This window comes from Lactuca saligna, chromosome 2, assembly GCF_052625555.1.
Source record: "Lactuca saligna cultivar CGN05327 chromosome 2, ASM5262555v1, whole genome shotgun sequence".
NCBI lineage: Eukaryota > Viridiplantae > Streptophyta > Magnoliopsida > Asterales > Asteraceae > Lactuca > Lactuca saligna.
In genome coordinates, this window is record NC_136418.1 from 62858414 (window position 1) to 62930502 (window position 72089).

Consider the following 72089-nt stretch of genomic DNA (forward strand, 5'->3'; position numbering starts at 1 on the left):
AAAACTTCTGCTTATTGTCAGCGGATTTGAAAGTTTCGGAGATGGCTAGGGTTGTTGTTGATGACGGGGTACAGAGCCCATGGTCAATGAGCCGTTGTGCCAATTCCTTGGCACTATCGAAGGCAGTGGGGTTTCAAGATAAGACATTTCCCTAAAATAGAGGCACCAGCCCCCAGGTTTACCTCTCTATTTTCTTTCCCTCCGTGGGAACCATGTTGGGATATAGGGCCACAAGCTCGCTGAATCTGGCAGTATAGGAAACTGTGTTGGTGCCCTTCATGGTTAGGTTCCATAGTTCTAGTTCTAATTTCTGGATTTCACCCCGCGGGCGGTATTCTTCAATCATGAGGTCTTTCAGAGTTTCCCAACCCATATCGTTTTCCACTATTAGAGTTAGTGGCTTGACAACGCTATTCCACCATGTTAGGGCTTTTCCTTAAAGGTGCAAGCAGCAAATTTGACGTTGCTCCCTGTTGGGAAGGAGCAGATCTCGAAGATCGACTCCATCTTTTCGAACCATTGCGAGAGGGAAAACACTCCGGCAGTCCCATTAAAGGACTTTGGCTTGCAATTGGTGATGTCCTTGTAGGAGCACTCTCTCGAGCGCACGACGATTACACCTTGACTAGAATGAACAGGTGTTCCACCTCCGCTGGCACCAGTAAAGTGATATTTAGCCATGGCTGTTGCCACAGCCGCATCTACTGCAGCATTTAGAGTTGTCGTATCGATTAATCGAGGAGGCGGTGGAGTTGTTTCAATGATCGAAGGATTACTCCTTGTTTATTTACGAGGATGCATCTTTTAACTATAAGTTTAATAGATGAACATAATGGTAAGAATTCAATAGTGAAATTAATGATCGAGTCCCATGAACTAAATCGCCATAGCTCAACAACTAGATGAGTGTATGAGTTCCAATGATACAAGAATGAAAGCATTTGGTTAAGGATTTCTAGAAGATTAGATGTCTATCAATAATACTGGTATTAACAATGTAACGAGTTCGAGAAAAATGACCTAACAGTAGGTCTTACATCAAATTGTATAGGGGAAAGGTTGACATATTAGAATTCTACTTAATGTACTTGTAAGATAGGAATATTTTACAGACAAGTGCTTCATAGAGCATAGATAAGAAACGGCTATTCCTTAAATCAAAAGAAAAGATGTGCTAGACATCTTCTACCGGCGACGGGCATTCCTCGGGTCAACCATCATATCCTCCATTTGACGTACTACCTCTTGAAGATGTCACTCATGAGCTCTCTGACGAACTCGAAGTTCTATGACTTCAGCTTGGGATGCAGCTAGCTACTACTGTAGAGTCTCATTGGCTCTTCTAGTCCCTTCCATAGCCTCTTCGACATGGCGAATGCGGACCGTGTTAACGCCAGAGTTGGTGTCAATCTCCATGACTCGGTCGATGGCAGCTCGCCCTTTCTCGACGTTTTGAGAAATCCTATAGACCATGATGGGCAGGACTCGGTCAGCTCAGCCACCATCGCTTAGGTTGTAAACTCTTCCATCCCCATTGTAGGGTAACGGTTGACCCTATTCATCACTCCAACGGTTCAAGTTTGTCGCCCACAAGGGTGTGGGGCCTTGAAATACTAGTCGGGGGTTAAGATTTGGGACTTGAACCTCTTGGGGTAGGTTGTTGACTTTTGGCTAGGAGTCAGAACCATCTGAAAAGCCTTCTGTGAGGTGATCATTGAAAGCGATTGGATGGTCATCTTCTGGCTCATCTTCAAGCCACCTAGCATTTCCTTGATTTAGAAAGTAGTGGTCGCCAGGAGGATGGAATCCAGCCGTAATATCTACGCAAGAAAAGGGATATACGAATCTTATATAAATAGATGTACTACTTAAGATAATTATAAGATGATCCATACCAGTTTATATGAAATCAAAACAAGATAGACCTTCGAATAAGTGACCCTAACTCCAAATCCACAACCAAACAAGGAACAAGAAGTAAAGCAAAGATTATAGATTCTCATTCTATGACACTTTAATCTCATATAACCTTAGTGTATCCACTTAGCAACTGTTGTCCTACTTAGTAAACACATTTTTAGTTCTCAAAGAAGTAACTATAGTAACACAAAATACTCCTATAATATTTTAAGTTTATGTTTTGTTCTAATGTTATCATTGTAGTAGTGTTGGTAAGCTTTTAGACTTGTTGCCATATCACAACCATTCTCGGGCATATGCTAATCACTTCTCGGACCAACATAATTGATCAGGCTATGTCACTCCCAGAACTGACCATACATCCCCAAGCCTACTTGTGATATTCAAAAATCGTAATACTTTTGTTTTTTCCTAGTGACACTGATTTTAGTATGAAAGTATGTATACGTAGTTAAGTATTTTATTATTTAAAAGTATAAACTCTTGGTTAGAATATTTTAATCTCATTGTGTTTATAGTTTGTATATCTTTTATGGGTTGATATACTCAACTCACTATAAACAATGCTCTGATACCAATCTGTCACACCCGAAAACCGGAACGCCGGAAACGTTCTGGGGCGGAGGACGTCATGTACAGTATCACAACACAGAATAATAGTAAACAAGAAAACAACATCATCCATTGCATTAATAATATAGTTTAATACAAGTGTGTTCTGTATAGCTTATAAGACACCAAAAATATGAATTAAAATAAAATATGAGTCTTGAATGTGCTCCATCTTCTCAAAAGCTGGCATCAGTACATGTTTACTAATGACCTGAGAATACAAGTTATTTTGAAAGAGTTTATCAGCTTTAAAGCTGGTGAGTTCATAAGCATTTTAGTGTCATTGTTTGTATAAAAAGTTTTGTAAGTGTTTGAATGTATAAGTTTGTAAAAGTTTGTAGTAAATGTATGTAGCTCCTTGAAAATCCTATATTTTCTACTAAAAGTAGCCTACGACCAAGGCATCAAATGTGTTGTATGTTTGTTTATTTTAAAAGTGAGTATTCCTCCCAAATGTGACTATCATTAATAAAATATAGTTTTTAGATTATCGTTTATGTGAAAAGATCACAAAGTAAATGCAATGGGAAAATAATGAAGTATTGTAGTATCGTGTTATAGTAACTACTGTTGTACTAACTACCTAAAACTGGTTGTTAATTAAGGTATTACGTGATATAATTATAACCATACTTAATCGACCTAGTAAAACACGACGCTCAAAGAGGTCAAAAAGGTATGACATTCATCACCTGAAGACCTGCAGGTCCCACTGTAGCTAGTAGCAAGGTGTAGGACAGTCAATCCAGTATAGATCTATACACGAATTCATGCTCTCCCTTCAGAAGACTCTGGTTACAAAACAAGCCATGACAGAGATGCCATGCCCCGAAGTAGTGACTCATATTTATGCTATAGTATGTATGTATTGTATCTACTAGTGTAGTGTATGTTCTCTCTGTCAAGTATGTAGTATGTTCTCTCTGATTCTCATCATAGTATGTTTTTTGTATAGTATATAGTATATATTGTTTCTCATTATATTATTCTCTATCTGTTTCTCTTTATAGTATGTATTGACTCATGTATGAACTAAGTCTTTGTAAGCTTCCTTATACTAGGAAATAGTAAGTAGTATACCTCTAAATTATGCCTATTATAGTTTACTAGAAATGTTGTTTGAATGACTTAGTAAGTTTATACACCTTTGCTACGAAAAGTTGTTGTAACTGAGGTAAAAGCTTTATATCTACACATATATACATAATATATAAGTAAGGATCAAATGACACTCGGACAAACAACAGGGTCCTCTAAGTCCACAACCAAACAAGGAACAGGAGTTAGGGTGAGTTATCAGTCCTAAGTCCTTCAAACCATACTTTGTAACTATATATGTATTGGACATGATTTTGACAATATATAAGTTTAAAGAATTAAACGCAAACATTTGGCAACTATGAACAAGTTTTATAAAGAGTTTAACATGTAAAAGTTTTTGATAATCATTTTGAAGTAGTTTTGTTGACAAACTGTTAAAAGTATAGTAATTCCATTTGTTTGATAGTTATTAATCACACGTGATTGATTTAAAAGGTTGATTAAGGGGTATGAACTCACATGCTATGAGTGGTGCAACTGTAAGATCGGTTTTGGGAAGTTGAGTGTCAATTGCAGACTTGAGCACAAACGAATCCTATTAACCATATAATGACATATATATATATATATATATATATATATATATATATATATATATATATATGTATACAATTAGTGCCTATAATAACTAATTGTTGAATTGGAACCACCTTAGGGACTACTAAACACTTATATTGAAGTGTTACAACCATATATGATTGCATATAAGGGGTGTATGGCTTTACAAGGGAGTGTATGGTCAAAATACACAATATTTGTGTGTCTGCAGCCAGGGTGTGCGGCCACAGTGGGTGTGCGGCCGCACACTCCCTATGAAATGTGCCAAGACGTATTTTAAGGCTTTAGGACTCGTTTAGGAAGGTTTCTTACTTCATGCTTATGGAGTTCATTGCCATTTTTGGACTTAAAAAGGGTGTGTGCGGCTGCACACCCTTTATGAAGATGACAAAATGGTACTTTTCATGTATATCATCAAGTGTTCTTAGCATATAACATGTTATGATAAGTGTATACACGTTATAGAGGCTTGAAAGGGTGATTAAGGTCCAAAAATGGTGTGTGTTCTTGGTGTTGTTGACTAAAAATGGTTGTTGTCAAGGATCAAAGAAAAGTGGAAGGCTAGTTAAGGTCATGTATTAGCTAGTTAAAGGATGAATCAGTTACTTGATTGAAGATTGAAGTGAAAAGTTGGATGCTACTTGTGAGGATTTCGAGTTCTAGACTTGAAGAAGTGGGAAAGTGTTCAAAAATAACCAAGTGTTGAATATATAGGTGGGAGTGTGCGGCTGGGACGGGTGTGTGGCCGCACTCACTTGTGTGTGGTCGTACACTCAAGTGTGTGGTCGCACACTCCATATGTTGCAGTGTTTGGCCCAAATTTGCGTGATATGCATTGAGTTATCCCATTTCTAGGCTCCTACCTTGATTGTACTAAGTTTAGAACACTCAAATAAAGCCTAAATAGTGCTAGAAGATAGCAAAACGAGTCTAAACTTGATTGAATTGATCTATTGTACATGATAGAAATTTCGGGTTGTCACAACAACTTTGTTCGGAGTTCTGGCCCAACTCATATTACAACTCACATCATGGATTCCGATTCTCCATCACCAAGATCTCTGGATTCCCAAATCATCTATGAAGTTAACTTTGAAATCATGTTCAGACCTTTAGAAACTGCTCTTGACTCGGAATCTCAATCAAGACTAGCCTCATCAACTGAAGCTCCATTTCTTAAAAGGTTTATGGCCCGACCCCTACCTTTCTTCCATTTGATTCCTAATTTTTTCAACATTCTCAGGCTAAGGGGGAGAATGGTCATCTTTCCCTCGAATCAAATGTGGATGGATTTCAAGATGCAATAGATCAATTCGATGAATTGGTTCCTATTCCGAAAAAAGAAGGAAGATGATGCTAACTTCTTTGACTTTCTGAACAAAGACAACGTCAACATATCCAGTTCAAAAGTTTAGGGGTGCGTCTTCCTAAAAGTCAAAGAATTCAGGGGGAGAAACACAACCCCATTGTTAATGTTGTTGCATAAGAACTTCCGAGATTACACATCTAGACAAAGAATCATCTTCCAAATCAAGTCTTCAGAAATCCCAACGCTGGTATTCAAACTTGTTCTCTACCAACCTCGAAGATGAATGCCACCTCTCGTGTTTTATCTCAATGGTTGAACTAAACTCCATCAAGGAAGCATTATAACATGCTGACAGGATTACAACCATGCAAGAAGAATCAACAGAATTTGATATAAATGAATTGTTGACTCTCATCCATCCTCCTCAAGATCACCCTACTGTTGGCACAAGATGGGTCTTCCGAAACAAGGTAGATGAGGCTAGAGTTATTATCAGGAAAAAATCAAGATTAGTGGCCAATGGATTCACTCAAATTGAAGGAATTGACTATGACAAGACTTTCCCCCCTTTTGCTCATCTTGAATCCATCTGAATCTTTCTTGCTTATGCAGCCTGCACATGCTTTAAGGATTACAAAATGGATGTTGAAAGTGCCTTTCTCAATGATGAACTGGATTTCGAAGTGTATCTCTAACAACCCTATGGTTTTATTAATTCTTCTTATCCAAACTATTGTTACAAACTCCGAAAAGCTATTTATGGCCTCAAGAAAGCTCCACGTGCCTGGTACAAGACTCTCACTAATTTTACTAAGCGTTCCAGATTTCAAAGAGAAATTCTTGATCCTACACTGTTCTGAAGATAAAATGGAAACCATATCATGTTAGTCCAAATTTATGTTCACGAAATCGTTTTTGGATCCACAAATTCAACGAATGTTGCTGATTTCGCAAAGTTAATGGTTAGTCGATTCCAAATAAGCATGAATCATGAATAAAGTTTCTTCCTCGTACTCCAAATCAAGAAAACTAATAGAGGAATCTTTATTCACCAGGAGAAGTACATTTCTGAACTTCTAAAAAACTATTCAATGGACACATGTGCCTCTGTAAAGGTTCCTATGTGTTTCGGATACAAGATCTTCTTGGACCCATCAGGTGTTGTTTTTTTATCAAAATAAGTACAGGGGAATGATTGGATCGCTACTCTACCTTCCTGCAAGTTGTCCGAACATCATGTTCTCAACATGCCTATGTAACAGATTTCAGGTCAATCCGAAGATGTCTCATTTTCTAGCGGTCAAGCAAATATTCTAATATTTCAAAGGTATAAAGAGCCTCGGAATTTGGTATTCAGAAAATGAAAGTTTCCTTCTGCAGGCATACCCCGATTCAAACTATAAAGGTATTCAACTGGGTAGAAAAAGCACCTCAGGAGGTTTTCAATTTTTGTTTGGAAGATTGGTTAGCTGGCTGGTCATCTATGAAATGAAACTGTATTGTTCTCTTAATATCTGAAGCAGAATACATCGTTGTTGCAAGCTACACTTTACAAGTTCTTTAGATGAGATCTCAACTTTTGGACTATAGTTATCGATTTCAACAAATTCCAATATACTGTGACTCTCAAAGTGCAATTGTGATTTCTCATAATCCAATTCAGCACTCCATGATGAAGCACATCGATATTCGGTACCATTTCATTAAGTATCATGTTTTTAAAGGAAACATCAAGTTTGTTTTTGTTCCGTATAATGATGAAATTGTTGATGTCTTTACTAAGACGTTAAAAGAAACCAACTTTAATGGGTTTCTAAACAAAATGGGTATGATGATGCCTGATCCTCAATTCTTCCAAGAGATTTGTACTCTTTGATGGAAACATTACAAAGTGGAATAATTCTGAAGTGAAACTCATTTCCCCTCGGAATCATTTCCTCTTGGAAAATATAGGATCATTTTACATGTCCTTTCGTCTAACCTTTTTTTTTTTTTTTTTTTTTTTTTTTTTTTTAAGTTGTACAACTATCCTCATCCTTTGAAGCTCTTGACCAATAAATTACATTGGTGTTTTAGCATTGATCTCACCTTGGAAATTATTTCAAATCAAGTGTTCTGAACTTCACCTCTTAATTCAAATCCAAAATGTGTATTCATCTCTTATACTTGTCTGAGATGTGATCCTTCATGTCTTGGAATCTAAATCTGTTGAAAATTTTCCTCTAAGATCTTCATGCATTATTACCTCTGGTATTCAGTCTAAGATTGTGCCATCTTGAACTCTGTATCATGTACTAATGATGTGTTCATATTCTTTCTGAAGTATCTTATGACATCACGTCTTGAAATCCAGTTATTCCGATATCCCTAGTTGTAAAAAGAAGTATAACGGTTTTAATTAAAGTTTTTTAATATTGAAATGTTTTCTTATATATATTCATGGTAATTTTTTTGATGATTATCCCTTAATTCTCAATAAACGTGCTTTGGCACATGTTTTGTTAAACTGCACGTCAACTCTATAACTAAAACAACAGATTTCTTCTTTGGCACAACTGGACGTCCTATCTTTCGCATTTAGTGTTTTTATGGATGCCATTTTTGGCAACACATTAAATGCGGCCGATTCAACTTTTGAGTATTATCATTGCTTTCCAATCAACCCTACTCGGAATATCCAACCTATGAAAGGTTTTCAAATGCCAATTGTCCCCACTTTATGCTTTATTCATCTTCTTCCTTGGAACCCTTTTCTGCATTCTGTTCTACAAGCTCTCAAACTCTCAACAATGGCATCCATACAAAATGTTCAAGAAATTCCCAACCCTGCAACTAAGAAGAAATCATCAAAGGGTTCTGCATATTCATCATCATCTGAATTGATTCTCATAGAAATAACCCAACTTTTCTCAATTGACCGCATAGATTATGATGAATCCATTCAAGTGATGATCAAGTTCATCACCCGTCACCATATTATGTTTTCACTTACCAAAACTCCAAAACCTAAACTTCCATTACACATTCTTCACACTACATTTGAAAGAATCAAGATCGATGATGGCTTTCTTGAAGCCAAAATTACTGGTGACAGGTTCCTCCCTGTGCACAAGAAGATGTTTCTGAAAGCGATTGGTATCCCAGAAAACCCTAAGGTTTTCAATTTCAAGAGCCTAATTCTGAAGAGTTTCAGTCTTTTTTGAATGAAATTGGGTATATCGGTGAATTCAAAGCCAAGAAGTTCAAGAAATCAGTTGTTCCCGTTCTATGGACTATGTTTATGCATCTAATCCTTCGAGGAGTATTAGGGAAGCATAGTGGTACTGGCACTATGAGTTAGGACTAGTTGTACGTTGTGTATAACATCTACTCCAGATGAAGCAACACCGTCAAGTTGACCGAGATATTGTGGTAAGAATTTCGGAAGTTTTTCATCAAGAGGAAACCGAATGAAATATCGAGTCCAAGATTCGGGGCTCTAATGCTTTAACAACTCTGTGAAGAAAGACGAGAAGCCATCCCCATCAATTCTGACCCTAAAGAGGTATTTTTCTTTTAAGGCCATTAGAACTTATAGGCTTCCAAACCAAACTTCCTTCGGTCCTATTCATCGATTTCCATAACAAATGTTGGCAACAGTTCCATCCAACTCTATCTATCTTAGACACCATCTAGAGACCTCAATTATGTATAACCCAACACAATCTGCCCCGATCTTGGATGAGGAGCCCTCAGATGCGAACAAACCAATTTCCATTGGTGGCCGAAATAAAAAGATGGCAAAACAAAAAACATCACCCTCTAAATCTCCAACGAAAAAGAGAACAAAGGTTAGTGGTTCCTCTAAAAAGGAATCACATGTTGACATTCCGTCTAACTCTTGAAATCCATTAACCCCTCTTATACACTCTTCTAAAGTACCCTTCATTGTTTCAAAAACACTAGCACACACTTATGGGGAGTGTGCACACAATCCATCCCCATCTTCCTAAAAATATGGTGTAGGTGTTGAACATAGTTCCTTGAAGCCCCCTATAACACACCCACGAATCTCTTTATATATCCCATTTTCTTCAACACATGCAGAATCTAGGGACCCTGCCTTGGAGCCCAAGTTTTCAGAAGCTAGATTTGTCCTTCCTACTTCCAAATCCGTAACCGGTCTGATACCTGGTTTAGGTAAAGGACGACCAGATACTGCAAATGAACAATGGTCTAATTTTGTTGATAGGGCATACACTCGTCATCTAGATCTAACAAGAGCTCAAGTGGAGTACACTCTGATCTCCATGCATCATACTCCGACTAATGAAGAAATAGATTAATAGCTTATCTCTTCAAATCTAGTCCAGACTGTAGCTACAGGAAAAGTTCACGATTCAAAAATCATTTTTCATGATCCTCCTCCAAAGTCTCCACTTGATGAAGCTTTCAAGCCTCCCTCCGATGAAGAATAGTCAACTTAGTTTATATTTGATGATGATAGTGATTCGGTTGGCGCCCTTCCAATATTTATAGCATTTAATCTTTGAAGAAACCATCCTCTTCCAAGTCTGTTTACAATTTTTGCCTTTCCGCATCCTCCTTGGAACAAGTAGAAGAAAATACAAGTTGATGCCAATTCTCAAGGCATTCAAGGAAATGAAGTTGAAACCAATCCAAGCAATCAAGCCAACAAAACCAAGACAAATCCCTCTCTTTCCAAACCATTTGACGACAATGATGGTGATAATAACGATAACAAGTCTAAGAGTTCTACCGCGGACACTGGTTCCTCGGACAAAAACACTGCGGATCTGTTTTCCCTACTAGAACTCCGAGACAATGTGGCAAGTGCTATCTCCACAGTCGATTCTCTTGATAATACTGTTGCTCAACTCGAATCTAAGCTTGATAAAAAGGTCTCTAGCCTCGACTCAAAACTTGAACCTATTCTTAAATATATTTCCTATATCAAAGAAGTTGGCCCCTCGGAACTCGAAAGACCAAATCAACATGATCATCTTATCTCTCTCTGATTCAAGCATACTTTGGAGGAAGTTTAACAACAATACAATGGTAACCTTGAGCACCACATCTTGACCACCACTATAATGCTTGAGATTCATGATGATATGATTGTTGGATTAGGTATCTAAACCCATAACTATAATTGGTATAACCTTGAATTAATAATAGCACAGTCCTTTTGGGTTGCCCTCAAAGCTAGCAATTAGATAGGATTTTTTTTTGGGGGGGGGGGGAGAGAGAGAGAGAGAGAGAGAGAGAGAGAGAGAGAAAGAGAGAATGATTTATTATTTGATTAATAAATTGAAATATATAATTCATTAATGTATTATTATTATAATATATTAATTAGAAATTATGATATTTGATTAATACTTAATCAAAAATTAATTGGAATTAATTTTGGGGTTAATGGGATTAATCTATAGTGCAGGTGTTATTTTGGAATTTATTAATAGTTGAGGAAAAATCCCTAGAACCTCCTTGAAAAATGGTTGGACAAAATCTTGTAGGAAGGGCCTAGAAATTTTGTCCAAAGGCTCTTGGATGGAGGCATGTGGGCTGCTCGGTCACCAAGCAAATTGATTAAGGTCTCCACCCTTAAACCCTATCTTTAGTTCTAAGCTACCTCACCTATATAAAGAACCTTGGCATTCACATTTTTGGAACTCCTAACCCTAAGAGACTTCTAGCCAAAATTCTCCTCCTCCCTCTCAATACTCCTTAGTTGTTATCCTTGGGTGTGAATCATCAGAGGCACAACACTTATGGTGCTAGCTACCAAAATTTTGAAGAAGAAGGATTCAAGATTGTTTATAATAAAAGTGTAAAGATTAGATTTCTTATCTTATGAATTATTTTATTCATAGGAAAATTTTGTATGCTAGAGATTCATAGTACGTTGCTATATGTCAAATACATAGACCAAACTAGGTTGCATGTGACCTAATCAATTGAATTGTTTTGATTATTTTCAGCTTATGGCATTGTACTTGTAACCTAAATTACCCCATCATTGGTATTAGAGCCTAGGGTTTTCTTTCATATATTTGCACATTGGTGAATCAAAAAAGAAACACGGTTTTGTTTTAGTCGCAGGTCACGAGTGACCTCACTCAGATCCAAAAATCTTGACAAAATCTCGCTAATTTGATTTCTTGGATACTTATATCGTATATTTGCTTTCCAAATTTGATTTTACTGAATATATCATGATAATTTGAATGCCTAGAAGTTAGGAGAGTTATCTTTGACTCGATTGATTATTTGGTGATTAATGATTAAATTTTTAATAGTTTAAATAATTAATTTGAATTGTAATTGGATTTAATAATTAATGTCAAATATCATAGAGTTTATTTTAAATTTAAATTAAAAAGTTAATTTTCGAAATTTAAAATGTAAACTTGTATTTTTGAAAAGTTTTAAAAATAAAACCCTTATAATATATGTAATATTGAAAGTCTAATATTACTATAAGTATAAGACGAGTCGGTCGAACCGCTAGTACGTCTCATTCACGAAGCAATCTATAAGAGGGGTAAAAGGAAACTTCCTATAAAATGGAGGTTGAATGGTTGTCTAGTCTCACCCACCACTTCATTGATTTGTGGAGGGTCGTTAGTTGAACGGGTTTGATAGAAAAATTAATTCTCATTAATAATTATAATGATTTATAAATTAACTAAACATTTATTTTTAAATACCCAATCTTAGTAACTTTAGGAAAATGTGAATTTGTATGCTAAACCTTGAAGTTGCACATTGCGCTTTACTAGTCGTTAGTAGAGTGCGTGTGGTTAACCGACACACTAATATGGACCAATAAAGAGTGGCAATGGGTGTCTTGAAAATTATCAATGATTAATGGAGTGCGTGTAGCGAATTGGCACATTAAAATAAAATGATAAATGATATTGATAGTACCAAGCTAATTTTCATGGTTATTCACATCTTGTTTGTGATCCTCGGTATCTCAGTCACAAATGGAAGAGCATAATCCAGATTAAACATGACATTGAAGAGTTTCAATGAATCTCAAATGATCTAGGAATTTCACTAAAAACCTAATTCGTTCAATTCTCGTTTTTCGATGGTGGATTTGGTAAATAGCCATTTACCTACCTTTACATAATTTACAATTAGATTACGGCATCAAATTTCTAAGTTGTGAATTATTTAGTTGGATCCTAGGCTTAATATTTTATTTTGGGTGTTATATTAAGGATTACTTTTATCTAACTAAAACTATCTTTCTTCTATAGATGTCTACTCCAACTGATGCTTCTGGTTCCACCTCCTCTAATAACAACAACCTCTCTCTGTTGAACATATCTTCGAAGGTGCAATTAGATCACACCAACTATAACGATTGGATGCACAACATCCAAATAGCCTTTCATTTTTGAGGATAAGGAGTATGTCCTCGAGAAACCATTGGATGAAATTGATGAAGAGAAGCCCACTCCTGAAGAAATAGTGGTGTACAAGAAACACTATAATGATTCCATAAAAGTTGCATGCATCATGGTGGCCACAATGACTCTAGAATTGCAAAGGCACTATGAGGATTACTGCCTATATGAGATGAACAAGGACCTTATGGAGAAATACCATAAGCGAGCTCGTCGGGAAAATTACGAGGAGGTAAAATCCCTAATTGGTAGCAAGATGTTGGGCCAGTATGTTAGTAGCCACGTTCAGAGGATGCAATGATACGTGGACCGGCTAATTAAGCTCAACGTGAATTTTGATGAAGAGTTGGCAATCGACATAGTGTTCAAATATTTTCCTAGTTGCTATGATCAGTTCATAAGACCTATCATTTGAACAACAATAAAACTACTTTGTCACAATTGCACAACTTCCTCCGAACAACTGAAGCATGAATGAAGAGAAAAATATATTGCCTCCACTCCTACTAGTGCTCCTATTCTAGCCATATGACAAGGGAAAGGGAAGAATAGGAAAGGTACTCCTAAACAAAACTGGAAGGGAAAATTCCAATTTGGGTCGTCAAGTATGAGACCCAAAGGAAAATCTACTTCTGATGATCCCCTTGTCTCTGACCCAAAAGAGGCCACTTGCTTCTATTGCAATAACAAGGGACATTGGAAACGAAGCTAACCAAAATACTTGCAGTATATCAAGGATGGCAAGGTGAAGCCTCGGTTGGTATCTACACTATTTTATCTAATAACTCATCATATTCTCGTTCTTGGGTCCTTGATATAGGATGTGGGTTTCACATTTGTTTTGATTTGCAGGAGCTAAAAAGAAGTGAGGATGTGGAGCATGGAAGGATGAACTTAATCGTGGGGAATAAACAATCTTTACCTGTCACCAAGATTGGAGTTTATTGCTTAGTGCTTAGTAGTATGTTAGGGTTGGATATAATAAATTGTTGATACTCATCAGAGATGACATAAAACATCATTTCATTTCATGCTTTATTTAAACAAGGTTTTAGATATTCTTTTAATGATGAGAATGATTCTATTTCTATGTATAAAAATGGTGTTTTTTTTTTTTTTTGAAGATTTACCTTGTGATTGTGTGTATAAAAATGGTGTTTTTTTCAAATTGATTCGTCTAATCATTTAGACAAAGCATGCTTGTGGAATTGTCATCATGGACATGTCAACAAGAAATGTATGGCCCAAGTCCAAAAGGATGGAGTGTTCGAATCATTTGACTTAAGGTCAGATGATACATGTGAATCTTGTCTATTGGGTAAGATGACAAAATCACCTTTCACTGGTTCTTGTGAAAAATGTGAATTATTGCTGGATCTCATACACACAAATGTGTGTGGGCCCTTCAGATCCACCACAAGGGTTGCAAATCGATTCTATGTGACTTTTACTACTGATTTTAGCAGATATGGTTATAACTACTTAATCAAGCATAAGTTAGAAATCTTTAAAAAAGCTCAAACAGTTTAAACATGAAGTCAAGAATCGGTTGGGAAGGAAGATAAAGATGCTTAGATCTGATAGAGGCGGTGAGGATCTTAGTATTGAGTTCCATGACTACCTCAAGGAATGTGGAATAGTTTCACACTTGACACCTCCTAGGACACCACAACTTAATGTTGTGGTTGATAGGTGTAATCTAACTTCCTTGGACATGGTTCATTCCATGATGAGCCGAGCTTCTCTTCTAATCTCATTCTGGGGGTATACCTTAGAGACTGCCACCATATTCTTAATCTTGTCCCAACTAAGAAGGTTGCGAAAACACCTCACGAGATGTAGACATGGAAGGTTGCATTGTTAGCACATATCAAGGTTTGGGGTTGTGAAACTTTCATTAGACGAGAGACTAATGACAAGCTTGAACCCCAAAGTAAGAGATGTATTTTCATTAGCTATCCATAGAAGTCCTTTGGATATTTTCTCTACAGACCGTGTGAGAACGTGGTCTTTATAGCACGAAGGGGGGGGGGGGGTTCATGAGAAAGAGCTCATATGAAAAGAGGACACTGGGAGTAAAATTGATCTTGAATAAATTCAGGAATCAAATGATGACGAAACCTATAAAAATGATAGGGCCCAACCTAAGGAAGAAATTCTAGTTGAACCGATTGACGAATGATTACATCTTACGTGTTCCACATGAATTAGAATGCAACCTGAGTCACAAGGCTTCCATATCACCATATATGGTGATACATTTATCAGTGATTGTACACTGGTAAATTTAGATGAACCATCTAAATAAAAAGAAGAAATGGCAGACCCTGAGTCAGCCAAGTATGATGAGGCAATGGACAGTGAGGTCAAGTCCATGTAGGACAACCAAGTTCGGAATTTTGTTGACAATGTACTAGGTTGTAAGATAGTTGGGTGCAAATGGATCTTCAAGAAGAAGACTGACATGGATGGAAATGTACACACTAAGGCTCTACTGGTTGCTAAGGGCTTTACTCAAACCCCAGGGTTTGACTACGATGAGACCTTTTCATCAGTAGCTAAGATAAATTTGGATAGGGTAATGCTAGCCATGGCTGCATTTCCTAAATATGCAATTTGGCATATGGATGTTAAAACTTCTTTCCTTAATGGGAAGTTGGTTGAGGATGTTTACATGAGTCCAACAGAGGGTTGGGTGGATGCAAAGTACTCAAGTAGAGTGTGTAAGCTTGAGAAATCAATCTATGGATAGAAACATACTTCTCGCCGATGGAATCTTTGCTTTGACGAGAAGGTCAAAGAGTTTGGCTTCTCTAGAAGTGAAGATGAATCTTGTGTATATGTCAAAGATAGTGGGAGTATAGTAACCTTACAGGTATTTTATATTGATGACATACTTCTTATAGGAAACTACATTCCAACCTTGCAAGAGGTTAAGTCTTGGCTTGGAAAGTGTTTCGCTATGAAGGATTTGGGAGAAGCTGATTATATTATGGGGATAAGAATTTTGACAAACAGGGGTAAAAAGCTAATTAGACTTAGTCAAAGTACATACTTGGAAAATGTGCTCAAGCGTATCAGTATGGAGAATTCCAAGAAAAGAGAACTGACTATATAGAGTAATGTCAAACTGCATCAACTCAAAACTTAAATTTATTCTTAAATATTTTTCCTATCAAAGAAGTTGGCCCCTTGGAACTCAAAAGACTAAATCAACTTGATCAACTTATCTCTCTCAGATTCAAGCATACCTTGGAGGAAGTTAAACAAAAATACAATGATAGCCTTCATCACCACATCTCCACCACCACTATAATGCTCAAGATTCATGACGACATGATTGTTGGATTATGTGTCTATGCCTAGAGTTATAATTGGTATAAACTAGAATTGATAGTAGCACAATCCTTTTGGGTTGCCCTCAAAGCTGGCAATTAGATATGTTTTGAAGAGAGAGAGAGAGAGAGAGAGAGAGAGAGAGAGAGAGAGAGAATTATTTATTATTTGATTAATAAATTGAAATATATAATTCTTTAATGTATTATTATAATAATATATTAATTATAAATTATGATATTTGATTAATAATTAGTCATTAATTAATTGAAATTAATTTAGGGGTTAATTGGATTAATCTATAGTACAGTGGCTGTTTAGAAATTTATTGATAATTGAGGAAAAAGCGCTAGAACCACCTTGAAAAAAGGTTGGAGGAAATCTTCTAGTAAGGTGTAGCAACCTGTTATTTCGGGTCAATGTAATGTCTAAAAATCAAGTTTTGTAATCTCTTTGTGAAGTAATACGAATATTATCAAAAATGAAATGTTCAAAAAGCTCTATTTGAGTACACTATGTGGTAGATATCGTGATAAGGTTTCCAAAAATATAAAGAACACTAAAATCCGAGTTATAGCGAAGGAGTTATGACCAATCAAAGATCCGTAAAACTACCGGTAAAGCGTTGCGAAACATAAAACAAGAAATTTCAATAAAATACTTTTTAGCCTTAGATGTCTAAATGAAAGTCGTAGATATCATTAAGACGCGAACATATATAAAAAGAACGTCCAAATCTGACTTCATATGAGGAAGTTATGAATTTTCGTAGTTTCTAACCTAGCAGTAGACAGCTAAAAACACGAAATAGAGATCGAGTGGTCTTTAGCTGACACAACCTAAACGAAAGTTGAAGACCCCGACAATAGGAGTACAACAGTAAAAAGTGTGAGGAAAATAGACAACATATGAAGGAGTTATGGGATTTAAATGGACTTTTCTAGGCCCAGCATGTTAAAAATAATATAATAAAAATAAAGTCAAAACTAGCCGACGGAGTCTAAATGAGAGTTGTAGAGCCTTTTCACACTTACGCGTACATATAAAGAACGTCGAACTCGGAGCTCGTACGTAAAAGTTACGGATTTTACATGTTCTGGACACAAAACTCGAGGCTGACTCAGCCTCATGACGTGAGGGAACCATGTTCACGACGTGAGCTCGTGATTGATTTGTTCCAGAGTGTCAGACACGTCAACTCGTCAAAGAGTATCATGCTGACTAAGCCTCACGACGTGAGCAATCCAAAAATCATGATGTAAGACCCCAAATCAGTCCCTATAAATAGAAGCTTAAGGGTGTCGGGTTTTGTGCTCATCTCTTTCCATCTAAGTGTCGTTACTCTGCGTGATTACCTCGATAAGCCTTCCCGAAGTCTAGGTTTTTCATACTCGAGTTCCGAAGGAAGTTCTACACTCCCGAGATCCCCGATAATCCCGAGACTTCAACTCTCTCTAGTCGAAGTTCTGCTCGATTCTTCTCTCGACTACTTCAAAACAACCACTTCAATCAAGTGAGTTTGTACCCCTTTTATACATCTTCAAATTCTTCATAATGTTCTTTAATACATTTCGGGGGAGAATACAAGTAAACACCTGTGACAACCCGAAACTTCTAGCCATGTAATTGATCTATGTTCAACACTAAAACTCGAGTTCATTATCTTTTGTTACATCTTGTGGTTCCAATTGAGTGCTCTAGACTTAGTATAACCTGGACATAAGCTCTAGGAAGGGTTGGAAAGTGCTTAAGCATCACAAAATCGGACCAAACACACCAAATAAGGTGTGTGCGGCCGCACACCCAACCGCACACACACTCAACCTCACACTCAAACCCTTATATGGATGGATACCCCTTCATTCATTCATTTGGATGTTTCTCTTCTCTCTCTCTACTTTCTCTCTCTAAAATCATCAACCAAGAACACTTGGAAAGCTTCCAAATTGTGATCTACTCCACCTTCAAGCTAAGTATAGTGGTAAACACTTGAATCCCAAGATTCAAACTTATCATATTCATCATGTTCATCATCCCTTGAAGGTGTACGACCGCACACCTTCATACGGGGCAGCATACCCTCAAACCTCCTAAGTGTGAAGAGCAAACACTTCAAAAGTCATCAAATGGACTCAAATGAGGAGTGTATGGCCGCACACTCCTGTGTACGGCCGCACACACCCTCTGTACGGCCGCACACTCTTGTGTGCTGCCTCACACACTCCTGGCCGCACACTCCAGCCACACACTCATTTTCAAGGCCATACACTCAGTTTAATGCCCACATTTGGCCCTAAACTTGCATAAATCTTTAAGCTGGGATCCTAGGGTACTTATTCTTAGTAATTCCAAGCCCTAAGGGTGTTTTCCCATCATGTTTAGTCACGAAACACCTTAATTCTAACTCATCTATGTGTCGTCACATGAATAATAGGGGCCATAGACGTTCAGGGCATCCGTTGACACTTGAACCCTACATTAAGCGGTGAGTTCATACCCCTACTCTTTTTCACTGTTTTTAGGGGGGGGGGGGGGAACACAAGCAAAGTACAAGAGGTTTCTTGTACTCAAAACTTGTTTTTAAATGTGTGTTTCACATTTTATATGCTTTTAACGCTGATTACTACCACTGATAACTATTTAAACATGCAGATCACGTAAACATATATTTGTGAAATGGGTTTTAAACTGTTATGTTTTTCATATGTTTCACAAATGCCTTTCCACATTTTATCAGTTAAAAGCATGACATTAGAACATTTGAACATAATACATGTACACTGTTTTGTCCTCGGTAACACTCCACGGAAATACGCGAGTGGAGGACTATCATATTATTACTAGTAAATTTGTTAATCCTGTATGATTGGAGACACGTCCTCGGCGAACACTCCTCATAGATACGCGAGTGGAGGACTACACCCATAACCAGAATCTCTGGGATTTAGAGAGCGTGACTTGAGTGTATAGATCTATACGGGGCTGACTACCCCACACCTGGCTGCTAGCTACAGCTGAACCGAATGGTTCAAGGGTGACGAGAGTCATAAGGTGATGTGGACTACTTATTGCCACATTTAGTCTATTGTATGGTTATGGAACTCGCAATTAGGATAACAGAGATTTACTCTATAATAATAATGAATAACGAAATACATCTTTTACATTGATAACCAACAGTCAGGAAAGTATGGGACTTTCTTGGGGAACGTTTACATAACCAGAAAAAGGTAACAAACCGGATAACTTTACATTTTTTACAATTGGTAAAACACAATTAGTAAAGTATGGGACTTTACTGGGAATACATTGGTACCTAACCAGAACAGTATATCCAACCAGATAACCTAACTGTACATTTTCACAAGGGTAAACATGTTTTCAGTGTACAACTTTACTTTACATGTTGAGAAACAATAACCAACCTTACTAAGAAAATATGGGATTTTCTTGGTGTGTGTAACATTTTAGAAACAGAAAGGAAACTCAAACATTTTCATAAAACAAAAACCGCTTATGAACTCACCAGCATTATGCTAATTTTCAAACCGCTTGTGTTCTCAGGTCAGCATTAGAACAGATATCCGAAGATCATTTTGTTCCGGGTTGGAGTGCGCAGAACATCAGTTCATTTTGTTATTATATACTATGTATCACAACTGTATAACTTTACTATTGTAACAACTGCAAAACTTTTCAATATGTAATGTATGGTTGTTCTACTTTACTTACTATGTGCATTGCATTTGATACTCAACATGGAGTCAACCCCGTAAATGTTTCCGCCTTCGGTTTTCGGGGTGTGACAGATTGATATCAGAGCCCTTGTTTATAGTGAATAAAGTATACCAAACCTTACATGGTATAAAACTATAAACACTAAAGGGCCTAAGTGCTCTGAATTACAAGTAACATCAAACTATAAGTATTTTCAAAAGTATACATGTATACCGAACCGTCGAGATCTGTAATTACAAGTAGAATAAAACATAAGTAAATGGGTGTTGCATACTGTGGTTAAACCTAGACAGTTATGTAGTCGTGTCTAGGATCAATATAGCATATCCAACTATATTCATTCGAGACACAGCCAACATGTGTTTGGAAGTGACTGTGGTATGCGGCATGCCTAAAACTTACCCTAATATCACAAACATCGAGCCAGTGTCATCGCCAATCATGAAATACTATGGGAGTATTTCTTGAGCCAATCCTTTGTAGAAATCCTCGTTCACGTATAGATCCTTGATCATTCCATTATGTTTACCTGCTTTGATAGCTCTTTCCTGGTTTATAGCTTATTCGATATATATAACTTTCATATCTATCAATTCAATTTGGAGAGCTAATCATCATCTATTCCCTGATCTTATTAGATCAAGATGCCTCCAAGAAAGAGACCCAACTCCAAGACCAACAATCCTCCTCCGCCACCACCTCCTCCTGAATTTGACCCTGTGATGTTCCAGGCAGCTGTTACTGCCGCAGTAGCAGTTGCCATGTCTCAAATGAACCCCGGTGGTTTAGAAGATGGTCCCCTACCCCAAAACCAAGAAAATAGCCAGGGACACCGAAAGGAGGGTTCCTATAAAGATTTCATGAACGCAAAACCTACATCTTTCAATGGCACTGGAGGTGTCATTTCCCTTTCCCGATGGTTCGAGAAAATCGAATCCATCTTCGAAATCCGTGCTTGTTCGGAATCTGATAAAGTAAAATTCGTAGCCTATACCTTCATTGATAAAGCTCTGACTTGGTGGAATGGCCGAGTCAAATCCTTGACCCTACCTGTAGCCAATGCCATGGGTTGGGAAGCCATGAAAGAAATCTTGTTAGCTGAGTACTGCCCTAGGGGCGAAATGCAGAAGTTAGAGCACGAGCTCTGGAACCTGAAGATGAAGGGTTCCGATATTGTCACATACACTTCAAGATTTGATGACCTGGCACTACTTTGTCCGGGATTGGTTACCCCGGAGAGTAAGAAGATAGAGAATTTCATCTGGGGGCTGACCCAGCCAACTAAGGGAAACGTTTTAGCTGCACGTCCGGATACCTATGATAGTGCCAAGAGCTTAGCCCAAACCCTAATTAATCATAGTGATGATGTCGAAGAAGCCACCACCACTCCTGAGCAGACCAAGAATAGTGGTGAGAAAAGGAAGTTTTGGAAGAAGAAGAAGGGCCAATCTTCTCAAGGATCCTCAAAGAAACAACAGGCTGTAGCAGTCCATGCTGCTACTGTCCCCATTGTTGCTGCTTCTGTTGTGGGATCTACCACTCAAACATCTATTAGCAAATATGATGGTAGCCTTCCCCTGTGTGACAAGTGCAAATACAACCAAAACCCGGGCCCTTGCCGTGAACTATCATGTACCAATTGTGGTAAGAAGGGGCACAAAATCCGATTCTGCAAAGCTCCAGTCCAGTCACCCAATCAATCTTCTGGAGCAGGTGTTGGTCAAGCCTGCTATAACTGTGGAGAGGTTGGGCACTTTAAAAGGAATTGCCTCAAGAAATCAACAGCTAATAATACCGGGAGAGTCCTAGTCATAGGATGGGAAGAAGCAGTCGCCGATCCCACTGTAGTCTAGGGTACGTTCCTTCTTGACAACTCATATGCTAGTATTCTTTTCGATTCGGGTGCTGAAAGAAGCTTTGTTAGTCATTCGTTCCAACATAACCTAAAACATAATCCTCACCCTTTAACTGAAACATTTACTGTCGAGATGGCTAACAGTGAGAAAGAAAATGCTAATGACATATTCATAGGTTGTACCCTTACCTTGAACGATCATTTATTTCCCATCGACCTTAAGGTAGTCTCTATTAAGAGCTTTGATGTTATCATTGGCATGGATTGGTTGAGTCCCAATCATGCTGATATTCTTTGCTATGAAAAATCCATCCGTCTCAACCTTCCTTCGGGCCAGACTATCTTAATTTATGGCGATAAACTCAGTTCCAATCTTCGCATCATTTCCTGCATCAACGCCCAGAAACTCTTGCGAAAGAAATGTCAAGCATTCCTAGCCCATGTAATCAATGAGAAAAAGGAAATTAAAGACCTCGCAAGGATCCCCGAAGTCTGTAACTTTCCTAATGTATTTCCAGAAGAGCTTCCAGGAATTCCTCCCGAACGTTAGGTCGAATTTCGCATTGACCTAATTCCTGGAGCTACCCCCGTAGCAAAGTCTCCGTATCGCTCAGCTCCAGCAGAAATGCAAGAGTTATCCAGCCAACTCAATGAGTTACTCAACAAAGGGTTCATCAGACCGAGTTCCTCACCCTAGGGAGCTCCGGTTTTATTTGTAAAGAAGAAAGATGGATCCTTCCGGATGTGTATCGACTACCATGAGTTGAACAAGTTGACCGTTAAGAACCGATATCCTCATCCAAGAATAGATGACCTCTTCGATCAACTTCAGGGAGCCAGCTACTTCTTAAAGATAGACCTTCAGTACCATCAGCTACGAGTTCAGGAGAGTGATGTTTCCAAAACAGCTTTCAGGACTTGATATGGACACTATGAGTTCATGGTGATGCCCTTCCGTCTAACCAATGCACCGACTGTGTTCATGGACCTGATGAACCGGGTGTGTCGTTCCTTCTTAGACAAGTTCGTCATCGTGCTCATTGACGACATCCTCGTCTACTCTAGGAGTGAAGAAGAGCAAAAACAACACTTGAGGTTAGTGTTGGAAACCCTTAGATCCGAGAAGCTGTACGCGAAATTTTCCAAGTGTGAATTCTGGATCCGGAAGGTAACTTTCCTCGGTCACGTAGTAAGCGAGGAGGGTATTCATGTGGATCCTTCCAAGATTAAAGCGATAGAGAATTGGTCGGCACCAAAGACACCCACAGAAATCCATCAATTCTTGGGTCTTGCCGGCTATTATCGAAGATTCATCCAGAATTTTTCCACAATTGCCAAACCCCTAACCACTCTAACGCAGAAAGGTGTACCCTTTTGTTGGAGCGAAAAGCAAGAATCAGCGTTCCGAACATTAAAACAAGCCTTGTGTAGTACACCTGTTCTGTCCCTACCCGAAGGGACAGAAGACTTCGTTGTCTATGGCGATGCATCTAATCAGGGCTTAGGCTGCGTGCTTATGCAAAGAGGAAAAGTGATTGCTTATGCCTCAAGACAGTTGAAAGCACATGAGGTCAACTATACCACGCATGACTTGGAGTTAGGAGTCGTAATCTTTGCACTGAAGATTTGGAGACATTATCTCTACGGAACCAAGTGTACGATCTTCACTGACCATAAAATCCTAGAGCACATCCTCAATCAGAAAGACTTAAACATGAGGCAACGAGGATGGGTAGAACTACTCAACGATTATGAGTGTGAAATCCGCTACCATCCCGGCAAGGCCAATGTGGTAGCAGACGCCCTTAGCCGAAAGGAAAGTTCAAGCCGAAAGGTGAAGACCCTGATGATGACTATCCATTCCCATTTATGATGGAAGTCCGAGACGTCCAGATAGAAGCCCTAAAACCCGAGAACAAATCAAGTGAAGCCTTAAGGGGAATGGATAAGAAACTTGAGATCAGAGGTGACGGAGTCTACTATTTCATGAATCAAATTTGGATTCCAAAGTCCGGAGGAGTTAGGGAGATTGTCATGGAAGAAGCACACAAGACCAGATACTCTGTTCACCCGGGTTCAGACAAGATGTACCTAGATCTCCAGAAACAATACTGGTGGCCAAACATGAAAGTTGAGATAGCTACATTCGTGGGTAAGTGCTTGACTTGCGCCAAGGTGAAAGTCGAATATCAGAAACCCTCGGCTCTGCTCCAGCAGCCTGAGATACCTGAATGGAAATGGGAGATGATTACCATGGACTTCATCACCAAGTTACCTAAATGTCCTAGTGGGTACGATACCATTTGGGTAATTGTCGACCGTTTGACCAAATCCGCTTACTTCATCTTGATTAAAGAATCATTTAAGATGGAGAGACTTGCACGGATCTACATCCAAGAGGTAGTTCGAATGCACGGTGTACCTACGTCCATTATCTCTGACCGAGACAGCAGGTTTACCTCCAGATTTTGGCAGTCTCTTCAGAAGTCTCTTGGAACTAAGCTTGACATGAGCACGACTTATCACCCTCAGACCGATGGACAGAGTGAGAGAACTATTCAAACCCTGGAAGACATGTTGAGGGCTTGTGTAATCGATTTCGGCAAGTCGTGGGACACACATTTGCCTTTGATCGAGTTCTCGTACAACAACAGTTATCACACCAGCATCAAGGCTTCTCCATTCGAGGCCCTCTACGGTCGTAAGTACAGATACCCTCTATGTTGGGCCGAGGTAGGGGACACGCAGCTGGCCAAAAGTCGATTTCCCGATAGTGCTCTCACTGGTCCTGAAATTATCCGTGAAACCACCGAAAAGATCATCCAAATCCGATAACGACTGAAAGCTTCACGTGATAGACAAAAAAGTTATGTTGATACTCGACGGAAACCTCTGGAATTCCATGTTGGAGACCATGTCCTGTTGAAGGTATCGCCCTGGAATGGCATAATATGCTTTGGGAAGCGTGGAAAACTTAACCCTAGGTACATTGGACCCTTCGAGATCCTCGCCAGGATCAGTCCAGTAGCCTATAAACTCCGTTTACCTCATGAACTTAGAAACATTCATCCTGTCTTTCACGTCTCTAATCTTAAGAAGTGTTTGTCCGACGAAGCCCTCGTGATCCCTCTTGATGAAATCGAGATCGATGAGAACCTGAACTTTGTGGAAGAACCAATCGAAATCATGGATCGAGAAATCAAACACACGAAACAAAGTCGCATCCCGATAGTGAAGGTTCACTGGAATGCCAAGCGGGGACCAGAATTCACTTGGGAGCGCGAAGACTCAATGAGACAGAAGTATCCGCATCTCTTTCCAAATCCATGATTTGTACCATAACTTTGAATTTCAGGACGAAATTCCCTCTAACGGGGGGATAATGTGACAACCCGAAACTTCTAGCCATGTAATTGATCTGTGTTCAGCACTAAAACTCGAGTTCATTATCTTTTGTTACAACTTGTGGCTCCAATTGAGTGCTCTAGACTTAGTATAACCTGGACATAAGCTCTAGGAAGGGTTGGAAAGTGCTTAAGTATCACAAAATCGGACCAAACACACCAAATAAGGTGTGTGCGGCCGCACACCCAACCGCACACAGACTCAACCTCACACTCAAACCCTTATATGGATGGATACCCCTTCATTCATTCATTTGGATGTTTCTCTTCTCTTTCTCTACTTTCTCTCTCTAAAATCATCAACCAAGAACACTTGGAAAGCTTCCAAATTGTGATCTACTCCATCTTCAAGCTAAGTATAGTGGTAAAGACTTGAATCCCAAGATTAAAACTTATCATATTCATCATGTTCATCATCCCTTGAAGGTGTACGGCCGCACCTTCATATGGGGCAACATACCTTCAAACCTTCTAAGTGTGAAGAGCAAACACTTCAAAAGTCATCAAATGGACTCAAATGAGGAGTGTACGGCCGCACACACCCTCTGTACGGCCGCACACTCTTGTGTGCTGCCTCACACACACTCCTGGCCGCACACCCCAGCCGCACACTCTTGTGTGTTGCCTCACACACACTCCTGGCCGCACACCCCAGCCGCACACTCACTTTCAAGGCCATACACTCAGTTTAATGCCCACATTTGGCCCTAAACTTTCATAAATCTTTAAGTCGGGATCCTAGGGTACTTATTCTTAGTAATTCCAAGCCCTAAGGGTGTTTTCCCATCATGTTTAGTCATGAAACACCTTAATTCTAACTCATCTATGTGTCGTCACATGAATAATAGGGGCCATAGACTCAGGGCATCCGTTGACACTCGAACCCTACATTAAGCAGTGAGTTCATACCCCTACTCTTTTTCACTGTTTTTAACTGTTTTTAAGGGGGGGAACACAAGCAAAGTACAAGAGGTTTCTTGTACTCAAAACTTGTTTTTAAATGTGTGTTTCACATTTTATATGCTTTTAACACTGATTACTACCACTGATAACTATTTGAACATGCAGATCACGTAAACATATATTTGTGAAATGGGTTTTAAACTGTTATGTTTTTCATATGTTTCACAAATGCCTTTCCACATTTTATCAGTTAAAAGCATTACATTAGAACATTTGAACATAATATATGTACACTGTTTTGTCCTCGGTAACACTCCACGGAAATACGCGAGTGGAGGACTATCATATTATTACTAGTAAATTTGTTAATCCTGTATGATTGGAGACATGTCCTCGGCGAACACTCCACAGAGATACGCGAGTGGAGGACTACACCCGTAACCAGAATCTCTGAGATTTAGAGAGCGTGACTTGAGTGTATAGATCTATACGGGGCTGACTACCCCACACCTGGCTGCTAGCTACAGCTGAACTAAAAGGTTAAAGGGTGACGAGAGTCATAAGGTGATGTGGACTACTTATTGCCACATTTAGTCTATTGTATGGTTATGGAACTCGCAATTAGGATAACAGAGATTTACTCTATAGTAATAATGAATAACGTAATACATCTTTTACATTGATAACCAACAGTCAGGAAAGTATGGGACTTTCCTGGGGAACGTTTACATAACCAGAAAATGGTAACAAAGTGGATAACTTTACATTTTTCACAATTGGTAAAACACAATCAGTAAAGTATTTTACTGGGAATACATTGGTACCTAACCAGAACAGTATATCCAACCAGATAACCTAACTGTACATTTTCACAAGGGTAAACATGTTTTCAGTATACAACTTTACTTTACATGTTGAGAAACAATAACCAACCTTACTAAGAAAATATGGGATTTTCTTGGTGTGCGTAACATTTCAGAAACAGAAAGGAAACTCAAACATTTTCATAAAACAAAAACCGCTTATGAACTCACCAGCATTATGCTGATTTTCAAACTGCTTGTGTTCTCAGGTCGGCATTAGAACAGGTATCCGAAGATCATTTTGTTCCAGGTTGGAGTGCATAGAAGATCAGTTCATTTTGTTATTATATACTATGTATCACAACTGTGTAACTTTACTATTGTAATAACTACAAAACTTTTCAATATGTAATGTATGGTTGTTCTACTTTACTTACTATGTGCATTGGATTTGATACTCAACATGGAGTCAACCCCGGAAATGTTTCCGCCTTCGGTTTTCGGGGTGTGACAACACCTGGTTAATCCTGAATGAAAACATGAAAACTCTTGTTATACCATGCATGCATTAGATTTATACAAAATGCATAGTATCCAGAGTAGCCATCTTTGTTAAACCATTTTATGCATTCAAAGAACTTATGATTTTATGCTTTGTCAAACATTGTGAAAAAGGATAAACATTGCATACAAAACTGTCACTTTAAATACAGACTTGGTTGAGAATCCGTGAGACGATTACATCTTCAATGCTACCTTTTTGTTAAAAGGTACTACTTAAAGTCCTGTCTATTATAATCAGAGTCTCCCATTGGGAGAGCGTATCAAATGCGTATAGATCTATACGGGAAGTCATGATCCTGCGCCCTGACTGTTAGCTACAATCCTTTGTGTGACAGTTTTCATAACGTTTCGACGCCTGAAGACCGTCACCACATGCATATTATGTTTAGTATGGTTATAAAACTCACCGGATAGACAATTATTATGGTAGTTTGATTTTATTAACGAGTGGCTATTAAAACTATTCTTCATCTAACGAGTGCGATCTTCTTATAGCTTTACTATATAAAACTATGCCTCGACCTTTAAGCATGTCAGTTGCTTGCGATTTTTGGTCTTGGACATTAGAGACTGCCTGTTACTTTAGGAAAATAAGGGATTTTCCTATATCGAAAACAATCAACTAATAGGAAAATAAGGGATTTTCCTGGTGCAACTATTTACAATTCACAACACGAACATCCATATGTATTTCATAATTTTATAAGAAAATAAGGGATTTTCTTGAAAAACACACGAACTTTGGAATGGCATACATTTTTCTTAAAACCGCTTATGAACTCACCAACTTAATTGTTGACACTTTTATTTGAAATAACTTGTATTCTCAGGAAACCGCTAAGTAGGTTTGGAAGCCAACTTTTGGGGATTAACGCTCTGATGTTAATTACTTCTTTTGAAAGATGTTTATGTATTTATCTTTTGAACATGTAACAAATACAATTATGTAAACATTTTGAAACATTTATATGTATGGTTGTGTGTACTTTCCTTACTATGAATTGTTATGATACTGAATATGACGTCCTCCGCCCCTGAATGTTTCTGCCGTTCTGGTTTAGGGGTGTCACATAAGGGCCTAGAAATTTCGTCCAAAGGCTCTTGGATGGAGGTATGTAGGCTCCTTGGACACCAAGTAAACGGATTAAGGTTTCCACCCATAAACCCTATCTTTGGCTCTAAGCTACCTCACCTAAATAAAGAACCTTGGCCTTCACATTTTTGGCACTCCTACCCCTAAGAGACTTCTGGCTGAAATTCTCCTCCTTCGTCGCCACATTCCTTAGTTGCTAGCCTTGGGTGTGAACCATTAGAGGCATGATGCTTATGGTGCTAGCTACCAAAGTTTTGAAGAAGATGGATGCAAGATTGTTTAAAATAACAATCTAAAGGTTAGATTTCTTATCTTATGAATTAATTTATTCATAGGAAAATTTTGTATGCTAGAGATTCATATTATGTTGCTATATGTGTGAGACATAGATCAAACTAGGTTACATGTGCCCTAATCAATTGAATTGTTTTGATTGTTTTCCGCTTATGACATTATATTTGTAACCTAGATTACTCATCAATGATCAATGCCACCAATAAACTGATCAAACAAACTCATATCCATCATGAAAAACAAATCCAAAGGTTGGAGAATGAGATTAAAAAGAAGGATGACATGAATATGATAATGCAATAGGTCCTTATCAAACTGCTCCGAGCATGTTGGAACATTGTTTATGTTCCGAACAATAAGTTTGATGAATTGCTCCCAATTTTGGGCTCTCTATTTGATCACCACAAATCCATAGCCCCCAGTGTTTAAGCCTACGATGCTCTATCGAAAAAAATCAACATGATTTTTCAAAGAGTATTCGAGTGATTGACAGAATTTCAAGCCAATGTCGGACTTGCATCAGATATTGGGCCTTCCGATGCAAGAGGGGGAGAAGGTCCAAGTCGTAGGAGTAGAACAATCGAATGGAAGCCTGCCTCGGAATTCACTCTCTGAGATGAATCAGATGACGATGAATTAATCGAGGTTGAATCCATGGATCCTCCTGTCAAATATGGTGAAGAAGATGAAGATCAGATCAAAAAAAATTGTTGGACTTCAAGCCTCCACGGAACATCCACCAAAGTTCTCTAAGAAGAAGAAAATAGGATATGGTTCGCTATCTCTTGGCCATCATCCTTGGCAGATGTGCTCCAAAGAAGTCGTGAAATGGAAAAGCTCAAGACAAAATTGATTGTTGATGCCTTCCGAGCTACACAATCCATGTTGTCGTCAATCCCTACTCTGAAAATTGTTCCGATCGATGAAGGTTCTCCTACTCAGAAATCGGATGATTTTCCTGAAGAGCCCATGATCACTCCTCTTCTAGAATTCATCATCTCTGAGATAGTACAACAAATCATGGCTGACTTAAACAAGCCATCACTAGATAAAGGGAAGAAAATTTCTTCTAAACCTAACAACCCTGAAAGGATGTTCAGAAAGTACGAAGACTGGTCCCAAGAGCAAATATATTAAGCACTAGAAGAGATCATCAAGATTCAATCCTTGAAAGAAAATCTGAATCCGTCGCTCGGAATATCTCCTCTCTTCCGAGAAGGGATCATTCACGACCTCGAAATTGTCCCTTTCATGTACTTCAATCTTCCCACTCAAGACTCCGACTAAATCGACCTTCCAATCTCTCCACATGGAAAATTCTACATCAAATTTTCCCCTCTTCATCTGAATGATGGTTCATAGACTATCATCAGGAAAGAGCGAGTAAGAATAAGAACATTATACTTCGTTAACGCACATCCTCAATGTAACACCCCGTTCTTAAGTTATTTAATTATGAGTCCCTGAGATTTAAGAGGAAGGGTAATTTTGGTCCTTTTTCAAGAAATGGGTTTTATCCGAGAAGGTTTTGGACTGGTGTATGTTGTTACAAGCATAGGGCTTCTCGTTACCCTCGTGTGAATGTAAAGTCTATTGGGAGTGGGTTTAGAGTAGAGAAGTTGCGGCGTTTTGAAAATGATAATTAATTATAGCGCTTAATGGAAAAGTGGAAAAAGGGGTTCCATGCAGCCATGCATGTGTTTTGAAGTTTGGGTGGGTACGCCCAGCGTAAACTGGACGTACGCCCAACGTAGTAAAGGAAATGTCCGGGGTGGCCAGGTGAGTACGCCCAGCGTACTCTCATAAACCCCAAACCCTAATTTTAGGGTCAGCCACTATATAAGGAACATGTTGGTTCATACCCTAGCCTCCATAAACTCACCCTTAATCTCATAAACACTTGAAACCCGTATTCCCTCCATTGTTGGGTGTGTTTGGCCTTGGAAAGCTCATTTAGGAAAAAGAAGAGCTAGAAGAAGAAAGGAGAAGTTGTCAAAGAAGGAAAGGAACGATTGGATCTTTTAGATCTGAAGAGATATCATCCTTTGGAGCTTATTTGAGGTATAAAGCTTCTTGCTTGCCATTTATTTTTCATAGATCTAAGTATTGTGAAGTTTTAGCATCTTTCTTGTCCCAAAAGTCCTCATCTTGATTCATGCTTTGTGTTGGCCGAGATTATCTGTCCTTTCAAACCTTTGGAGAGGTATTGAGTGAGAAAAATGAGGTCCCAAGGGCTGTGATTGTTCCATGTGTGAGATATATATGTCTTAATGGATTAAGACCTTCGATAAAGAACTTTATGGACATCCCAAGTGATTAAGTTTGAGACTTTATGAATTCTAATCATATTTGGCCTAAGGATCCAAAGTTTGGGCTTAAGAGCTTAAACCATTAAGTCGTTAAGTGATGTTTTTGAGTAGTGAGGTTACGCCCCACGTAACCTGTGAGTACGCCCTGCGTAGTGGGCCAGTGCCCTGATCCTCATCTGTGTTTCAGGGTTTATGCCCCGCGTACCAAGGAGAGTACGCCTAGCGTACTTCCCATGATTGGATTTAATGTTGGGCCTTAGAGTTTGGACCATTTGTGGGCTGTTGATTTATGGGCCATGAATGGAAATTTTGGATAGAGTATTTTGGGCCCAATTGTTGTTATGGACCATGGATCTAGGTCTATTTGGTGAGGTGGGCCTAATTTGGTAAATTGGGCCAATATTGGACTTTGTATAAGATTTGGACTTTGGGCTTGGCCCGATAACTGAATGTATTCTTGGCCTAATGTGTATTTCTGCTATGCTGGGTAGTTCGGGATTTGCGATGAGTTGGTAATTCGAGAATCTGCTTCTTCAGTTCAAAGTATCGGAAATCGCGAGGTGAGTTATCCTCACTTTATCAAGAGGGTCTAAGGCACCAAGTCCAAACCTTTAACAAATTGAGATCTGGGTATTTGTTGTTATGCTATTGCTTTGATATGTTTGCATCCTGGTAGTTAGGAAGGTATATGCTAGTGACCGGTTAGGTCGGTATCCTGGTTAGGATGATGATATGTTATGTGATCTGTTTGATCGAATTGTTGACTGTGAACTATTATATGATTGTATGTTTATGTGCACATGGTGGTTGGACTGAAGTTAGGTTGAGGCGGGTCCTGGTTTGTACTGTAGGCCAAGATACCCAGGGCGGACCGGTTGTTCTGAAGGCCCAACGAGCGGTCCGGACAGGCTGTAGGCCCCATGAGGGCGGACCAGACGTGCCGAGGCTCGGAGAGTGGACCAGGCCGACTGAAGGCCCGATGCGGGCGGACTAGTCATACTGTTGACTCAGAAAGTGGACCAGGTGGTTTGAAGGCCCGGTGCGGGCAGACCAACCACACTGCAGACTCGAAGGACATAACTAGACTTGGAGGGTGGAATCGGTGGACTGTAGGCCCGATACGGCGGACCAATCACATAGTAGACCCGATATGCATGGCTGTTCTGTGATTCGGTTATGATATGACATGTTATATGGTATATGTGGTTGGTATTTTGGGGGTATCTCGCTAAGCTTTCGGGCTTACAGTTGTGGTTTAATGTTTTTCAGGTTCTTCAAGAGACCGTGGCAAGGAGAAGGCATGATCGTACCGCTCCTCGTGTTTATGTTTCATGTTATGTTTCTGGGAATACTCTGATAATAAATGTATTGAAAACCTTTTTGTGATAACGTGATTAAAATGGGTTGTTTTTGAAAAGTTAAATTTTATTGAAGATTTTGGTCGTTACAAGTTGGTATCAGAGCCTTGGTTTGAGTGAATTAGAGGAACATTCGTGTGAATCCAGTCTCAAATCAAGGAGAGTTTTTAAAAGACAATTTAAAATGGTTTTCAAATGAAGTAAAAGGAGGACATGGAGGTACGATCAGCCGGAGCCAGTAAGTAACTCCAAAATACCATACATGATATTTGTTTTCGAGCTTTGATAGAACAACATGCTAGTGCTAGGCTAGGGATCTTCAGGATTTCATGATAATGTTGCCTGTTTTATGATGCCTGCTAGCCTAGGGTCTCCTTCTGTATGAGATTTCCAGTGTTCCTCTAGGAGCAACGATTGAGGGCTTGCTATGCATATTTGTCACTAGGGCGTTGTGGTAGTACTTCATACAAATATGGGTAGGTGTGGAAGGTAGTATGGGCCCGTACTACTGAAAGCACATGACCCATATGCGTATCAGGGAAACCATGACCTCAAGGGTTGGGTTGAGAGTTGGTTCCCAGGATAGTGGGAAATGTCTGAGATTTTCTGGTTTATTTTTCAGTATGGAGATTTCGAGGCATGCTGGGAGTGGATCCGGGTCAGGATCGGGAGCAGGAAAGGGAGTTCCAGGCGGGTCGGTACCGCCCGAGGTTATCGGTCAGATGAGCATGTGCGAGTTGGATGTGAGGATTCGTGAGATCTTGCATGATGAGGTTGTTGCGTTGTTCCGGGCCGAGCTACCGGAATTGTTTGGGTCGATCAAGACCGCCATGGTGGAGTATTTTGATGAGCGCTATGCGGCTCTCACTGAGATGGTTGTCGTGGCGGCTACAGCGGCTGTAGCAGCGGCAGGGGGAGGAGCTGGTAGAGGTTTCCAATATCAGGACTTCGATAATACGAAGCCTGCCACCTTTGCTGGAGTTCAGGACCCGATCGTTGCTATGAGATGGTTATCGGACGTGGAGGGGTGTTTCTTCACATGTTCATGCCCTTCTGATCAGAGGGTGAGGTGTGCTCTGAACCTGTTAAGGCTCGGGGCAAAGGATTGGTGGAGATTGACCACGAGGTCATATTTGGATGCGCAGAGGGCTGTGGCTTCATGGGATCAGTTCAGAGAGATGTTCAGCACTCGTTATGTTCCACGGGTTGAGAGGGAGATATTGGATCAAAAGTTCCTTAAGCTGAAGTAGGATTCGGAGTCGGTGACGGAGATCACTAGGATGTTCACTGAGAGGGAGATGTTTCGCCCCGAGTTTGCTTCGGATCAGGCTCAGATGTCCCGATATCTGAGTATGCTCAAGAGAGATATCAAACAGTTTGTGTCTACGCAGAGGTGTGAGACTTTGTTAGAGTTGCAGGAGGCCTCCAGGCGGCGTGAGTTGGAGATTGAGTTGCAGTTGCGTGAGCTGAGGCAAGCTCCGGTGCAGTCGCAGCCGGCATCGAAACGGTCCAAGACCGTTGATTCCAAGGTGGGAGATCAGAGCAGCCACGTTTGTGGGAAGTGTGGGAGGGGTCACACCGGAGTTTGTAGGTCCGGTGGTGCATGACGCAAGTGCGGAAAGGAGGGGCACTATGCGCAGGATTGTCGGCAGGCAGCCTCGTGTCGGGATCTGAGGATATGTTATCATTGTCATTAGGTTGGGCATTTGAGGGTCAACTGTCCATAGCTTGCTACGGGGTCGGTGCAGGCTCCAGCAACGGCCACTTTGAGGATCACGGGTGATGGTCAGGGTGGAGCGGAGCCCCCAAGGGCTCAGGGTTGTGCTTTTCAGCTTGCAGTAGAGGAGGTCAGAGCAGTGTTGGATGCAGTTCCAAGTATGTTCCTTTCTTGATATCTTGTTATCTTGTGATTATTGTGGAGTATTATTATCTGCTAGTCTCGTTGTGTGGTTTTCGTTTCGGTATCCGTTGTTCCTTGATTGTTTGGAATGGTTATGGGTTAGTGTTTGGGTTTTCGTTGGTTATCATTCATGAGGGTTATTAGTGGAAATATGATCTTGGTATGATGTCGGGTAGCATCTGCAGTCTGAGGAGTGGTTAGCTGAAGATTGAGTTTCTTTTGAGCTGGATGATTAGTGGGGAAATGTGATTTTGTGAAGGTTGCTAGTGCTAGTGGGAATCAGTCTGCATGTAAGTGTTGGGTTTTGTGCAAGGTTGTTTTGGGAGGTCGGTGATAGCGACCGGTGGTTGATAGTCATTGCCCTAAGTGGGGGAGAATTGGAAATTCTCCGGATGGTCAATAGGCTTGAGAGATTGTTTAGCTACTTGGGATTCAGCAGTGTTTCTGCCAACCGAGAGCAGGCTGGTATGAGTGAGTGGCAGGCATGCGGGGCGGGATACAGACCTATGGCATTGATTGTGGAGGGCCTGGGATCAGGCCAGGATCGAGTATGTATGATGGAGATAGAGTTCAGAACCCCTAGAGGGCTAGAACAGTATGCATGGGAGGATTTCCCGGAGAGATAACTCGGAGTGATGAATGCTAGTTGAGCGGTCCGGATAGACTGAAGGCCGATAGGCGTACCAGTCAGGCCAAAGGCTCGGAGGATGGTCCAGCCAGACTAAAGGCCCTAGAGGGCGGTCCAGATTGGCTGAAGGTTTTAAGAGTGGTCCAGATTGGCTGAAGGCCTGGTAAGGCGGACCAGTCATGCAGAAGACTATGTAGGTATTGTTAGACCGGTTCGAGGAAATGGGTTGAGTATGTCGTGATGTGTTAGCATTAGAAGGTCTGGCCCCAGGTATTGATCTTGATGGGTGGAGATGGTGCATGGACTCGAGAGTCCTTGTGAACAGATTCAGAGCATGTGTGTTGTGTGGATAGCGGTTATACTATAAGGGAGTGTAAATTCACGGAAGTGAAAGTAGCAGCGTAGAGTTATGATTGGAGTGCTCCAATTATGGTCATTGAGCAGCGTGATTGCGGCAGTGGTATGGCATCACATCCGAGTTGGATGGTTGCTGAGGCTCGGCAGGAATGCATGGATGGAATCTCGGATTGCCAGTTAGACTTTGTTTTATGTGGTGGAAATTCATCCTGAAGGATGTTTTGAAGTGTCATCAGTGTATCAGGTTTTTCCTAACCCGAGGACACTAGAGCCAGTTCAGTGTGGTTATGAGATTGCGGTGGAGAACTCATAGGAGTTGCTTTGAGGCTGAAGCATGTGTCATCCTGTCAGCAAGAAAGGTAATGTTGGGTTTCGGGATTCGTTGGTTGTGTCTTGAGGAACCTGGTCCGGTGAATGCCAGGCGGTGCATTGCAGGGGTAGTTCTAGAGTAGAGTTGTCGCAGGCTTCGAGGACGAAGCCTAATTTAAGTGGGGGGAGAATTGTAACACCCCGTTCTTAAAGTATTTAATTATGAGTCCCTGAGATTTAAGAGGATGGGTAATTCTGGTCCTTTTTCGGGAAATGGGTTTTATCAGAGAAGGTTTCGGACTGGTGTATGTTTTTAGAAGCATAGGGCTTCTCGTCACCCTCGTGTGAATGTAAAGTCTATTAGGAGCGGGTTTAGAGTAGAGAAGTTTCGGCGTTTTGAAAATGATAATTAATTATAGCTCTTAATGGAAAAGTGGAAAAAGGGGTTCCATGCAGCCATGCATGTGTTTTGAAGTTTGGCTGGGTACGCCCAGCGTAGTAAAGAAAATGTGCGGGGTGGCCAGGTGAGTACGCCCAGCGTACTCTCAGAAACCCCAAACCCTAATTTTAGGGTCAGCCACTATATAAGGAACATGTTGGTTCATACCCTAGCCTCCATAAACTCACCCTTAACCTCAGAAACCCTTGAAACCCGTATTCCCTCCATTGTTGGGTGTGTTTGGCCTTGGAAAGCTCATTTTGGCAAAAGAAGAGCTAGAAGAAGAAAGGAGAAGTTGTCAAAGAAGGAAAGGAATGATTGGAGCTTGTAGATCTGAAGAGATATCATCCTTTAGAGCTGATTTGAGGTATAAAGCTTCTTGCTTGCCATTTATTTTGCATAGATCTAAGTGTTGTGAAGTTTTAGCATCTTTCTTGTCCCAAAAGTCCTCACCTTGACTCATGCTTTGTGTTGGCCGAGATTATCTGTCCTTTCAGACCTTTGGAGAGGTCTTGAGTGAGAAAAATGAGGTCCCAAGGGCTGTGGTTGTTCCATGTGTAAGATATATAGGTCTTAATGGATTAAGACCTTCGATTAAGAGCTTTATGGACATCCCAAGTGATAAAGTTTAAGACTTTATGAATTCTAATCATATTTGGCCTAAGGATCCAAAGTTTGGGCTTAAGAGCTTAAACCATTAAGTCGTTAAGTGATTTATTAGAGCAGTGAGGTTACACCCCGCGTAGTAGGCCAGTGCCCCGATCCTTATCTGTGTTTCAGCGTTTACGCCCCGCGTACCAAGGAGAGTACGCCCAGCGTACTTCCCCTGATTGGATTTAATGTTGAGCCTTAGAGTTTGGGCCATTTGTGAGCTGTTGATTTATGTGCCATGACTGGAAATTTTGGATAGAGTATTTTGGGCCCAATTATTGTTATGGACCTTGGATCTAGGCCCATTTGGTGAGGTGGGCCCAATTTGGTAAATTGGGCCAATATTAGACTTTGTATAAGATTTGGACATTGGCCTTGGCCCGATAACTGAATGTATGCTTGGCCTAATGTGTATTTGTGCTATGTTGGCTAGTTCGGGATTTGCGGTGAGTTGGTAATTCGAGAATCTGCTTCTTCAGTTCAGAGTATCATAAATCGCGAGGTGAGTTATCCTCACTATATCAACAGGGTCTAAGGCACCAAGGCCGGCACTTTAACGGATTGAGATCCGGGTATTTGTTGTTATGCTATTGCTTTGATATGTTTGCATCCTGGTAGTTAGGATGGTATATGCTAGTGACGGGTTAGGTCGGTATCCTGGTTAGGATGATGATATGTTATGTGATTTGTTTGATCGGCTTGTTGACTGTGAACTGTTATATGATTGTATGTTTATGTGCACATGGTTGTTTAGACTAGAGTTGGGTTGAGGCGGGTCCTGCTTTGTGCTGTAGGCCAAGATACCCAGGGCGGACCAATTGTTCCGAAGGCCCAACGAGCGTTCCGGATAGGCTGTAGGCCCCACGAGGGCAGACCAGACGTGCCGAGGCTCGGAGAGTGGACTAGGCCGACTGAAGGCCCGATGCGGGCGGTCCAGTCATACTGTAGACTCAGATAGTGGACCAGGTGGTTTGAAGGCTCGATGCGGGCGGACCAACCACACTACAGACTCGAGGGACATGACTAGACTCGGAGGGTGGACCCGGTGGACTGTAGGCCCGATACGGCGGACCAGTCACACAGTAGACCCGATATGCATGGTTGTTCTGTGATTCGGTTATGATATGACATGTTATATGGTATATGTGGTTGGTATTTTGGGGGTATCTCACTAAGCTTTCGGGCTTACAGTTGTGGTTTAATGTTTTTCAGGTTCTTCAGGAGACCGTGGCAAGGCGAAGGCGTGATCGTATCGCTCCTCGTGTTTATGTTTCATGTTATGTTTCTGGGAATACTTGTAATAATAAATGTATTGAAAACCTTTTTGTAATAACATGATTAAAATGGGTTGTTTTTGAAAAGTTAAATTTTATTGAAAATTTTGGTCGTTACACTCAAAAAGAAGTATGGTCTCGGAAGTGGTTCACCAAGACCGCTGGTTTTAAATATAAGGTTCAAAGTAAATTTGATCTTAACTGCATGTTGTACAAATACTACATCTCTCAGAATGGGGAAGCAACTATCACAATCATGGATGCTAACTTTCCATCTATCAATCCCAATGACATTCTCACAAACGTTGCTCACCTCCGAGATTGCCAATGCAATTAGTCAATCATCAGAGCTTATAGTGCCGCCATCAACTTCTTGAAGGACTATGTAGCTGAATTTTGTAAGTCTGAAATCAAGTTCCCCCACTTGTTCAATACAGAGTAAGTGTTGGCGAAAACAAATTATGAACTACCTGAAGCTCAAATCTTGGCGGAAGGTCCCATTGAAGAACTTGAGCTCGGATACGTCTATCTAAGGAAGAAGACCAACCGAAAAGAATTCTTTCGAGTTCTTGATAAACATCTTGTTCCTTCAAACATCCTTCAAATTTTCATCGCCAAAGTGATGCTCCAGATCATGAGAAGAAGAAGTTCATTGAACACCTTAAATAGTATTTGGATATCCGAAGCTGGCTGCACAGTGCTTATATCTTTGTATCTGAAGATGTCAACTGAGTTGACTGATTGCTAAGTTCACTTAGGGGGAGATTATTAATGCATAAAAATTGAACCTCTAGAAATCCAAACCAAAGCAAATCTGAAGTCACTCAATTCTGAGATGTGAAGAAGCTCCGAAGTTCTCTTGAATCCAAGATGAAGATGCTCTGAAGTTTGAGTCTGTACAAGCATTTGATGCTTTTTGTCTTTAGTTAATGTAACAGTTCTTAGGATAAATTCAGTAAATCTTTTAAGTATCAGAATTGTCAAACACTTAGTATTAACTAGTCCTTAGAATGTTTCTTGGTTTGTACCATGTCTCCCCTTTACTATTTAAGGTGTAGATGATTTCATGAATTATATACCAAGAATAGCAAGTAATCAATATTCTCTTCCCATCAATTTCAAATTCTTTTGCAAGTTAAATTTCGTTCACTTAAATTCCACTTGTTAAAAATCATATTTACTTTGATCATACTCAATCTTAGTTCACATTTACTTGAATACTTTGTTGAATGTTATCTTCAAACCTTGATTGTACCAACTTATTAGAAAAAGACATCAATGTTAAAGGTTATTTCAATATTTGAGTTTTCAAATCTTGTTGGCGCATTGAATCTTGCTCTCACAATTTTGTTCCAAATCAAATTTTTAATAACCTTCTTTAACTCAATTCTTCAGAATTTTGACGACTATTAATAATTTTGTTATGTATGATTGACTTGCACAATAAAAATTTCTATCTTATACGTTTTAAAATTTAAGATATCATTAATATGTTTTGTAATATATATATATATATATATATATATATATATATATATATATATATATATATATATATATATATATATATATATATATAATGTGCTTAGGAATAATTCTTTACCTTAGTGTTGGAGTTTTGCCACAAAAGTTTTTTAGTTTTTAAATTTTGTCATGGTAGATTTAGGCCATATAATCTTTTGAGATACACATGTAAAGTTTTTTTTTTTTTTTCAAAAACAATTTATATATTGGCAGGTTTGACCATCATGTGAAAAATAAATTATAAAAATTATCCTTATAATTTTAAAAAAAAAACCATTCTACATAATTGAAACAGTGAATGTGTTTAAAATTTATAAAGATAGTCCCTATCTAGCAGAAAATTTGCAAATTAAGCCCCAAAATATATTTTTATATTTCATCCCTAGAAAAATGGTCATGCGAAGCTGGAAAAGAACAATTTCTAGGTGAAATTGTTAACTGTGTTTGATTTTGAAACCAAAATAATTGCACGTCAATTAAATATGTAGGAACATGCCAACAACAACAGCATACTTGGAAAAAAAAAAAAAAAGATCGTTAGTAAGGGAATTATTTCAAGCAACTGAAGTTACACTAATTTTCGGTGTAGAAAACATATTTATCTCAAGCAACAGAGGTTACACTAATGATAATAAACGTTAGTTGAGGGACTGAAGCTGATTACTTCTAAGCTTAAAGGGTGCAAGTAGAAAACTACATGACCTTAATTATACAAGGACAGTAGGTGACAATTTATTCCATGCACAAGTCAATTGGGTGGCCAAAATCAGAAGGAAGAGTTAAGTATCTTGCCCATCTTTTTTCTTTATTTGAAAGGTCACATGCCACACCACCTCCATTGGTTACAAACTTACAATGGTTCTTTTCCAATTCCTTCTTTTATGTGACTTCTGCCTAGCTAGTGTCCACATCCTACTATCAGAAACTGGAAATTTACAAATGAAATTACATGCTAAAGTTTTGACATCGTCCTTTTTTACATAATATATTCATATACCTTTCGCGTATTGATCATGATAATCGATGAAGACATCGAAAAAAAAATGTTTACTCTTTTATAAACTTCAATATAATATGTTTACGTTGAAAAAGTATAGTAATAGTCGTTTCCCTCATCAGATATGATATCTAAAAATCTAATAACATATATGAAATTGGAACGTGATACCTTATAAAATAAAGCAATAGTCGCTTCCCTCTTATTACGTTTCTATGTTTATACCAATATTTCTAAGAACCCCAGGTTAACAAGTAGATTTTATTTTAGAACGGCTAATAAGTTAGATAACTTATAGTGTTATACGTACTAGTTCTATGTGTCTCAAGCCAACAAATGTTTAAGTCTCAAGCCAACAAATGTTTAAGCACTTAGTTATAATAGTTTTTTATTTTTATTGGAACTAAAATTTATAAATTAGTCATAAGGATGAACGAACTCGCCCGACAGGGCCAGTCCTATGATATTCGGTACCTGGGACCAAAAAAGAAAGAGACCCCTTCAAATTACATAAAGATATATAAAGATATATAACAATTAAATCTAAGTTAATTTTTTTTCGAAGACTTTTAGTAATAGATAAACCTACGGATCCTAAATAAAAATAATTGATTATCAAAAAATTGTTGTATATATTTATATGTACATAATTTCATATAAAATAATTAAAAAAAATATCAAAATCAATACTATCTCATAACAATCTAATAAAATGAAGCAGTTAAATCATTTGGACTATGTGTTATTATTTTTTTAATTTTTTATGTGATATTTTTTTAACATAAATTAAAAAAAAAAAAGTAAATGTAGAAAAAAAGAAGCAATTAAGGGTTTGAAATGTGACTACACAGATTAAAAAAAAGATTCATCTCCCACAAGATACTATATTCTTTTTGTATGTCAAAAAATAAAAATAAAAAAGTAGTAAAAAAATGCAACTACAAGAAATTAATATAAGACAATGTCATACCAAGCCTGCTGAAGGTTATTTCTATGAAGTAATAAATGTCTTTATTATTAAATAGATAATAATATAAATTTGGGCCTCCAAGTTGCTATGGGCCCTGGCTAGTAGCCCAGTTTGCCCTCCTCCTAAATCGGGTCTATTGCCCGAACGACAATACAGGTTGATATTTATAAATTTTTCGTAAGAGTGGACGGAAGCGGTGTTAGTCCCCAAAAATGCATGTGTATCAATCAGATCCGTTTGATGGTGCGGAATCTCAATCAAACGGATGATGTCATATCACAATAAGAAGAGAAGGAGAAGAAGATGATGATGAATCTTGTATGTATTGATATGAATGAAGATTCGGATACAAGATTCACACACACTAACACACACTCTCTTTACTCTCTTTCTAGAACACCTTCAAATGCACACACTTACGCTCCTCTAGTGTTCATCAACCTTTTCCTCACACCCCTCACCCCTATATATACTGGACTGGGCCGCAAACTGAGTTTACGGCCGTAAACTCTGTTTACGGTCGTAAACTCACTTCCTGACCGTAAACACACATACAATATTACATAACAAATCAATTTCCCAGAAAAGCAAAGTATAAACCATAATATTGACCCAACAATCTCCCCCTTGGTTTATAGCTTTCTTTTCTTTTCTTAAATGACCCAACAGGCTCCCCCTAAAAGGTAGCTGACTTTTCTTGGTAATCTTCATCGAGAGCTTGGCTTCAGCATTTATCTTCAATGAATGACTTCATCTTGAGTAGTTGAGCTTTTCTTCAGAGTTTGGCCTTGAACGCACGTCCAGTGAGGAGGCTTGATGTACTGATTCTTGAAAGATAGCGCTTTCAACTTGAGAATCTTCAGAGAGAACATCAGAGAGAACAAATCTTCTGGATCACTTCAGCAGGTACAAAGATAGCAGCAAACTGATTTGAGGAGGCTTCAATGCAATCCGTCACATATTCTTCAATTTTAGCTTCACCTTGCTTCTAGGTTTGAAAGATTGAACGTTGAAAGAATAATCTTCATTTCTTGCTCCTTCAAATGTGAATTCTTCGATGATCACGGATGAAGCCTTGGCTCAGAAATCTTCGACACAAACTTCATGAGTCTTATCTATACCTGAAATCACTTTTCAAGACAAAACAAAACTAAAAGAAAACTTAAAGCACAAACAAAACAGAAATAACACTATTTTTGGATTTTAATTTTCTGATTTTTTTAATGTTTTTTTTAATTCTCCCCTAATGTTTAAATTAGAAGAAACTATAAACAAATTTAACAAAAATAAAATGATATCTAATTTTAAGAGTGATTTGGGATCAAAGTTTTAGACAGCCTTTATCCGCTTGTCGGTACCTTCTATCTTCACGTCTTTGTCTGATCGATCGTCGGTATTGTTGTCCATTTAAACACAAAAAATTGTGACAATTTTAGGACATACTAATAATTGTAAGACAAAGTGATCCTAAGTTCCTAGATACTATATCTTAAGGACCATTCAGCTGACGTCGACCACGGATATTGCTGTCCACCAAAATTAAGCAACGAGATCTATAGACAATCTTTGAGTGTTCAATTTTAATTGTACTGGAACATGTTTCCCGCTTCCTGATATACTCCAGTAATCAAGGACTTCCAGAATACTCCTTACATCGGATGAGTAGACAATCATTAAGAGAGAAGATAGATTTAGAATGCATATGCTATACACCCATGTCGAATCTCTCCAATCACGCAGAGGGTGAAACATATGACTAACTGAGGTTTTAGAGGGATTGAGAAGTACAATGGTGCATATACTGTGTACCAGGTCGGATTGTGAGTCACGCAAAGGAGATAGTATATGGCTAACAGATAAAAAGAATTGCATAGATAGAAGATGCAGAGAAATAGAGTTGCATATGTTACAGTCCATGTCGGATTTTGAGTCACGCAGAGGAGGTAACATATGACTAATAGACAGATAGAGAAAGAAAACAATTTTCTATAGACCTAATTCATCGGAATTTACCAATCGCCCTATCAATACCGGAATTAAGGAGAGAATCTGCACATCGAGGAAAAGTTAAGCCACGTTTCCAGATACAGGTTCTTTTAATGTGACGAGTAGATTCCCATATATATCTCCCTGCTCAACCTATATGAGCGTCGTATTGTCAGGCTGAACGGATCTAACTAGGTCAAAATTTGTCAAGTCTGTAGATTCCTTAAGTTCATCTATGCCTAGTCAAGTCCATTTTAATCTTTCGTGCCTACGAGCGCATCAAACTAGAGCAATGACCCTTAAACTTTGGGTACGTTATATAGACTCAGGTTGCCTATTATCACATAATCATATCACTTCCCAAAACATTTCCCTCAAGCACATTTCATAACCACCATATTTTGGATTTTTTGATTTTCTAATGTTTTTGGATTTTTTAAAATTTTAAAATTTTTTGTTTTGTTTTTATTTCTCCCCCTAAATTTGTGCATATAAGAGAAACGAAAGTAAATGTGCAAATTTAAACTATCCTAAAACAAAAATTAGTCTTTAAAGCAAATCAGCTTAAGATAAACTTAGGAGTATAGAGAAGAAAACTCAAACCGTAAGTCACCGATTGAATCTGCATTCAGAAGGTCTAAGAACAGCACGCGTAATCTCAGAATAGATCCGAAAATTCTTCATGCCATTAAGCACAAACCCCGTGAGTGATCACTTCCTTTATTCTCCTCCCTCAAAGGACACATACTCTCAAACAAATGTCTGAATGTCGTACAATTGAGAGATGTCCCCTATCAAGTGCCAGGAATAGCCACTACCAACAAACTGAAGTCTGATCATATGCCTCCATAGTTGCTTTGACACAGAGCGGGATCAGTTGGTCTTTGGAACCCAATCCATTTTGAAACTGGGTCGACCTTTGTCATCCTTGCACGGTACTCTCTCCCATGACATGTCCTGCTTATCACAAACAGAATATGTAGAAATATTAGAGTCGTTAGTTGATTTGGGAGTTTGAGCCTTCGTAACCCATTTGTAGTTGGGTTTAACCCATTTCTTTTTCGATTCGATGGGTGCCTCAGTACTTGCTTTGGAACTTGATGTCGGCCGTTGAGATGACTTTGATTTTGGCTTCACGGGAGCATATCTTGGATTGGACTTCTTGGCCGACATTGTTGGATTAGTGTCTAAGTCCATAACTATTTTGGTATGTACTTGACCCGATGGTGCATGGTCCTTTTGGGTTGCCTTCACCAAAGCAACTTGATAGGATGAATTATGGAGAGAAATGATTAAATATGATTTATTAACATATTATGAGAATAATATATTAAAGGAGAAATCATATTGTTTAATTAATATTAGTCAAGAATTAATTGGTAATTAGTTTTGTGACTAAAAGAGATTAATTAAACTTAAGGGACTGCAATTGTAATTATAAGATAATTGCAATTTGGGCTATGGATTGTCTTAAATTAAGGAGTGGACGAATTCTATGGGGAAGCCCATAAGAAAATCGTCCAAGGCTTTAATTAAAGGAGTTTATGGGTTGCTTAGGGCTTAAGCATCCAAATTAGGCTTTCCTTGTTAGATAACCCTAATAGCCTCACTATATATAGAACCCTTAAGGCTCAAAAACGTGGGGAAGACTTCTTCTAGGGTTAGAACACGTTTTGGGCAGCCTCCATCCTCTCTCCTCTTCATCCTCTTGCTTATGTTGTTTGTGAACCATTAGAGGAGTGACATTTGTGACTCTAAGCTTTCTAAAGTCAATACAAGGAGGAATTGGATTGTTATTGCTACATAACAATCAAGGTAATGTCTTAAACCCATTCTTATGTTAATATCGATTTCCATATGTTAGAATTAGGGTTTATAGTCTTGGATAACTTGCATGTACAATAGAGAAACCTAGATCCAAGCATTAGGGTTTGTATGAGCACATAGGATGTTCTTATGACCAAAACCCATCAGACATTCCCTTCTTGCCCTTGGGATTTAGATTCATGGCCTTGTGGGATTGATTCTTGGCCTTCTGCGCATTCCAGTCACCATTGTCTGAGCGTGACCTGGAAGAGTTTCTTTTGAAGTATCTCCCACTTGGCGTGTTTTTCCATCCTTATGCATAGTAAGGAACATACGCGCGATTAGGACAGTTTCGAACAATGTGGCCAGGTATTCCATAGTGAAAACAAGTCTTTTTCTTCACTGGGAAATTGATTCTTCCTGTCCCTGGTGGCGTATCCTTGCCTTGTCTCTTATTTTTTCCACATGCACAATTGCAGGAGGCACTCTGTTTCACTGGAATTGGTGGCTTGTATTTCTCAACGGCAGGTTGATCAGAAGCAGTTGAGTTCGAAGCAACAGATTCAGAGTTCAAGGAGATGTTGGTTTGTTCAATGGTTTTCTCTTTGTTCTCATATTTTGCTACTTTACCTGCACATGAAGCAGAAACATTAGTATTTTCAACCTGAATACCTCCTGACACAAATCCAGCTCGTTTTCCATATCGAAGATGTGCCTCCCTGTCAATTTTGTCCTGTGTCATAGGGATGGATGTGTAGTTATGATTATAAGGAGGAGGTACACTATCATACCCTAGACCCTTGTTTTGATTTTCTTTGAATTTTAATTGGGTTTCACACAAGGACTCAACTGTCTTACTTGATGTAGTATAATTTTTAAAACTAACGTTTGTTTTTCCACACTTAATTTTTAAAGCGTCAAGTTCTTCAGTTATAGCAACAAGTTGTCTCTTAATATAGTTATAATTTTCACACTTGTTGTTACACTCTTCCTGAAGTTTTCTAAATCCTTGGTTTTTGCTTCTAATTCAGCCTTCAGGGGTTTCTGTCCTTTCCTGAGTAGATATCCTTTGTACTTTAGGTCATCGGCTTCCCTTTTTAGCAAATCAATTTGTTCCCGAAGAAATTTAATGGTATCTTCACAAGCTAGCGTACATGAAACTTCACATGATTGAGAACATGAAACTTCATTGGCCGGGAGGTTTGTGGAACTCATTGTTTTTCGACAATTGAAAGCATTAAGTTCTGCAATTATATCAGCCAGACTAAGACGATTGAGATCTTTTGTCTTCTTGATGTCAGCCACGTCCATATCCCACGATTTCGGTTGTGCATTCAGTAGCTTTTTGTTTATCTCAGATTTGGTCAAGACGATCCCAACTATATTCATCTCAGTAGAGAGTGTGGTAAATCGCTGCAACTGAGTTTCGAGGGTTTCTCCAGTGATATAATCGAACATGTTGAAATTTTGTCATAAAATCTCCTGACGATTCTCTTTCATGTTTTTTCAATTCCCTCATAAACTTCAAAAACTATTAAAAGCACAACTAGAAGTCAAATTTAAAAATGCCCTTTAACTAAAAACTTCAAAAGTCAACCTTAAAAGTCAAATTTAAAAGCCAAACTCAAAAGTCAAACTTGAAAAGTCAAACTTAAAAGTTAAACCGAAAATATAAATTTGAAAATTTAAAAGTCAAATGAGAAAGTCAAAGTTTAAAGTCAAAGGTTAAACCTTAAAAGTCAAAGTCAAAATTTTAAGTAAAAAGTCAAAAATAAAAATTTAAAATTTAAAAACTAAAATTTTGGTTGAAAATGAAATTTAAAAAAATGAAAGAAATTGAGTTTTGTGCTGAATTTGATAAAATAGCGAAAATGGAACCAAGACGGACACTTTATGAATTAATTTTCGGAGTAATGAAGCAAGTTATCAGCTAGACGAGGTGGTAAGGCGCTGTGATGTTCAACCAGAGGTTCCGGGTTTGATCCCCGGCAACCCCCAAATTTTTTCCCTTTTTTTTATTGAAGCGCGATGATGATCAAGATACCATGCTGAGCCGAGCCGAGCTGCACACAATCAATCCGCAAGCCGTCGAGCCGAGGTCGCTCACCGCCGTCGTAAACTGCCGGCCGCAAACCTCCTCCGGCCGTGAACACATTTCCGGTCGTAAACTCTGGCACGTAAACTCTCCTTCAAAGACCGTAAACTCTTCAGAAATCGTTGTTTTTTTACAAAAAACAACGTTTTTTTCACCCTTTTTGCTCCAAAACTCGATAAAAAAACTCGTTTTTAGGAAAAACGTGAAGAACAAACCCCCCTTAATTTTGCAAGATCTATCCAAAAACGCAAAAATCTCTTCAAAATACAATCAAATAAGCTCCAGATCTAAAAAAATTGATTGATACAACCAAGCTCTAATACCAATTGTTAGTCCCCAAAAATGTGTGCGTGTCAATCAGATCCGTTTGATGGTGCGGAATCCCAATCAAACGGATGATGTCAGTTGTGAGTGCAGTGAATGTTTGCAATTGAGCTTCAAGAGTCTCTCATGGAATGTAGTTGAACATGTTGAATTTCTGTCTCAGCATGTCCTGCTGACTCTCTTTCATATCTTCATTGCCCTCATAGACCTCAATCAGGAATTCCCAAAGAGCTTTAGCTGAAGTGTACTCAAGAAAACCTTGAGCAATATTAGGGGATAATGCCATGGTTAAGGTGGCTAAGGCTCTTTCCTGTTCTTCAATCAACTCAAAATCTTCATTAGTATAATTCTCAATAGATTTGTCAACCAATTGACCTCGAATATTCACTGTGATTCTGACAGGATCTCTAAGAATGCTTCTCCAGATCTTGAAATCTTTCATCTTAATGTATTTTTCTATCCTATACTTCCACTCGGGAAACCTTCAGCAGACATCAACCTTGGAATACGAGTAGTCGTTCCCATAACAACATCAATTTCTTGAAATTGAGTTTGACTTTGAGAATCCATTTGAAATCGAAATGATTTGAAGTTCCAAAAAGGTTTACGGTTAATCTAGAAAAATAAACGTTTACGGCCGTAAAGAGAGTTTACGGTTGATATGTTTACGACCGTAAACTGAGTTTACGATACAAGTTCACGGTTTTTGAGTTTATAGTTTATGGGTTTGCTATTCTTCAACCCTGTTTACGGTGCTTGAATATTAAGAGATTACGGTTTTTAAATATGTCCTTTTACGAGGGTAAACAGAGTTTACGGTTGGCAGTAAACTCTCAAATAGCCTTCAAAACTCAAGTTTTCAGATAAAATCAGTTCCTTCAATGCCTAGAACGTAGAATTTGAAGATCAAACAGCGAGAATAACAACTTGAACACACACAATATCTCGACCGAATTAGTTTGATACCAGTTTACGCTCTGATACCAATTGTTAGTCCCCAAAAATTACTGTGTATCAATCAGATCCGTTTGATGGTGCGGAATCCCAATCAAACGGATGATGTCAGATCATAATAAGAAGAGAAAGAGAAGACGATGATGATGAATCTTGTATGTATTGATATGAATGAAGATCCGGATACAAGATTCACACACACTAACACACACTCTCTTTTCTCTCTCTATATAACACCTTCAAATGCACACACTTAAGCTCCTCTAGTGGTCATCAACCTTTTCCTCACACCCCTCACCCCTATATATACTGGACTGGGCCGCAAACTGAGTTTACGGCCGTAAACTCTGTTTACAGTTGTAAACTCACTTGCTGACCGTAAACACAAATACAATATTACATAACAAATCAACTTCCCAAAAAAGCAAAGTATAAACCATAATATTAACCCAATAAGCGGTCATATGAAAGTGTGGGTATGCGGCGGTACCGTTTGTGTCGCTGCTACATTGGGTTGTGGAAGGAGGTTACCGTCATTTAGGTTGAGACGTGAGCTATCTAGTCCATGATTTTTACATCCTTTTTTCTCTACACAACCGTCAAAAAAGGTTCTCTTTAATCTGTAACATCCCGAGACCAGATATATCTCATTAACCCTTACTTTATTGTAGTTGTCAAGTTTGACCCTTTATTTGAGAGAAGGTGGTAGTTGAGTACGCAGGGTGTACGCATGTGTATTCTTAGTGCACTCATTTGCGTGATTTGGACGTGGAAGACACCTAGTACGCTGAGCGTACCAGAGGGTGCGCTCAGCGTACTAGGCTCAGAATGAAAACCCTAATTGTGGGGTGTGTCCCTATTTAAGGAAGATGGATGGCATCATTTTCAGCCACCATTTCCAGCCTTCAACCATCTCAAAACCCTAATTCCCATTCTCTTATCTTGAGTAGCCATTTTAGGCTTTTAAGTGTTCTTGTGCGATTCTTTGAGTGAAGAAGGAGCTTTGAAGAGAATAGAGTTGGAGTCCAAGCTTTGGATCTGAGGTTCCATGTGGTTGGTGCATCATTTGAAGGTATCAAGCTCAAAGCTTTCTCATTGTTTTGATTTGTGCATATTGTGGTTCATTTTAGGGTTTATGTCCAAAAGCTTGAATCTTTATGAGTTTGTGGAACTCCAAAGCCTAATACATGTCCCTTTAAGTGTTTGTAGTGGAGTGGACTCATAAAAATGGGATCTTGGCCATCAAGATCTCCCCATGCATGATATCTGAGAACTTTTGTGACTAAGAAGTGAGAGTTTATGGGTTTTAGACTTTCTTAGCCATGCAAAGGCTTAAAGTCACAAGATTTATGGAGTATAAGCCTTTAGTCAGTCCAGATCTGAGAGTATAACTATGGTTCAAGAGTCTCTCCTGGGATGTAGTTGAACATGTTGAATTTCTGTCTCAGCATGTCCTGCTGACTCTCTTTCATATCTTCATTGCCCTCATAGACCTCAATCAGGACTTCTCATACAGCTTTAGCTGAAGTGTACTCATGAAAACCTTGAGCAATATCAGGGGATAATGCCATGGTTAAGGTGGCTAAGGCTCTTTCCTGTTCTTCAATCAACTCAAAATCCTCATCAGTATAATTCTCAATAGATTTGTCAACCAATTGACCTCCAATATTCACTGTGATTCTGACAATATCTCTAAGAATGCTTCTCCAGATCTTGAAATCTTTCATCTTAATGTATTTTTCTATCCTATACTTCCACTCGGGAAAACCTTCAGCAGACATCAACCTTGGAATATGAGTAGCCGTTCCCATAACAACATCAAGTTCTTGAAATTGAGTTTGACTTTGAGAATCCATTTGAAATTGAAATGATTTGAAGTTCCAAAAAGGTTTACGGTTAATCTAGAAAAATAAACGTTTACAGCCGTAAAGAGAGTTTACGGTCGATATGTTTGCGACCGTAAACTGAGTTTACGATATAAGTTCACGGTTTTTTAGTTTACAGTTTATGGGTTTGCTATTCTTCAACCCTGTTTACGGTGCTTGAATTTTAAAAGATTACGGTTTTTGAATATGTCCTTTTACGAGGGTAAACAGAGTTTATGGTTGGCAGTAAACTCTCAAATAGCCTTCAAAACTCGAGTTTTCAGATAAAATCAGTTCCTTCAATGCCTAGAACGTAGAATTTGAAGATCAAACAGCGAGAATAACAGCTTGAACACACACAATATCTCGATCGAATGAGTATGATACCAATTTACGCTCTGATACCAATTGTTAGTCCCCAAAAATGCATGTGTATCAATCAGATCCGTTTAATGGTGCGGAATCCCAATAAAACAGATGATGTCAGATCATAATAAGAAGAGAAGGAGAAGAAGATGATGATGAATCTTGTATGTATTGATATGAATGAAGATCCGGATACAAGATTCACACATACTAACACACACTCTCTTTTCTCTCTCTATATAACACCTTCAAATGCACACACTTAAGCTCCTCTAGTGGTCATCAACCTTTTCCTCACACCCCTCACCCTTATATATACTGGACTGGGCCGCAAACTGAGTTTACGGCCGTAAACTCTGTTTACAGTTGTAAACTCACTTGCTGACCGTAAACACAAATACAATATTACATAACAAATCAACTTCCCAAAAAAGCAAAGTATAAACCATAATATTAACCCAATAAGCGGTCATATGAAAGTGTGGGTATGCGGCGGTACCGTTTGTGTCGCTGCTACATTGGGTTGTGGAAGGAGGTTACCGTCATTTAGGTTGAGACGTGAGCTATCTAGTCCATGATTTTTACATCCTTTTTTCTCTACACAACCGTCAAAAAAGGTTCTCTTTAATCTGTAACATCCCGAGACCAGATATATCTCATTAACCCTTACTTTATTGTAGTTGTCAAGTTTGACCCTTTATTTGAGAGAAGGTGGTAGCTGAGTACGCAGGGTGTACGCATGTGTATTCTTAGTGCACTCATTTGCGTGATTTGGACGTGGAAGACACCTAGTACGCTGAGCGTACCAGAGGGTGCGCTCAGCGTACTAGGCTCAGAATGAAAACCCTAATTGTGGGGTGTGTCCCTATTTAAGGAAGATGATGGCATCATTTTCGGCCATCATTTCCAGCCTTCAACCATCTCAAAACCCTAATTCCCATTCTCTTATCTTGAGTAGCCATTTTAGGCTTTTAAGTGTTCTTGTGCGATTCTTTGAGTGAAGAAGGAGCTTTGAAGAGAATAGAGTTGGAGTCCAAGCTTTGGATCTGAGGTTCCATGTGGTTGGTGCATCATTTGAAGGTATCAAGCTCAAAGCTTTCTCATTGTTTTGATTTGTGCATATTGTGGTTCATTTTAGGGTTTATGTCCAAAAGCTTGAAGCTTTATGAGTTTGTGGAACTCCAAAGCCTAATACATGTCCCTTTAAGTGTTTGTAGTGGAGTGGACTCATAAAAATGGGATCTTGGCGATCAAGATCTCCCCATGCATGATATCTGAGAACTTTTGTGACTAAGAAGTGAGAGTTTATGGGTTTTAGACTTTCTTAGCCATGCAAAGGCTTAAAGTCACAAGCTTTATGGAGTATAAGCCTTTAGTCAGTTCAGATCTGAGAGTATAACTATGGTCTTAACAGATTAAGACCAAGAGAGTAGGGAAAATAAGTCTGGGATGTATGCCGAGCATACTCCCAGGTACGCGCAGCATAGCGTTAAAGTTTCCTGATGCATGCATGGCGAAGTAGTGCGCCCAGCGTAAAAGGTTGTACGCCCAGTGTATGCGCTTGATGTTGACTTTTGTTGACTTTTAGGGTTTGGTCAAAATAGGGACTATAGAGGCCATGGAAGGGTAAAAGTGTCCTTTATCCTTCTAAGAATTAGTAGTGGGTTTAGCCTAACATCTTTGTGGGTAGTTTTTTAATTAGAGATAATTATGGTATATGTTAGGCAGAGGCTAGGCCGGTGGTTTGAGTACGAGGCATATTTGCTTACTTACGAGTGAGTCTTCTCACTATACATACCTTAGTGGTAATACTAAGTGACTGAAGGGTCTTCTTTGAGTTATCGACCAGAGGGTCCTGTGTGCTTATATTGAGTTGTGTGGTATTATGCATTTTGTCTTTGTGATATATACTATATTATTTTGTGCATTACTGAGGTTGGACCGGAGGGTCCAACCCGAGCTGTGAGATCAGAGGGTCCTCACTGAGATACAGGACTGGAGGTTCCAACCCAAGCTATGAGACCGGAGGGTCATTACTGAGACACATGATCGGAGGGTCCACACCAAGCCATGAGACCGGAGGGTTCTCACCGAGACACATGACCGGACGGTCCATGTCGAGCTATAGCCATGAGAGGTTTATTATTTGTGTATGTGGTATTTTAGGGAACTCACTAAGCTTTGTGCTTACCGTGTTGTGCGTTATGTGTTTCGGGTACTTCTCAGGATCGTGGGAAGGCACCGGCTTGATTGTATACATCTTTTCGATACTATCTTTGAGGCTTTTGGGATACTATCATTTATTTTGTGGATTTATATTTGACATTTGAGACAATTGTGGCTTTTGATAAATATGACATGAGTTTTTATGTGTTTTAAAAATGAAAATTTTGGTTGATGTTTTAGAGTGTTACAAGTTGGTATCAGAGCCTTGGTTTGAGTGATTCAGATGTACCCTTGGGTATGTCTGGACTCAAACTGGGGAATTGAGAAAATTATTTATAAATGAAAAAGATTTTTCTTAAAATGAGTAAGAGTTTTTAAGAGAAAACGAGAAGGAGTGGTGTGTACAATCAGGCAGAGCCCGAATGGTGATTTCCCAAAATACCATTATTTTTTATATTATGAGATATTAGAGTTGCATGCTAGAAAATAGGCTAGGTACTTCACAAATTAGGGATAGAGTTTCCTGATTCATGATGCCTTAGCATAGGGTATACTATTGATTGATTTTATCTACTATTTCCTCTGTATGTGTACTAAGTAAGGAGAACATCGTAGTAATCTTTAGAGAGAGTTTGAGTAATCTAGGAGAGATACCTAGATGATCATTGAGGAATCTACCGAGAGAGTAGTTGAGATCCATGAAGGATAGAGTACTGTGAATTAGAATCCTGGGAGGAGGACTTCAGACGATTACAGGTTGGTGTGGAAGGTAGTATTGTGCCCGTACTACTGAAAACACTGGATTTGTATTCGACCCAAGTAAGAATCTTAGGATGCTAAGGAGCGTGTATGGGTGATTAATCGAGTGTGTATGTGTATTGAGCTAGCCTGTGATGATATTGTGTTTGTGTTTTAGAGACACTATGGTGATTACTCGCAACAACCTCGGGGGCAATGGAGCTAGTGATAAGAAGATTTGCAAGATCATTCATGAGGAGGTGGCCGCAGCTATCCGAGAGGTCATACTTGAGATGTTTGGGTCTATTAAGACCACGTTGATTGAGACATTCAATGAGCAATACATTGTTGTTACGGAGGCTGCTGTTGTTGCCGTCACCGCGGCCGTAGCTGCAGCTAGGCCACAGGAAGGAGACACGTTGTTGTTTCATGAGTTCAGCAACACAAAGCCACCAAATTTTGATGGGACACAGGATTTGATCGTTGCCGTGAGATTGATCACCAACGTTGAGGGGTGTTTTTATACGTGTTCATGTCCAGAGCATTTGATAGTCCAGTTCGCGCTAAACCAGCTTTGATTGGGAGCGAAGGACTGGTGGAAGTTCATGACGACCAATTTTACCCCTGTAGATCATGCTGCAGTGACTTGGGAGAGGTTCACCAAGTTGTTCCGAGATAAGTATGTTCCCCAAGTGGAGAGGGAACGTTTGGAATAGGAGTTTCTATCTCTCAATAGAAGAAATTTTTACTGACTGAGATTACGAGGATGTTCCATGAGAGGCCGTTGTTTTGCCCTAAGCACGTCTCCACTAGGAAGTCACGTTGTTAGGTACAACGTTATCCATGGATGACTTTGTAAATGGTTTGACTTTTGTAGACCCTCTTGCAGGTGGTAAATTAGCCTTGTGACATGAGAGATAAATAGATAGATAGATACATAAATATATATATATATATATATATATATATATATAGAGAGAGAGAGAGATAGAGAGAGAGAGAGATGAGAACACCTCTATATAAGGTGGGTTCATACCATTTATAGAGGTGTGCTTGAGACATATAACAATGAGTGTGGTTGTGTGTTAATTATATATATATATATATATATATATATATATATATATATATATATATATATATATATATATATATACATCCTTTTTTGTGTAACACAATACATAATCGAATGCATCTCTTAAACACTCAAATCATCGTTTTCATTGTGTGTTCTTTAATTTTGCATGCCAAACCAATGTTCATAATTCACTACATTTGGTATCAGAGCGGATCTTCGAAGATCAACATGATTTTTTGAAGAAACAGTTCTCGGTTTGGAAAATTTTGTCACAATCAGAGCATTTATGGTGAGTCTTTCTCTGGGATCTCTCTGAATCTCATTGAATCGTGCGTTACATTATTGAATTTTGATTAGTTTGTTTTGTTGAATCTAATCCGTTGTTACCTCATTGCTGGTTTAACAAATTTTTTTAGATCAAGCCCAATCCAAAAGATTAAATTTCTGTGTTCATAAATCCAAATGTTGAGCCCAATCGATTTCGTATTCTAATTACTATTCATTTAAATCATTTAAGCCCAAGATTGTTAATATGTTCATTGATTAATCATCTAAGGGCCAATCATTCTTTTGAAAGATTCGATATCATTGATTGAGATTGGAAGTCATTGTTTAGGATTCTTTATAAACATTGTTCCAAGATCGATTTGTACATTGGGGTATCCACTTGTGCCATCAACAGCTTTTGCCTCAGATCATAATCGAAAGTGTTCTTGAATCGATCGAATCATTTTATCTTAGATTGTTTTATTCGGTTTATGGTTGATCATTTGTTATTTGTCGATTATTTAATTTTTTCTTGATTATCGACCGATTCAATGAAAATCTTAGTTTGTTCTTGTTTGTTGAATCTGGAAATTGTTATGAAGATGATGATGTTAATGTTTATCGATTAATGGTTTTGATGAATAAAATTTTTCAAGCTCAAAGGAGTTATCGGAATTGATTCCGATAGGGGAATGAAAAGTCAAAATCGAAATTTGAAAGTCAAAACTAATTTTTGATTCATGATCAGTGAATTTCGATAAGTCTAATGGGTTGATTGAAATCGAACTTACATTGCAGAAATTGAAATCAACATGGAAATCAAATGATTAGAAGTCAAGAATCTATTTTGAAAAAGTTGATTTTGTATTGATGTTCTTGTTGTCAGACTCTAGCTGATTGAAGTCAATGGCTGGCTGATTGATTTTGGGAATCAAAGGATTGATGGTTGATGTTGTTTTTCGAAGAATGAAGTCTGTAAATCGAAGTTTGGAAAACCAAATGTCGAAATATGATTTTTAGAGTTGAATACATGATTTGATTTGAGGATCGAAGTTTTTATTTTGTAGCTTTGATGATAGTGATTTCTGGGTTTTCGAGTTTAGATTGTAAAGATTGGGATGTGTGGTTCGTCATGAAAAAGGGGCTAAAAACGAAATTGAAGCTTGAATAAGAGAATATTGGATTTCTATTGGGATGGCAATGTGATAATCGAAGGTTTGATATTGAGATGAATGGAAACGCAAACAATTTGGGAATGGAATCAGTATTTTCTGAGTCAACTGTGTACATTTTTTAGTCAACAATCGAATGTTGATGACTGACTAGGACGAGTTGATCTTGATTTCGAAATGAGAATCTTGACTTGAATGTTTTGGGTTAGTAAATAAAGAACGAAATTATTTTTGGTTTTCCAGGACTAACGAAGGTTTGATGAACGACGATTCTCGAATTAAAGAGGATAGTGGAATGTTTCGAAAATGGCCCTTAAATTTCGAATGTTTTGTTACTTTGTAATACATTTCGAAATAAGGAGTTAATTTTGAAAGTTTGGAGTATTAGGACGAAGTTTTGCAAGTTGGGGAAATTTTTCAAAAGTTCGATGAAATAAGGCAAAAGTTTCACATTTGGTCCTTACTGTTTCAAAATTTTGACAGTTTTTAACCACTTTCGAAAGTTAGGTTAATTTTCGACATTTTGGAACAAAAGATAGAAATTTCGAAAGCAGTTTCTGCTGTTTTGAAAATTTGACTGTTCATACCCAATTTCGAAATTGGATTGATTTGCTGAGAAATTGAAGAATATGCATTTCTGGCCTATGTAGTTAATGCGAATTGATGCTTTCTACCCAATTTCGCAAATAGGGGAGAGTTTTGCATTTTTGGCTGTTTTGGGCAAACCAGGTCACTACAGAATTTTGAATTGACAATTTCTACCCAATTTTGAGAAATTTTGTCAGAGGCAATCCGTGAACGAAGCTAAAAATTGAAGATTTTTTCGATTTTCCGGATTGAAGCTAAAGGTTTATGCCACATGTTAAGGGGGAGTTCTGGCTAGAAAAAATTTCGAATAGAGCACATTCTCTTTCCTTGTTGGTTTTATAATCAAATTTCGATTATAAAAAGGGGGAGAAATTGGCTGTGTTCTTTAATTTCGCATGCCACCGTGTTCATTGTGTGTTCTTTAATTTCGCATGCCAAACCAATGTTCATAATTTGCTACACATGTGTGAGTCGATATTTGAGCATCTTGAGGACAGACATTTGGGAGTTCATGGCGAACTCATCTTATCGGAAATTGGCTGAGTTGAAAACCAATGCTTAGAGGAGAGAGATTGAGCTGGAGATTCAGACCAAAGAGGATGGAGAGCAATAGGGGAGAGATAGGAGACCAATATAGTCGTAGTGGGCGGCTAAAAGGGCTAAGCCCGATGATTCGAGAGCTAGAGGCCAGTGTTAGGTTTTGAGCACTATAACACTCCTATGGTGCATATGCAATCCTAGATGCTTTGGATCTATGTTTTCTCTAATTATACATGCATTTTCTATTTTCCAAAGCATACATGCTAACTAGCATACAACTGAAGCTATACAACATAAAAACTAGTTTAGATGAGTACCTCTTGATGTAGGGTGTAGTTCTTGGCTTTTGAAATCTTGAGCACCTCAAGTGTGATGCCTCTAATGTGTCATAAACACCAAATGCAAGAGGAGGCTTGAGAGAATAAGTTACTTAGCACAAAATCAATATCAAACTCTTAGAATGATGGTCCAACCGATTTTTGTCATAAGGGGTTCCATTTATAGTGCTAGGGTTACATATTTGCAAACCTTAATGACGTTTCATATTACTTAGTCTCCATGGGTTAAAACCTCCATGGACTATACATGGATTATCACATTGGTTTAGCCCATCCTAAATAACCGTAGATCATTGGCCCACACTATAAGAATCATTGATTCACATAATCAATCCCCGTATATTTAATTAGTCTCTTTTGATCACAAAATTAATTTCAAATTAATTCTTGATCAATAATAATTAAATAATATGATTTCTTAAACAATATATTATACTTATAATATATTAATAAATCACAAATAACCTTATTCTCAGAAGTCCATCCTATTAAATTGCACTGATGAAGGCAACCCAAAAGTACCATGCTAGAATCGGGTCAAGTACATCTCATTTATAGTTATGGGCTTAGATATCAAATTTAACAGTCTCCCACTTGGATAAGTCTAATAACTATAGTTGCCAATGTAACTTCATGATCCAACTTAGTAATCGTAGCTCTCAAAAGCCATTGTCTACTCTGACCAAGTCAATGACGCATCCTTTAGAGAATGGATCTATATTCCTCTATTCTCAAGATATCTATGTGGAAAAATACATGGAACATAGTCTTAGTTATTGTCCTGCAATTTGTTTCTCGATTTTCGATTCGTCTAACATTCACATCAATTTAGTTCTGGGATGGGCCGACACATAGTCAAAATAGAATCATCGAGGGGCCCAAGATATTGCTTTTTAATCATGTGACAACTCCAAATTTCTATCTTATAACAATCCCTGCATTCAATCGAAGTCAAACTTTCAATTGCTAAATTTTAGCAGTTTTGGAGTCAGTTTGAGTGTTCTAAAGCCTAGTACTGCAAGAGATAACTGAAGAGAGGATACTTTAGGGTAAAGTGTGCAACATTTAAGTTCCAAAAATCCAAGAATTTGGATTTTGCGGACCAAATGGTATTGGGGCCATAAACCCTAAGGACTATATAAGTGGCACTTAGCCATTTTTGTCATTTTCACCCATTTGCAAGTCCTTAACCTCATTCTCTCTCAAGTATCATCACTAGATCTTCAACTTAGTAAGTATTTTCTTCCTTGATTTGTTAGTAAACTTCATTATCTAGTGTTTGTGAATGATTTCATCCATGAAATCTCTTCATTTGATAGATAATCAAGTGTTCTTTAAGAACACCAAGAACACACACTAGTGTTCTTGAGCCTTAAGCACCCTTTCAAGCTTCTACAACGTAAGTGATTTTTTTAGCTTGTTCTATGCTTAAATCAACTAGATTACACGTAGAAATCATCAAAAAAATCATGACCAAAAGGGAGTTTACGGCCAAGGAACCTTCTTGGGCTGTAAACTCTATTTAAGCGTCCAAATGAGCACTAATCTCTTCTCAAGCCTTAGGATCAAGTCTAGAACACTTCTATCATAAGCTAGGGACCTTAAACTTTGATTTGGTACAGGATACCAAAAGTTTACGGCCGTAAACTCATGGGGAAATGGTCCTAGTTATTATATCAATCACATGTGATTTATACCTATCAAACATATGGATTTGCTATGTTTTCAAACTATCTTATCAATCAAACTACTTTTAAATCGTTTTATAAACTGACATCAAGTCATGATTATTTATTGTTTCAAACCCTTTAAATGTATTACAAAACCTCTTTTCCACTTATGTATTGTTAAAAACCATATCTATACACTTATGTAGTAAGTATATACATATGCATTGATAAGATAGCTGTGACTTCAGCTCCAACACTTTGTGTAGCAAAAGTGTATAAACATACATGGACACCTCAAAATACATTACTAGTAAACTATAATAGGTATAGTTTAGGAGATACTACTTGTTATTCCTAGTACAATTGGAACGTACAAGAGTCAGTTCATTCATGATTCTATACAAATACTACATACTATATGAATATATACTATTACATACTATATGAAGAGATACTATTACATACTATAAGGGACTGACCATTCCACACCCGACTGTTAGCTACAGTGGAAAACTGCTCATCAACGGATGTCTACGATTGTGTTGTTCGGCGAGTTACCACGCCGTGTTTATCCTAAGACAAAAGGATATGATTTCAATGATTACATAATTTTTCCCTTTTACTTTTATCTTGTGACACATTCACATAAACGATGAGGTAGACTATATTTTGATAATAATAGTTGTACATGGGGAAAAACCTTCATTCATACGGAGTAGCAAACCTCCAAAACTGTCGGGTCTTAGTAGAAGACTACATTTTATACTAGTAGGAAATATTAGATTTTCTAGGGTTTTCATACTTATACAAACTTTTTCATTAAACATTTACAATTCTTTTCTTTACAGTTTTACAATTTTAAAGACACTAAAATACTTAGAATTCACCAGCTTAAATGTTGATCTATGCTTTCAAAATAACTTGTATTCTCTGTTCATCAATAGACAAGTACTGGTGATATGTTTTGAGAAGATAGAGCACAGACAAGACTCGTCTTTTATTTTGAGCATTCATTTTTGGTGTCTATTACATTACAAAGAACACACATGTATTAAAATTATATATTTAATGCAATGGATGATGTTGTTTACTTGTTTATTATTATACTGTGTTGTGATACTATACATGACGTCCTCTGCCCCAGAACGCTTCCGCCGTTCTCAGTTTTGGGGTGTGACAAATTCTCTTAGGATCAAATGAACAGATAAAATTCGGCATTATATGCTTGTACTAGCTACTCATTAAGTCATGCACAACGATACGTTTTATAACATCAAGTTACTGATACGTTTTCGTATCATCAATGCACAACGAACTCATACTTAACAACTCATATATCTTAGTTTGAAGATTATATGATATTTTCGTCTCACAATCACTCGTGTTAAATTCCATGAAGCGATTTAGGTGAGTGTGGGTTAATCCAATACTCAAATCTTATTTCAGGAGTACTCACGAATCGTGTAGCAAACTTGCTATGTCTAACGCCTTAGATAATCTACAAGCCAACTCATGACAGTCTAGCCTCATTACCTACTTCCAAAGTATGATCAACTATGGATGTTTGAATAATCTTATTATTCGGGAAGTCAAAACATGCAAAGTGAAACACAAGAATAATATTAATCCTATATGGCCTCAAAACGTTTGAGTATAACTAAAACACCTTTTATTTAATCACCATATTTATTACACATTATTTATTGTATATTGTTTCGATTTATCAACTAATACTTGAATTAAAACTATAGCTATCCCATGCTCCAAGCATGACCACTATGTTTACCTACCGTTCCTACTTTGTGAAATAGATCAATTGTAAACATTTCCGATGATACTCATTTCACAATTCCAAATCCTTATCGTAAGTATAAGAATACCAAGTTCTTGCCACTTACTGTAACTGGTTAGATTCTAAACTTATATGCAGCGATCCTTTTGTAATGACTATGTACACAAATCACAGAGACATTTTCAATTACAAAATTTTCCATTGGAGATTGTTACAAGACAATTCCATAGATCTGAAGTCTCATATTCAAAGCACATTCCTTTAAACATCGTTCTTACATAAAAGTTTCTAACATTCTCAAAGATTCTTGATATCCAACTCCCATTATGGAAACATTTCCATATCTTCCATATGACAACTCATTATCAATAGAATCTTGTCTATTCATAATAATGTTAATATGGTCCATCTATTACTATACTTCCAACTATCCATAAGTAACCAATCTTTGGCGAACCTTGGGTTGTTCTTAGCAGTTTTTTAATAACTTTAATCACATCCAGTTCTAGTCCTTTTTCCCTCTTAATTACCTAGACATTTGGAAAATTATAACACATGAATATTATAGCATATGCAATCGATCCTATACCCAAAGCATATAGGATACGATTCATAATGTCTTACATAAAGACATGATACTTGACCAGTATTTTGCTATAATAATTCCATATATAGAATTTCCAATGTTGAAGCATTTTAACATCATATTCATATAAATCTTTGACTAAATTTGATTAAAATCTTAATCTAAACTTTTAGAATTGAAATGAAGTATAAGTTTATCTCCCTTAATTATAGCAAAACAATTTTTCAACCCTGCGACTTTGCGAATTGAAAACTTTGTTTTTTATAATTAACATTGCTAACTTACAACACTCACCATAATAATTATGCTCCAAATAGCATAACAATTATTTTGTTACTTGCATAAAATTTATGTTCCCACTAGCTGTGATATAAGTACAGAAATCAGTTGGACTTCTAGAAATCACTACTTTATTAACGTTGCTTTATTGTCTAATGCGTTTATATTGATTGCTTTATTGTCTGATGGATTCATGTATCATGTTTGAAAGGTTAATGTTGGAATGACATTGGGTTCTGAGCCTGGATACCTAATATTGATGGCATAATAGTGTTAGGGTGCGAGTCAACTATTGATGACGGAACAACGTTAGGTAGTGAGTCAGGTGCAACGGCAAAGGGTTGCGAGCCATTTGTTTGTATGCACTGTATGTTTATTGAAATATGTGGTATTTTGGGAAACTCACTAAGCTTCATGCTTATAGTTTTTAATTAAATGTTTTCTGGTAATTATGTTGATTAGAAAAAGAATTTCGCGTGACTGTACTATGGTCATATCGATGTTTGATATTATGATCGAGACTTCCGTTATTTGAGATGCCGCTGACACATTTTACTACTTGGTTTTATGTTATTAAACAATTTGGTACTTTCATCTCTTATGGAAAAATATATTTTATGCTTTACTCTATATTTAAAATTTGTTTGAAAGTTTAGGACATTATATTTTTCATAAAGTTTTCCTAACTAGATATAATTTTGATACCAAGCGATTTTATTTAGAACTTTTTTTATATCCCATTTTACAATTTACTTTTCTCACAAAGTTGTTTTTCTAAAATTATTTTTTTGCGTTACATTTTACAACGTTTTTATATTTATTTTAGGCACGTATGTTTTAACCCTTTTTTATGTATACAAATTAGAATTTTCTTTTATATAGTGTTTATAATTTCTTTTTATTTATTTTCTTTTATGCATGTAGGGTTGTAAAAACATATAAAAATTATTTTTAATTTAAATATTAAAAAAATAGAAATATACAATTACATATATTTAAACCTAATGTAATGTAAACTAGAAGAAGCAGCATGCTTCGTAGCGGGCAACAAATGTGCAATTGTATATGAGATATTGTTTACCTACATAACTATTTTTTAAACTTTATAACAACACACATACACAGACATATATATATATATATATATATATATATATATATATATATATATATATATATATATATATATATATATAATATGAGGGTAGAAAAATATAAATATTTTACAATAAAACATGAAAGTAGAAAGTAGGACGATATAATACACTAATATGAAACTACATTGCTATTAATTAGCCTTAAATCCTTAGTTTATAGCAAGACATTTGTAACTCTAAAAGCAACATCCACAGCACCTTCCCCACCTTCTGGTTTCATGAATGGATACTTTTTTGTCAAGCTCCCATATTATCTTTTACGTTTATATTAGGTGGGTGCAGATGATGTCTTTTCTCCTTATTTGCTTTGGATATTTTTTCATCAAATTCCTATATTATCTTATACGTGTATTCCTTAAGCAACACTAAATTTTAAGCGTCATAAAGGATTCATAGCACACGTGTCCCTACAAGGAACCAAAATGGCGTACCATGCACCAAGATGGCACATCTTGCATGCTGATAACCCATATCATGAAAGTGTGGAACAACTCCATCCTAAGTGGCACAACATGCTTCCAATATGGCATAAATTCTTCTAGTTTAGCACAACATATTCCATGAATGGCAAAAGATCTTCCATCTGACACAGCTATCCTGAGTGGCGCAACTTCTTCATGAATGGTGCAACATCTTCCACTTGGCGCAAGATGTATCATGGATGGCGCAACATCTTCATGAATAGCGCAATTTGTTGCTCCATTCCACTCCAAATGCTCCAAGTTTCTCTAAGTTGCATCAAATGCCCTAATTTGCTCTGAATGCTCGAAGTTGCTCCAAATACTCCAAGTCACATTTAACAATCTCCACCTTCACGTGGGCATCCTATAAACTCCACCTTAAATAAGATCTTCCTCTCCCTTCATTCCTTGAATCCCTGAAGGGGTTTACCACCTACGACAATTAACAAAGTCCAAGAAATGCTTGATCTTCTACTGTAACGCCCGGGTTTTCAGGGCTAAGTATTTTGTCAATGTAATAGTCTAGGTCAACTATTGTAACTCTTTTTGAAGTAATAAATATGAAATATTTGAGTATTATGTGAATTATGTGTTTATTATTTAATTATAAATGTATAATTAATAAAGAATAAAAATGAGCGTCAAAATTAAAGTGTGAGATAATTCTGATATCTCTACATAAAGTTGTAGAATATGTTTCAAGGTTTCCTTACATATAAAGAATGCCGAAATCCGAGCTATAACGAAGAAGTTATGGCCCGCCGAAGTTTTACGGCAAAACCGGCACGACACCGGGAGATGTAAATAGTGAATTTATGATAGAAGACTTTTTAGCCTTAGCAATCTAAACAAAAGTCGTAGAATATGTTAAACTAAGAACATCGATAAAAAGAACGCCCAAATCTGACTTCGTATGAAGAAGTTATGATTTTTCTAAGATTCGGCTTAGCAGTGCATGGCCTGAAACTCGAATTTTAGTTCGAGCGGTTTTTGGCTTACGCAACGTAAATGAGAGTTGAAGATCTCATTAATAGGAAATCAACGGTAAAAAGACAGATAAAAACAGAGTGTGTATATAGAAGTTATTAATTTTACGCAGACGTTTAACAATATAATCTCCTTGTACTGTTAAATTTAAGATCGGTCGAGAATTAGCTGACGGTGTCAAAATGAAAGTTGTAGATCTTATTATTACCTACGCGTGGATATAAAGAACGTCAAAAACGGAGGTCGTATGTGAAAGTTACGGATTTTAGAAGTCGGAAGTGTGCTGTGCGAAAATGGGTGATGTGGCACAATCTTGGCCATTGCTTTCTCCCCAAGGCTTGCCACCAGATGGTGACATGTGGCACCAAGTTCAGCCACATTTCACCCTATAAATACCACCTCTCCCACCCTCATTTTCTTCACACCTTTCCCATTCTTTCTTCTCTTTACTCTCTCTCTCTCTAGAACCTCTCTCTCTAGAACCTCTCTCTAGCCCCGAAATCCCCCGAAAAGCCTAGGGAACCTCCCTAGCACGAGGCGGAAGCCCCGGAGTGCTCGAAGGCTCTGAGAAGAAGAGTTTTTCGGCTCAGGAACGCTGCTCCAAGCAAATCCCGGTTTTCTATAAAACCCGCTGTAAGTGAGCTACGCCTACGCTATTTTTAATATAACTTTTATTTAATTATAGTAACGTTATTAGGAACTTATAATAAATACTTGGGCTATTATTATGGATTATATAAGTATTTTTTGACGCTTATATAATAATAATAATAATAGCTAGACTATTAATTAGTCTCGACGAATAATAAACTAAACTCTAGTGGTAATAATACTAGGTTTCGTCGAAGAAAAATTCTTTTTAAGAACCGAAGCGCTGTCTGAGTTCGGAATCACCACCTTTTCCGATGAGTGCATAGTCACTTTCAGCTTACACATAGATATGAAGTATTTTATATAAATTACGTGCTATGTGTGCATATTATCTGAATACTTGCTATCTACGTTAGATGAACGTTGTTATACATGTTTTCAATGATTTAAACTGTATATGTATTTTATATCTACGAAAATGTTGGGGTAAAACATGGGTAGATGTAATAGGTGATGTGTGATAAAATGATGAGAGGCCTCGATGTTGTTGTTGTTGATCCAGTCATCTAGCGGAGTATAGATGACGACCACGGACTCTTCTAGACAGTCCAATGGAACACTAGCAGGCTCGCAACCTGTAGGTGTTGTGAACGATGTGTTCACCGGTGTACTCCATCCCCCACATGGTTGCCTATTAGGACATTTATTGCTGAGGAATCCCCTTAGCAGTAGTGTTCGTCCTGATGATGATCCTTAGGCTAGCTCCCTTATGATAGGTGTTTAGGGACGTAAAGTGAGGATAACGGGAACGGGTAATCGAGTTATTGTTGATTGATGAAATTAATAAACTTATTTATTGTGGGTTGAAAACCCTATGTGCTCACCAGGCTCCCAAGCCTGACCCACTCAGTTTTATGCATTACAGGTAGTGGCGCATGAGCATAGGTGTGATGTTTTGGATGAGGGAATACGGATATAGGCCTGTAGATATGAAATAATGTAGTAAGGCTTATATTGTACTGTTTATACTTTTGATCTATACGAACATGACATCCCGAGTCTTTTAATGAAATACATTTCTATGGAAATGCTTTTGATAAATCTTTATCATATTATTGTTTTGGGACAAATTCCGCAACCCTTTTATTAAAAGATAACTCTGATTTTGAAATAAAGTATAAACAAAACCGGTCTTTTCTGGCCGTGATTTTGGGGATGTCACAGTTGGTATCAGAGCATTAGTTTAAGCGAACTAGGAATTTGTAGGATTTCTAGACTTAAACTTAGAATGCTAAGCGATGATTGTGAGGTGTGAGTACTAGCTTATTTTAGGAATTGTGCCTAAAATGCTTTTATGTGCTAAATGCTTTATGCATGATATGCCGTTATTTTGTTCGGATCTATGGTCTGTTGCCGACTGGATCTAGAAACCTTATGTGTTTAGGATTCTAAATGTATGACTACGATATTAGAACTAGCATGTAAACGTTTCGGAGTGATAAGGACTATTTAAAACGTCTCTCCTAAATAAAGATCTGAATTCACCTTATTCGGTGTATAGATCATGATGGCAAGGACCCGTAGCGGAAACGTGAACGCAAATGGAGGTAGGAACCAACCCCCAGTAGTTCAGCAAATACCTATTGTTGAAGAAGTTGCACCTGAGCCAGTTACCATGGCTGGAGTTCAAGCCATGATTCAGGCTATGCTAGCTGAACAAAGGGAAGAAATGAGACGGATGCTCCGCGAGAATAGAGACGAACCTACCATACATGTTGAACCGACGGAGCCAGTTCCCGAGCCATCTGAGGAAGGGAACTATAGCCGTCAAGTGAGTCAAATAGGGACTCAAGGTGAACAAAGGGATGGCCCAGAAGGAAGAAACAACAAGGATGGGCGGATGTACAAAAATTTCTTGGGTGAAAAACCACCAAGTCTCTCAGGAAGCCTAAAGCCTGTTGAGATTATGGACTGGATCTCCGAGATGGAGATGGTGTTTGAGAGCTGCGACTGCAACGAAAAGCAGAAGACTGTCTTCGCTGTGAGACAATTGAAAACTGGAGTCTTGAGTTGGTGGAAGCTATTGGCAGATACGATGCCACGAGGAAAAGCCCTAAAAATGTCATGGGATGAGTTCTTGGAACAACTAAAGGTGCAGCACTGTTCAGAGATAGACCTGATTGATCTGAACAATGAGTTCCAAAATTTGAAGAAGGGGAGAATGAGCATCGATGACTATGCTGCAGCATTTACGGAAAAGATGAAGTTGTTTCCATACCTAGTGCCAACCGAACTTTCTAAAATTGAGAAATTCGCAAACAGACTGCCGGCTGACTTTGGCCCAACAGTCAAGATGGCAACCACTCTGAAATCAGCTGTTCGAGCAGCTAAGAATGTGGAGACCCAACAAAACGAAAGAGGTCTGGAAAGGGCTGAGGTCGGTGAGAAACGGAAGTTCGATGGATACTTGAAGTCCAACAAGAAGAGTAGATTCTCGAAACTTGGTTCGAGAGGAGGAGGATCAGAAGCAAAGTGGTGTGACAAGTGCAAGAAGAAGCACTTTGGGAAGTGTGATGGAGGGGTCACTTGTTACAAATGCGGAAAGCCTGGGCACTATGCCAATGAATGCACCCTTAACCAGAAGTCCTGTTATGGGTGTAATGAAGAAGGGCACATTTTGAAGGACTGCCCGAAGAAGAAGGAGGCAGGAAGACCCAACATACCACCAAAGCCGAAGGCGAGAGCCTTCCAGATGACGCTCGAGGCTGCAAAGGAGGTAACAGACGTCGCTTCAGGTACCTTTCTTGTAAATGGTTTGCGTGCAAATATACTGTTTGATTCCGGAGCCAACTACTCCTTTGTGTCGCATAAATTTAGTGCGAAATTAGCATTACCTGTAGAAAAACTAGATAATGCCCTGATTGTAGAAGTTGCTAGTGGTAAATTCGTACATGTTAGTAATCGTATTAGGAACATCATTATTGACCTAAACGGAAACGAATTCCATGAGGAACTATTACCCGTAGAGTTAAACGGTTTCGACATCGTTTTGGGTATGGATTGGCTTAGCGCCAACGATGCTGAGATATTATGCCGAAAGAAGATAGTTAGGATAAACCCACCCGGAAAGGAATCATTTATGGTGTACGGGGACAAACGCAGAGTGAGTTCTGGAATCATCTCCTTGATGAAAGCCAGGAAATGTTTGTCCAAGGGATGTGCATCGTACTTGGCATTCGTAATCGATGCTAAGAAAGAAAAGAAAGAGGTGCAGAATATACCGGTTGTGTGCGATTATCCGGAAATCTTTCCCGAAGATCTTCCCGGATTACCACCTGATAGGAAAGTAGAGTTTCGTATAGACTTATTACCAGGAACAACACCGATAGCAAAGGCACCTTACCGATTAGCACCGACGGAGATGAAGGAGCTCATGACGCAACTTCAGGAGCTGTTGGACAGCGGTTTCATTCGACCTAGTTCATCACCCTGGGGAGCTCCGGTGTTATTCGTGAAGAAGAAGGACAGAAGCATGAGGATGTGCATAGACTACCGAGAGTTGAATAAGGCAACGGTGAAGAACAAGTATCCATTACCGAGGATTGATGATCTATTCGATCAGCTGCAAGGTTCGAGCTACTTCTCAAAGATCGATCTTAGGTCAGGATATCATCAGTTGAAGGTGAGAGAGCAGGATATTGAGAAGACTGCATTCAGAACAAGATATGGACACTACGAGTTCTTGGTTATGTCATTCGGACTAACCAATGCTCCCGCAGCATTCATGGATTTGATGAATAGGGTTTGTAAACCATTCCTCGATAAATCTATGATAGTGTTCATCGACGACATTCTCATTTACTCGAAAAGCCAGGAGGAGCATGGCAAGCATCTACGAGAAGTGTTGGAGGTGTTAAAGAAGGAGAAGCTTTTTGCAAAGTTCTCCAAATGCGACTTTTGGATACGGGAAGTCCAATTCTTGGGTCATGTTGTTAACCAGGAGGGAATAATGGTTGACCCCGCCAAGATCGAGGCTGTAATGAAGTGGGAACGTCCGAAGAGTCCCACGGAGATTCGAAGCTTTCTAGGATTAGCCGGATATTACCGACGATTTATCCAAGGATTTTCTTCGATAGCTACTCCATTAACATCTTTGACCCATAAAGGAGCTACGTATACATGGAGTGAGAAACACGATGAGGCGTTCGAGAAGCTAAAAAAGAAGTTATGTGAAGCACCGATACTTTCTCTACCCGATGGAGTCGAAGATTTCGCAGTTTATAGTGATGCATCTGGAGTCGGGTTGGGTTGTGTTCTGACCCAAAGAGAAAAGGTGATAGCATACGCATCTCGACAATTGAAAGAGCACGAAAAGAACTACCCCACTCATGATCTGGAGTTGGCAGCGGTAGTATTTGCCTTAAAGATATGGAGGCATTACCTCTACGGCACGAAGTGCAAGCTCTTCACTGATCATAAGAGCCTCTAATATCTCTTTAATCAGAAGGAGTTGAACATGAGGCAACGACGCTGGCTAGAACTTCTCAAGGACTACGACTGTGAGATACTTTACCACCCAGGTAAAGCAAATATTGTTGCTGATGCTCTCAGTCGGAAAGTCAATCTTGAAAGAAAAAGGCCAAGAGCGTTAAGAATTGAAGTCATCTCGATGATTGTGGAAAGTATCAGGAAAGCTCAAGAAGAAGCCTTAGAAAAGAATGACCGAAAGGAAGAACGTTTGGGAAAAACGTTAGTGTTCGGTACGAACAGTCGAGGACTGAAGGTATTCCAAGATCGAATTTGGGTACCTAAGACAGGAGGAATAAGAGATCTTCTAATGGAAGAAGCACACAAGACCATGTACTCGATTCATCCCGGTAGCACTAAAATGTATAGGGACCTAAAACCCTACTACTGGTGGCCGACGATGAAGCTCGATGTTGCGAAGTATGTGTCTGAGTGCGTAACATGTGCGAGGGTTAAGGCACAACATTAAAAACCGTATGGGAGTTTAGAACCCTTACCTGTACCCATGGGAAAATGGGAAGACATCACCATGGATTTTGTGACTAAACTGCCCAGAACGAAGAATGGTCACGACATGATTTGGGTAGTCGTGGATCGTTTCACCAAGAGTGCACACTTCATAGCAGCCAACGAGAAGTGGTCTATGGATAAGCTCGCAAATGCTTACGTGAAGGAAATTGTAAGACTTCACGGTGTCCCTCTTACTATTGTGTCAGATCGTGATAGTCGTTTCACATCAAGGTTTTGGAGGAGTCTACAAGAGGAGTTGGGTACAAAGTTGTGTTTGAGTACTGCTTACCATCCGCAAACTGATGGTCAGAGTGAAAGAACGATTCAGACGTTGGAAGATATGCTGAGAGCATGTACCCTCGAATTCCAAGGGAATTGGGACGAGCACTTACCTCTGGTAGAATTTTCCTACAACAATAGTTTTCACTCGAGCATCAAGATGGCTCCTTATCAAGCCTTGTATGGGCAGAAGTGTCGTACGCCGTCTTGTTGGCTTGAAGCCGGAGAGAAGCAGTTTATGGGCCCCGAGATAGTCCATGAGACTGCTGAGAAATTGAAGGTGATTAGGGAAAGAATGTTAGCAGCTCAGGATCGTCAGAAGAGCTATGCCGACAAGAAAAGACGACCGATAACCTTCGAAGTTAGGGATTCCATTTTACTTAAAGTCTCACCGTGGAAGGGACTTATACGATTTGGGAAACGAGGAAGGTTGAGTCCAAGGTTTATTGGACCATTCAAAGTTCTTCAGAGGATTGGGAACCAAGCTTACAAGCTGGAATTGCCCGAAGAACTCAATGGTATTCATAACACCTTCCATGTGTGTTATTTGAGGAAATTCATGGAAGATGTTCCCGACATAATTCCAATCTCGGAATTAAGGATGGATGAGAATAAAAGGCTGATCGAAGAGCCTGAGGCAATTATTGACCGTAAGACTAAGAAGTTACGACGCAAGATGGTCGACTTGGTGCTAGTCCGATGGAAACATTCGAATGGGCCGAATCTCACTTGGGAAACAGAGGATGACATGATGAGTCGCTATCCACATCTGTTTGCTGATGCATGATTCCGGGACGGAATCATCCTAAGGGGGTGAGAATTGTAACGCCCGGGTTTTCAGGGCTAAGTATTTTTGTCAATGTAATAGTCTAGGTCAACTATTGTAACTCTTTTTGAAGTAATAAATATGAAATATTTGAGTATTATGTGAATTATGTGTGTTTATGTGTTTATTATTTAATTATAAATGTATAATTAATAAAGAATAAAAATGAGCGTCAAAATTAAAGTGTGAGATAACCCTGATATCTCTACATAAAGTTGTAGAATATGTCTCAAGGTTTCCGTACATATAAAGAATGCCGAAATCCGAGCTATAACGAAGAAGTTATGGCCCGCCGAAGTTTTACGGCAAAACCGGCACGACACCGGGAGATGTAAATAGTGAATTTATGATAGAAGACTTTTTAGCCTTAGCAATCTAAACAAAAGTCGTAGAATATGTTAAACTAAGAACACCGATAAAAAGAACGCCCAAATCTGACTTCGTATGAAGAAGTTATGATTTTTCTAAGATTCGGCTTAGCAGTGCATGGCCTGAAACTCGAATTTTAGTTCGA